This window comes from Manihot esculenta, chromosome 12, assembly GCF_001659605.2.
Source record: "Manihot esculenta cultivar AM560-2 chromosome 12, M.esculenta_v8, whole genome shotgun sequence".
Lineage (NCBI taxonomy): Eukaryota > Viridiplantae > Streptophyta > Magnoliopsida > Malpighiales > Euphorbiaceae > Manihot > Manihot esculenta.
This window is the reverse complement of record NC_035172.2, coordinates 3546992-3617915: the sequence shown is the minus strand read 5'-3', so window position 1 is coordinate 3617915 and position 70924 is coordinate 3546992. Positions and strand designations below refer to the sequence as shown.

Genomic DNA, 70924 nt, shown 5'->3' with positions numbered 1-70924 from the left:
GTAACCCTCAGAAGAAGCATACCAACAAAGCTTTACTTGTGCTCTACGGCTACACTATCCTCATGCAATGTCTTTGTTTGCACTATAAAACAATATTTTATTAGAATTACTTTTATCTTAGAATGTTGAAGTAACCTTTGTTTCAGCCTACCTAATTATTTTATTTATTCATTTAATTTTGACTTTGATTAGGGTTAGAATTTGAGAACTCTGTATTTTGCGATGACCATAATTTGTTGGTATGGGTATCCAACTCCTATACTTCTCATGCTTTAGAATAAAACAGAGCTCTGCTTGGAGGAGGATTAAAGAATCCATGCATACAACAAGATTTTTTTGTCCAGATCACTCCAACTTGTGCTTTCATTCCTCCCAATCTCTAAGAAACAGGGAAAAAATAATAGTTTACTCGAGACTTGTACAATAGAATGTACAAATTAGAGTATTATCGCTAGCGATTTCAACCACGACAGCTGCAATAACAGAGCAACAATAAATCATCTTTCGAGAGAGAGAGGAAGATGGAAAAGGAGGAAGAGGAACTTTTTATTTTTTTTTTTCTGTAGGAAGAGGAACTTTATTTTATTTTTAAATGCAGCTTCCTTTTTTATATAATTTAGGTCGAGTTATTAGGATTGAGCATGTGAACGAAAACTTTTGATTTGATAAATTTTGAAATCTCTGCATTTGAAAAGTTATGTTTTCCTCTTGGTGCGGGGAAACATTTGCCTTAATTTATCATATCAGTAAAATTTACCGAAAGTAGCGTAATGCTTATGTCTCGAATTAAAATGTTATTAAAGAGTCAGGGTTAAAGATTGCAAATTGATAAGTTAGTTTTACACTCCCACTAATTAGGGTTTTCTTTTCCCTTACAGTAATGTGAAGAGATGTTTTATAGAGCAAGGCAATGAGAAGGTATGAAAACCTTCTTAACACTCTGATATGGTGTTAAAAGAATAAGACTTTTGATTATTTCATACCTCCAAAAACGTCTCAAATTTTATATATACTTTTTTTAAAAAAAGCACCCTCAACATTACTTTAAATACTTTACCTCCTAAAACTTTATCATAGCGTTAACTAATGCCCTTTCTACAAATAAGTGCTCGTATATTTGTTTAAATATTTTTGTCCTTGTTCTTATATCCCTAAAACAAGATGGATACCTTCCAGTAAAAATGAAACTATAATGATGATTTTTTTGAACCGAGCACGAGTACAATATGGTTCAAATTATTTCTCAGGCCACATTTCCAAGGCAGTTTCCAAAATATCGATTATAATATTTGCAAATCAATACAAAATAATCTCTTTCCCACTAAAAGCACTCTTCCCTCAACCAAACAATAACAAACACATGGGATAATTAAAAAAAAAAAAAGAATAAGAAATTAAATATCTAAGAAAAAGCAAAAGACCCCCAAAAAAAGAGGAAAAAACCCACTCAAAATGCATTCACACAAATATACAAAATACACAACAATGAATAAGCCAATACCCAAAACCCACAATACAATCTCAACAAACCAATGCTACTCATGGGTGGCATCTATGGCTGTACCTGTTCTCGCTTGTGATATCCTATTAGCATATATGGTCACCAACCGCAGCTGCGTGCTGTTAAGCCCCTCCAAGTATGGCAAAAATGCTTTCCCAAGCATAATATAAATATCAACCAGGCAGAAAACAACAGTCTGTATCGCTCAACAAACAAGGAGAACCGAGTAAATTTGAAGATTTCAAAACCATATTTTGTGGGGAAAGTACACCCCCAAAAAATTTATTGAAGATTATTATTGATTAATCCTAGTAACTAATATTGATATCAGTCAGTTTTTATGAACCTCGTCAGTTTGCAAATCGATAAAGATGACTTGATTAATACCCCAAAAAAAAAAAAAAAGAGTATTTACCTTGCGAACATCTGCACTCTGGTTTCCAAAAGCTTCAAAAAGAGCAGGCAAAAATGATGGTAACTGGGTCATTAGCTCCTCCTGCGAAAGCCGGCCCACGAGCTGGAGAGGAAAACAAATTAATGCATATAAGCTTTAAGGTTTAGTTATTAGTTATTCCAAATTCAGTTAATATGTTCAAAGGCAATACCTTTGTCAAACAGTTAATGCACGTAACAAGAGTTTTTTCATCCTCGGTAACCAATAAAGGGACAACCACCTGCAATATCAGTTATTGACAGCATTACTTGCCTATGAAGTATAAAGCAACTGACATGGCAAATGCTGCCAAAAATTCTTTGAAGATATTCAAGGAATCTGTGTCATCACAAAATATACATAAAAGTTTCAGAACCACATACACTTAAACATCTGAATGGATCATACTGAGACAACACAATGCTCAGGCAGTGCTCAGCTTCATTAGAAACCTGAATATGATATAAAAGAGGGAGGAAAAAAAAGAATCAGACAAGAAAGTAAAGCAAGATAAGAGTTGCATAAGTAGTAAAAAGGTTACTTTTGGAACAGAATCCTTCATAACATGAAGCAGCTTCTCAATCACAATCTCAACAGAATCTTCCATGGCATCTTTCTGCACAAGAAAAGATTTTTTTAGTTTTGCTTATTAACAACACAATAAAGAATAAGGAATTGGCCACAAAATCCAAAATTTCAATGCTTTTGCAATTTGTCAAAACCTTTTTAGTTGTGGCAGTTTTATTCAAATTTCTAAATACTAATACTGACTACTCACTTTAACTAAATTGCTGGTGACGTTTTTTTTTTTCAAATTCTATAACTTAATTGGTTGGACAGAACTGCAACTAAATTTTGAAATCAAAACAAAATTTACAAAATTAACAAAGTTTGGAGAAATTTCCAATGACATGCAAAGGCTTCTTACTTTTTCTGTGGTTAGACTGAAAAAAACATATATAAAAAAAAAGAACCTGGTTTTTGAGCATTTCAACAATCAATGAAAGAGCAAGTTCCCGGATTGAGGACTCCGTGTCATCCAACACCTCAAGTACAACTGTCAAAATTTGATTGAAGTACTGCAAATGATAGAGCTACCATCAGCATATAATTATTGAAATGAAACATGTGTAAATTCAATTCAATTATAATAGAATTCTTAAGCTTGGAATAAATTTTCAAGTGATATATTCTATTAAATAATTGCTTGAAATAAATATAAAATGAATGAAAGTATCCTGTTTCCACGTGGCACTCATTGCTTGATTCTATTTGTTTCAAAATATACAAGAAACTATAGAACTATCATATCAGATCACTTATTAAAGATCACACAGATTGAATATTGTCACACAAAGTTGTTAATGTATTTGCCAGTAAGTTAGGTGTTGATTTTCTCTCCTTTTTTTTCTTGAAACCAATACTCCTGGGTACAAGGAGAAAAAAAAAATTAAAAAGAAAAAGAAATACTAAAAGACAGACTAATTTCAAAGGTAATAAGAATGTCTAAGTCTTCACAATGTATCAGTAGCTTATTATTTCAACTTTCAAGAGATGGAAGATTAACTATCCAAATAGGAATGTATTACATAATAGCATAAAAAGGACACATTATTGAAAATAAGTTAAATATGCATGAAAAGCATATGAAGAATTTTCTTTTTTTTTTTTTTTTGCACAGGACTTGCTTAACTTGGATGCTATGTACAAATCTACAAATCTCCCTGCATTGCTGCTGATGCTAAATGACATAAAATTATTACAATTATTATCTTATAAATAACATAATTATTCAAAATCAGAATAGCACACCAAATATTCAGAATATAATTGCTCAATTTTGATAGATAAGAACCATTTGATAAAGTAGCAATAATAAGAAAAATGTGATAAGCTGTGTGTTAGTGTGTGAGTGTTATTTTTTATTTTTTGGCTGGGGAGGGGGGGGGGGGGTCCTAGAGAAGAAATATAAAATTGAGCATACCTTCGACCAAACAGAGTGATCATTAGAAACAGATGCTTCAGTTAACTGCTGAAGTGCACCACGCTTACTTGCAGCCGGAGCAGGACTCTCATCATTACCATTACAAATCTGCAAAAATGTGGTAGTGCTTCAAAACATTCATTCTTTATAGTTTATACAGGAATGACAATTTTTATCTGCTTTTTCCACACTATTTCAGAGGAAAATTAAATAAATTATTAGGTTACAAATCTTACCAAGTGAAGAATTTGGGGAATGCTAGGCCCTGAGTCTGAAAAAGAATTAATCTTTATAGCTGCAGGTTTGTGATGATTAAGGTTCAAGTCAAGTGAGGCCTCATTGTCACGCTGAATGCCTTCAGCATCCACCAAGGCTTCAGAGCTCAACAGTCTATTAATGTCTAGATGAGGAGTAGACAAATCCTCAAAGTTTAAGGAGTTATCCTCGTTTTCAAGACGACTTGCCCGGGATCCCACATTCTCCGTGGTAGGATTGACCATGAAAGTCAAATCTCTAGTTTTTGAACTATGAATATCAGCATTAGAATTATTCTCAAAATTCTGATGCAAGTTCTCCTGAGTTTCATCAGAAGCTGCTTGGCCAATACTTCCAGTAATTAGTGATTCTTGGGTAGAACTCCACTTCCTGCCACCATCACTGTCATTGGAACCAGCAGAATACCTTCCAAAGAAATGACTCTTCTTTGACACACCAATATATCCTTCCTCTGAAGATGTACCAACAACATCAGATGGGTCATAAGAGGACTTGGAGCGTTGTCGCTCTTTCTTGCTCTGTAAAAAGTTCATTAGGTCCACTTCAATACGTGGAGTGTACTGTTTAAGGGCTCGTCTCAAGGAATTCTGTTCTTCAACTGATAAACTAAGAATAAAATTAAGAACAGCTGTGGGATCATAGTGGGAGTAAACTGATATAATGCATGTAATTGCTGCCTCCTTGAGCTTTGTATTTTTATCATGGGCTAGTGGAGTCAACTTAGCCAGCCACAACTTTAGGATGCCTGTATTACCAGAACCTTCAGAGTTCATTGCATGTTTGTTAAAGGAACTGATAGCAAACTCAATAACAGCCAATTTGGCCTTTGGTGACCGCTGTTCATCCAGTGAACGGAGCAAAGCTGGTAAAAGAGTATCTACACTATAAGTTTTGCTGACAATCTCCAAAGTTGTTGAGCAAGGTTGCCTAACCAGTTCCTTGGGGTCAATTAATCGAGAAAAAACATGAGGTAAGATCCTTTCCATGTAACTCTCAAAGGGCTTTCGGCAAGAGGGAATGATGTCTGCAAGGGTTGAAAGTGCCGCTTGTGCAACTTTATGGTGGGGATCATCCAAGTGCTGGAAAAACAGCTTCATCACCTTCTCAAAATTCTGGATCACTTCCTGAATACCTTTGGGCCCCTGCTGCAGCAAAGACCGAAGGTAATTAAAAGCAGCAACTCTAGCATTCCAGTCGGAACTGGGACTGAGTCCCTCACTCAGCGCATCAGTGAGAGATGCAGGTCCTTCTACGTAGTTTGACATCTCCCCAAGCGAAAGTTGGCTGTCATCAAAACTTCTCCTCCTGCCAGCAGACATTCGTCCAGCTACGTGCTTTCTTAAAAGTGGCCTTTGAAAGTTGGGAATGTGACTGTTCTGAGAATCCCTCAAGTTTACATCTTTGTAAGACATATCTATATACTGCCTGTCAACATGTGGATTTGCATATCGCCTAGCTTCCCTAATGTCATTGCTCTCTTCGATGTAACCTCTTTCTTGGAGTCTTTCAGAGGCCCTCTTGGCTGAATATGATGAAAATGCTGACAGGGACTCAGTTGCTGCACTACTTTGATATGATAATTTAGAGGAATCTTTAGATGCTTGAATTTGAGTGATAATATCAGACAAAACCAAGCCACCATTGCGGTTACCACTTTTACTGATGCTAGTAGTGGTTGAATCTAAAGTTAGAGAGTTTGTGAGATGATTAGAAACTGGAACGGTAGCAGGGAATGGTGGATCACGAGATGATGGAGGGTCAACTCCTGTGCTAGGGACAATAAAAGAAAAATTCAGCCGCTCACAGAGTGATTCAAAATTTAACTTACTAGTAGACAGCTTGATAGATTTATGACTGCATTATTGAAAAATTTTCATATACTGGAGAATACAAATTGATTCATTTGACGAAAGGAGAAATTTTCATAGGCAAAGTACCTAGATCCAAACTGGATGACCGAAGGGCTGAAGGGTTCTGTTTGTCTGATACTTCCAAACCTCTAAGCATGCTTTCAATAGCAGTGACCTTCTGTTTACTTGCATGCAGTACACTCTCGAGGCTACGTTCAGTACCTCTACCAAGGGGCTTTACTTGAGACACCAGGCCAGAAGAGAGAGATGTCCCAGAGGACAAGCTTGATGTTCTATCCATTGCAACAATTGCAGAAGTTCCATATCCAGGTAAATTTGGATGAGTAGATGCTTGAGAGGCAAATGACAATTGTGAACTTCTATCTCGGAGGGAAGGAGAGGCATGTCGCCTATGCAAGCCCCCATCCTCTTCATTAATAATCTGTCCAAGAATGAAAACAGAAAATAAGTTGAAAAAATCCTAGCCATAAAGTGATGTTACATCAAGTATATAGAAATGGACATACCCGTTGAATAACAGGATCAAAACATGAAAATAAGCGGCGGGAACGTTCTGGCCAAGTTTTTGCAAACATTCTATAGCACATTCTTGCAGTTGCTCGCACCTGCCAAGTTACAGAAATTTACATTTTTCCAAAGAAAAAAAAAAGAAAGAAAGAAATTAAACACTAAGCACATTTATCATGCCGGTGAAGACATATTACCCAACAACAGTTGTAGCTAGAAATTACCTTAGCCAAAAAATGGGGCAACAGATTGATGCATTATAGTTTTTCACCTCTAGAATAGTTTCAAAAGCTAAAGAAGACAAGGAACTGCACTTGGGAAAATTTGCAATCTTTACAACTCACCAAATCCATCAAAATCCAAAGCTAATCCTCTGACATAGAGTATTCAACAAATAAAGTTTCTCTTTCCCAATATAAAACCACGAATTATTTTATATTTAATTTTGACAATTTGATGGAACTTCCAACATTTTTTCCTGCATTTTAATTAGCCGTCAAAAATAGTAGCATTCAGAAGTATTGAAGCACTCTTATCCTAAAGAAAATTCAGCAAAAATACAAATAAAAAAAAAATTACTACTGATTACTCAAGAAAAAGAGTAAGAAATGCTCCTTGGCAGGAAGGGTAAAAGAAAATGAAGAGCTCAGCACCTGCCATTATATTATGGCATCAATGAAATCCCAAAAAATAAAAGAGCAAGCAAACAAGGAAATACAGAAATCAATTATTTGTTCTGTACATGAGAAGCTCTAAATCTTTGAGAGTATAATTATTCCTCTAAAAAGTTCACACATTTCATTGCTTTCCTGCCCTTTTCCAACAATAAGCAAGCAAAAAGTTGAGATCAGTAGTTTGCGTAAGGCATGACCGACATCTAACATGTTCATATCCCTCTAGTCACATGTTCAAAACCATGCATTTTGTTAAGAAGGCAAAAGAAATACTGCTAATACTTTGCTGAATTCCACAAAGCCATACATGTGACAGATAAAGTTGAATACTGAAATACAGCCTCCCAATTTTATATTTCACCTTTTAATGCACAAGTAAACTGTAGTACATTGGTAAATTTATGCTGCCCAACATTAGGCACCTCCCTGAAGCTAAATCCATGCACTAACTACTGAGATGATATCAATGAAGTTTTAATGCTAGCACAATAATTGCAGAATTCTGGACATGAATACCTCGCTCATTGCATCTGCAACACAACACCTTATCAGATCTTCATAAAGATCAGCTGACCGCTGTATTTCTGGAGCATCAGCCCAATATTCTAGTATCAGTAGTGCATATTCACAACATCTGCGATGCAAATGGAGAAATGATTAAACTGGATAATAACTAAAGCAATACTTCTCCAAGAGAACAAGTCATACAGCCAAACCTTGCACGAAGTACTGCATTGCGATCATTCTTTGCACAATCAGCTATGCGAGGAAGCACACGGGCAACTTTGCAATTACGCAACATCTGAAAACATAAAAGGATGTTACCAGAGAACGGCATCTGGAAGGCAATTGTAGCAATTAGAGGGAGAGAGAATTACTGTTTTTATGCAGTTATCTGCAGATTCTGCAATTACGAGTACAGTAATCACAACCAGCTTGAAAAGGACCTGATCATGATAACATAAAACAAAAGAACCTTTTTAGTAAACTAATATGCAACGGTAAAGTGTAAGTGTGTATATGTTTAAATAGAGGATATCTTACAGGAATAAATATCTCAGCGCACGCCTCAAAATCTCCCAAGAGTTCCTTCGACAAAAAGCATAGTAGATGGCAAGCCTTTGAAAATTAAAATTTTGACTTTAGAAGCAGCTAGAGATGACCTCAGATATCTTAAGAGAATTGAAAATATAAACAGGTACCATTGAGTTCAACATTAATCTACTGTTTTCAGTATCCAAAACCTTAAAATGCACTCTATCAAAATAATTCAAGCTACAAGTTTTTTTTTTTTTGGGGGGGGGGGGAGAATGACAGCAAATTTCTCCCGGCTTGTTTCTCAGAAATGACTGAAACCAAACAAGGTTCTATAGAAAGGGACCAGTCTTCATTTCTAGTCCCCTCCCAGATAGTTCTAGCAAATGAGCTTGCTCAAGTTACTGTCAAAAAATGAGATCAATCGATCAACATAAAAGAGTTAACTTCCAAACATTCAAAGTCCGTGACATAGCTTTGACTATATAACTATTAATTAAATGTTCAAATCAAAAGAGCCAAAATCATAAATTTTGTTGGTATTTAGGAAATTTATATATATATATATAAAGCAGCAAAAAAGGTGATGAGATAATCAAATTGAATCTCCAAGAGAAGCTCCCAAATCATATTGGCAAACTGAGGGCAACTGTGCTCCATTATGAGACACTGAAGGATTGGGGTCCGGTAAAAAATAACCATCCAAATGGTCCAGACTCATCATATTGGGGATGTTAAAAAGTGAAATTGCAAATTGATTTTTGCTACTCTATTACACCAATTTATGGATGCTTACTCTTCATGCCTAAAGCCATCACTGCATTATCTAAAGTTGGATATCACAAGCAATGTTAGTCTCTTTGTCGGTTAGAAGCAGAGTCCACAACTTAAAAACTGAAACTCATAGACAACTGACCACAAATTTTCAAATCACTATCTACTAACAAAAAAGAACCATAATCACCTGCTTCACTATGCTAGACCTTCGATCAGATAACTGTGTGCTTAGAGGACCAACAAGCTGCTTCAGAAGTCCCCGAAAGCATGAGTAATCAGCAGCACCTGATATGCAGAGATTATTGATACCCTTTCTTGTGGAAAACATTAAAATATGAAAATACATTCCAAATGCCCACAATAGGTTTTTCATAACATAGAAGAAGGTTAAAGAACAAAAGAGAAGGAAAGTGAAGAGAAAAACAATTGCTCCCAGAACATGATCCTCAAAATGTTTACCATGTGTTGGACATATTTGCTACAAGGATGATGTTAGTAAATTTATAAACTAATAGAAAGAAAAATACATTCATGCATGAACAAAAGTTCCAATCCACCCCCAAAAGGGTTGAGAGAGAGACCAAGCAGCAAGCGGAATGCAATGAAGGGAGCTGCAAAAGGACGTATCTTTAGAACATAAGGAATTAGCCATCCAAGTGGCATAAAACAGTGAGCTACCTAATACCTTAACAACAACAATAAATATAGAATTTACACAGCTCAATTGCCCTACAACACTCGCTAACCCTCGTGATATATTTTACAATTATCAATATACAGTATGAACATAAGCACTATTTGTTTTACACTTCAAAAGTATCAAAACCATTGTACTAGCAGATTATTTGAGGGGGAAAAACCTTGTGCAGTGCATTGCATAACAATCATGGCCAATAACTATTATTTATCCCATCAACTGAATCAAAGTTGCAGCTAGTTATGGTCAAGGAGACAAGGACATTAAGCAACAGTCATGACCACTGTGGCACCATTTTATTTTAAGAATCAGAAAGCATGACTGTGGCACCATTTTATTTTAAGAATCAGAAAGCGCATCAAATGCATCCATTTGCAAGATTTGATTAGAAGTTATAAAAGCAACTAACATATCAGCACAAAATCATAAAAGAACGTTCATCCATAATTTATAATCTTTATCTATGTTAAGTCCGCAGCGAAAGCACATCATTGAATCTAATGTCATCCTGTCATTGCCAGAAAGATTACCATCGCTCTGAAAGCAACTAGGCATGCACGCATACAAAAGGTAGTACAAAATAGTAAATTGTTAAATTGCAATTTTCAAAGGAAAAAATAATAATAATAACCTGTGAGCTACATCATAACAAAGCAAATGCTAAAAAATTTTAAACATCCTTGAACATAATTTGAGCAGGGAATTTGTAGCTCGTGGCCAGCAGAATGGAATTAGATATTTGAAGGATTCAACAATGCAAATAAAACAATGCAAAAACAACTGTTTTTTTTTCTTTTTTTGGAAGGAATAAGATTTAAATAACTGCATCAAATGTTCCTTTTAAGAAATCAATTATTTAATATGGAACTAAAGGCTAATATCCAAAAACAGCTGTTGCTTTACACAACAACCATTATGATTCCTGAATCTTATCCTTTCAATTCACATATTTTGGACAGTTCCAAGCTGACAGCCATTGACCACAATTTTATGAAAACATCTCCATCACATTATACACATATTGTGAGCATCTGCAGCTACTTTCTCTCTTTTTTTCTTGCTTCAATAAGCCATATTTTACTGATTTCTTTTAGTCAGAATTTTGCTTCAATGCCAAACAATGATAATGTAGAGTTCACCCAGTAGTACGGATGAACTAACAATCAGTCATTCTAAATCAACAAAAAAAAAATTGTTTGACAGGAAGAAATCAGGCAGACATGAGAAGAAACCAAGAATGAGAAAAAAAAAAAAATACAGACCTCCTAAAACAAGACCTTCAACTCTCTGCATGGCAGCAATGCGTATAGACCAATCCTTTTCGGGAACAAGGGTAGAAGCAATCTTTTCAATTTCCCTAATTAGCTCCTTTTCTGAATAAACCTTAATTGGCTCAATGGGTTTCTCTGTAACATCACTTTCTCCTGCATAAAACAGAATGGCAATTGAAATCAATGCCAATTATGCAATCTATCATAGTTTATCTCATTTCTGCATAAAAAGGGCAGCTACAAATTGAACAAATGTGTCTGTAACATGCAAGCTGAAATTTATAAAATGTAAGCCAAAGTACATTTTCGATCTTTCAGAAACAAAAAGAGATGATTATTAACTGCACAATAACAAAGTTCAAATAGTTTGCTTCTCTTTGCAGGCATAAAAATCTTCCAAACAACAAACTTGAGGAAGAAAAACGAAGGCACAAAGAGATTGAAGAAAACAATATTACATGCCGCTGGAGAATTATCATCTCTAAGAGATACTTAAATGCAATCAACTCTCACCAATCAATCAAATTAGTAAGTTTTTTCTTAGCCATTGACCAAGCATTACTAAGATCCACAAAATTCTAGATAAAAGGATGCTAACCTCCGAAAAGAGACGTCTCCCTTGTGGAGCTCTTGGACTTTGGACTACTTTTCTTGGGGTTAAGGTTCATAGGCTTCATTTCTCCAGTAGCAAAGTTACCAGTAGGCCCATCTGAAGGGCGTATTTGTGGTTCAATCTTCTCTAACCTAGCATTAATATCTTTCATCTGCATTCATAAATTGTACAACAAAATTAGTAATAAAAGTGATAATACCATTTTATTTATGAGGCAATAGTTAAATACTAAGTGATCTAGTGAGAATTTCATGCAATACTACATTCATCTAAAACTATGCCAGACCAAGAACCAACATCAAACTAGGTGATATTAGCACTCCCAGTGAAATATGGAAAAGAGAACTCTAAATTGGAAAAAGGATAGTATTAGTTAGACATTCACCATAGACATAGGAAGATGATGCCGATGAAGCTCATCACGGAATTGAGGCCCTGCCTGTGTATACATCTCCTGAAAGATAAATAGTCAGATTAATCTGACACAAGTTCATCTCGCAAGAACCAAATTAACAAAGAAGGATTAATATAGTTGAGCAAATACAAGAACAACCATGCTACAAGTGCCACTAACCTCAATGCACAATATAGCAGCTTCCCTAACACCAGGATTTGGGTCACTCAACATCTGCAATATCTGGAAACAGAAAAAGTTTAAAAGTTAATTATCTTGCTCTATTAATTAATCATACTAAAATAATACTATTATGCATCACAAATGATATTGATCATACAGGAGGGAGAATAGCCCGCTGAAGAGGAAGCTCAGTAGCTGCAAAAAGACCAATTGCCGATGTGACAGTCCTAGAAAATTCCTCTCGAACCCTCCAGCTTTTATGTGTCCAGGCATAAGAGCCTGCTCTCTCAACAATAATTGTTGGTGAAGAAACCTGTAAAGAACAGTATATCAATTTACATCCTTTATTTATTCTTTTTCCTTGGATTCAGTGATATCACTAATATACTAAATATATTAAATGGTGAGAATCATAGTTTTATTTTAAGCAAAGTTGCACAAAAAGTATAAAATTGACATTCCTAACAAGAAACACCATGAAACACTTCCTACTAGATCTTAAACTTGTCCGTAACAGCACATGAAGAGCAGGTTGGCAATTTATTATGCATAAGGATACATACACATGGAAACACGCAAGTCTGCGTCCAAGTAAAACTCAAATACAAAGAGTAAAGACCTTGACATCAAGTAACAAGAAAATATATATAAAAAAAAAAAAAGAAAGAAAATTATTCATACCTAAATAACTAAATCATCAAAGCAACAACTGCACTTATAGTCGCAGCAATCTAGATATATGGAGTAACCATGTCCTGAAATATTGAAAAATCTGTGCTCAACAAACATGTGCGCCAACATTCATAAATAATAGTTTGACAAACATGTTTTCACATTCAATATTGACCGAAAGCATATTTTAATCCCTGACCTTTAACTGAAAATTTTAATGACCTTTAAAAACATTTCATCTCATGCTAACTTCTCAAAATTGGAATTAAGTGAAACTTGCAACATAATCAGCATCAAAATTGAAGGAAAAATTGGACTAGTTGAGGGTGTCACTAGGCTTTTTTTGGTAAAGGTCAAAAGTTGATCAATGCATTCAACCTTTAATATTTATCACTATATGTAGGCTATTATTGTGGTATATTTTGCATACATGCCTAAATAAAAATAAACATGAATGAAAGGTAGCAAAAGAATTTTGAGCATATAAGATTACAATTAATATGCATTATTGAGATAAAATGGATAAAAATAATATTAATATTTTAACTAGGTGATTAAGTTTGCTCACAAGCTATGGCTCACTCAAAAATATAACAAACCAATTCTAAACAATTTATTGACCTATTAAGTTCAAACTCAGCTCAAGCTCAAATTAGATTTTGAACAAACCAATATAAGCACTCTAATAGTCAACTCAGATCAACTCGACTCAAATACGGCCTCAACTATCCACAGGGTACGCCTTTGCCTATCCTCGTAAAACTTTATATTTCAACGGTTAAAAAAAATACAAATTGTAACTGAAGGTAGTATAGGAAAGTAAAAGTGGTCAATCGGTCAGTAATTGTAGCTCACTATGTTGGAATAAGGCATTCTTAGTTATTTCCGATTTCATAATTAAGCATTGCATAATGCCAAGTTAAGCTAACAGAAACGACAAGGTAATTACTCATCAGCATCCCCCCACACTTCCTTTTTATATATAATTATTATAAATCCTACATTAATTGATCAATTACACAGTAATGGATAATGTAACAAAGCAAAACTTTTAAAATAATAATAATAAAATGGCTGTTAGTTTGTTGGACACTAGGCTGAGTATCAGATATCAAGTATAAATTACCGTCGATCTTCAAATATTCTAACCGTCCCTTAGTTACAAAAGGAAAAATTGATAATTAATAATTAATGACATGCAGGAAGCTAAGCAAACAATACAATTAATAGTAAGTACCTCCATGAGAGTGAGCAAAAGACGTCTGGCAGCGTCTCTAACGGGTTGTTTAGCATCCCCTAACCGCTCGACGACGGCGGGGACAAGCGCATTAAAATGCAATTTCAAATGCTCACCGGACAACACAGCAGCCGAAGCTAACGCCTGTAAAGCACCTTGAGAGACTTTGAAATTGTTATCTTTCAAAAGATCTAAGCAGCAGTCGACTAGAGAAGTGGTTTCGGCGGAACTCAAACTCTTCCTGGAAGCTTCTAGAAGCTGGTGCAACCTCTCCACTCCAGCCATCCGCTCCTTGGCGTCCTTGGCACGCGCCAGTTCCAGCGCTTCCTCCATTGAAGAAACAAACAGTGAACACAGACTTCAGCGCTTGGATCTGATGCAGGGGGCTCAGATCTGACACCGACGGGCTGAGATTGTGAGGAATTAGAGCAGAGATAAGCAAAATGCGAGGGGCTTAATCAGGATTATGAGATAATCTGGATTAAGTAAGAGTAAAGTGAGGTGAGAGCGAGAGAGATTTAGCGGAGAAGTGCCGCTAAATCTAATTTTGGAGGAGAAAAACCAGCGGTTTAGAGAGAGAGAGTAAAGATGACTATAGATCGACGGAGAAGATGATGCGAGAAAGAGAGAGAGAGCCACTATGTTGTTGTGGTTGGGATGGGTGGGAACTTTGCCACCGCGTTTTGGGTTAATTTACGGAGTTGTGCCACTGTTGTAACCGGGTTGTTTAACTTGGTTTACGATGGTAATTTGTCCCGTCCTCCATCAATTTCCCTTATTCCGTCCCATTTTAAGATTTCGATTCATTTTACATCCTTTGTGTTTGGACTAATAATTTCAAACATGAGGTTTGAATTTAATGAATAATATAGTTTATTTAATTAATTAGAACTATAAATATATATTAGAGTTATAAATATAGTAATTGCATGACTTCAAAAAATATATATATATATAGTAATTGCAATCAGGTTCGATCTATTGCAAGATGTAGTGATCCTGGGACTATCTTGTTAGATAATAATCCTAGGAATATTGTAAGATAAAACTTTTTTCACAATTGTATTAATTATTTATGTAGTCTTAAAAAATGTATTATGTACATGTTAAATTTAATGCTGCATATTTGAATTTATTCAAAAAAATAATAATTTAAGCATAAAATTGAATTAATCACTCATGATTATATATGATAAAGAAATATTTGATGTTGGTTATTACTAAATTTGAAAATAAAATTGCAAAATGTTTTTTTGTCAGTAAGAAAATTGCATTACATAATTATAAAATGCAATAAAAGTATTACATAAAAAAATTAAAATATAAGGTAACAATCATTTCAAATAAAATTTTGTTATGATATTAATTAAAAATTAGCTAGTCATGATATGTATATAAAAGATATATTACAGATATGAACCAACCGCTAATATAGTTATTGATGCCTTAATATTCCACTACAACAAAATTGAGGAGCACTTGATAGTATTAGAGGAAATTGCATAATCAATTTCTCATTCCACAAATAAAAAACCTATAGCAAATGCCAATTAAACTCTTTTTAATAAAATACATGTCTCTTTTATACCAACTCATAAGCACCAAATTTAGTAATATCATGTACTTATAAATTCCATATCATTGCTAAATAAAAAATATATATTTATTAAAATTTTATTTGGTTCAAATTTTTTATTTTTTGAAAAATTACTTTCCAGAAAATAATTTACTTATTTATACCTTAACTTTAAGGAAATAGCTTCATCAAATTCTCATGGAATTAGAAAAACATGCTAACCAAATAAGCTGAATGTATCAATTTCTGTAAATTTGAAGTTTCTTAGTTAACTTCACCTCAATCAAACAAAACCTAAGAATACATTATAACACATTTAAAAAATAAAAAAGATAATAATATAAAAAAACATTTTTTTCATATTTTTCTATTTAAACATTGCATAATGATTATTACATTAAATTTTAAATTATAATATTTTTTGGAAAAACTAGACGTAAATATATCATAATACAAGTAAAAATGAAAACCTCTTATAAAATGTTTATTGCAATAGAAAGTTATAATACTTTTTTAGACGTCCTACCATAATAATCATATTTTTCATGTAATTAACGAGTAAAATTAATCAATAAATATTTATCATTGATTAAGAAATTAAAATGTGTATATTTCTAGTGAAATAAATAATAAGAAATTGGGTCAATATCTGAATATTAATGTGGGTGACAATTAAAGAAAAAGATGTGATGATTGATAATAAATGTCAATACTAGAAGGAGCAGTTGGATATTTCAATAAGGTTGGAAGTTGTATGGGCTTACAGGGGAATAATGTACATTTTCATATCATGCCCGTTATTGCTCACATTTCCACATCTTTGCATTTAAACTCCACTTATTAAATCTCTCAAAGGGGAAATGATATATCATAAATATTTTTGTGCTTAATTACAAGTTTTAAATTTATATTTTAAATACAAAATATTTTTAAAATTTAGGAGAAAATTTTTTATTCTTTCATTAGACCGGCTGATGTATGTATATTAAAATGAACAATTTATAATAATAATTTATATGCTATATATATATATATAAATGAATGATAATTTTGAAATGCCTAAATAAAAATTATGTAATAAAAGAGTATTTATATCTCTTTAATTTAAAGAAAAAGTAAATAAAATAAAATTACTTTTTTATTCCTATAATGGTTTAGGAGTGAGCAGTATTCGGTTTAAATCGAAAAAAATCGACCGAATCGAATTAATTTAAAAATTCAGTTTGGTTTTTTATTCAATTCGGTTCGGTTCAGTTTTTAATTTCAGAAATTTTGGTTATCTTAGTTCGGTTCAGTTTTGATAAAAAAAAAATCAAAAAAATCAAATTGAATCGATTAGTGATAATAATATGTTATTTTTAATAATATAGAGAAATTAAATTATATTAAGATTAAAATAATTTAATTAAATTTTAAAATACTAAAAATAAAGTGTAAAAAATAAAAAAAAATTATTAAAAATCAAAACTGATTAAATCGAACTGAATCAAATCGAATTAGACCGATTCAATTCGATTTGATTTCTGATCAAAATCGATTCGACTTGATTTTTATAAATATTAAAATTTTAATTTTTAATTTATTTAATTCGGTTCGATCGAACCGACTGAATGCGATTTATTTTAGTTACAATGCAAGATGTTTTACTATTAAAATAAAAGACTATTTTCTCTCTCTTAAAAATATTCAAATAAAAAAGGAAAAAAATAATTTTATATCACTTTTATTTTCCTTCTTTATTTTATACTCTTAATTTGCTTTTTTTTTTTTTAATAATTATCCAAAACTACCCAAAAGGGCTAATTCTTATTTCCAAGTGTTCTTAAGACTATACTTTTCTACATCCACTCAATGCATTGAGAATAAATAAATATAAAATGTCCACAGACAAATTAAAACTTTGGTTAATAAGAAAAAAAGGGTTTTTTATAACCTCTTTAATTTTTTTTTTCATAAGACTCTGTGCATGTAAAAATTTTCTACAAGTTAATGCTTTTTACGTCCAAGAGAGCAGGAAGCTGAGGTGTGAGGACCACCATTGGTATAATGTCTGAATGCTGCATCAAATGATTAAGGTTGCCTAAAATTTGAAAATTGATTGGAAGTTATACCTGAAATATAATAAGAGAATCGTTGGTTCACGGGTCATTCATTAACACCAATCTAGCTTATAATGTTATGTTAGTTAAATAAAAGAGATTAGGATTAGGAGGAGATAAGCTTCAAAAGCTTATGATTCATACAAAGCATAATCACAACAACACAGGTTTACTTCATGACAAAGCCAATCCAACAACCTTTTTTGGACTTTGTTAAAGATAATGAACTAAAATATTTCAGAAACGCCAAATATACTAAGCTTTTCTTTCATCATTACAGACTCTGTGCTTATTGTTTTTGCAGCATAAACAATACTTTGTATATTTTTTTAATTTATCAAATGGGTTTGTGATATATTTTTTAAAAGAATTGGACCCTTTACAGGTTGGCATGAACTCTCAAATTAGGAGCATGAAACTTTCAAATTAAGAAGAAATCGAGGCATAAGTGGATCAGTCATCACTGGACAACACAAAATTTCTACAAAATTTTACTAAATTTCTACAAAATTTTAGTAAATTCCAAAAAGACATATCACTGGACAACACAAATTTATCTAAAGTTTGATCAGACTTGAATTAATATCTTGTATGAAAGAAAGTTGCACCCGAAATGACTCGATATAAATGTAGTGGGCCCAAATTGCCATCTCTACCAAAGGGTTATTATTTCACAAATGGCTAAGAATTGAATAGAGAGTCTAAATAGGAACTATAAAAGCTCCACAATCATGAGATGTGTTTGCCTTAGTTTCAGTAACATTCTTCATTCACACTCCACAAACCACAATTAAAGAACTAGAAAAATTATAAAAGGGTTTTAATTCTCATTCCATCCCATCAAAGTTGAGATGTCTTTATCTTCTAATAAGGATGGCAAGATACGTTGATTTGGTTTGATTTAATTTGATTTATTTTGCTAATGAATTTGATACGATTAAAAGGTCAAATTTTCTCCGAGCGACACTAAATATATCAATTTTTAATTTTTAATTTAAATTTCTATTAATCATTATTAAAAGACTAAATAAACTAAGTAAAATATTACTCGCACGTCAAAATCATAATAAATGATAATCTTATTAGATATTTTAATGATATAAATTTGATATTTTTGGTCCTGCTATATAGTCTTGGGTAAATTTAGCATTTTACGAAGTTATAATACTTATCTTGCAATGAGAGTTGAAAAAAAAAAATGGCAAGGACAAGGAAAGCCTTTATTATAATTGATAGGGCAAGATGGAACAGGATAGTTTAGGAGTGTTTATTAAATAATAATAAGAAGAAGAATAAACCATTTTAATGAGTGCAGAGAAAAGATGCAGTGAAAAAGTTCTCATGATAATTCACACCATATATGAAAGGTTGTGTGTATAATTGATAAAACAAGAAGAAGAGATAATGATTACGAATTTGAGCAAAGGTTTAGGATTCTTTCTTTGGTTGTTAACACAACATCTCATGTATCGGATATTCAGTTTCTTGAGCAAGAACCATCATTATCTTAGGCAACAACTTCGTGAAACAGACTTCAGGATAATGAGTTTACATTTTGTAGTGAGCTTTGATAATGAACCTTTACCAAACTTGCAACAATATGCTTGTATTGGTGGCAATGAAATCTACTCTCATCCAAATACATGAAAATGATATGCAAGATAGCTCTAAATAGTTCAGATTGATTTAATACAAGAAAAGACAAAATAGCAGCAAAACCTGTCCAAGGCACTTCCACTGTTTCAAGCTTTTTGGTTTGTGCATTATCTAGTAGGTGATTGTAGGTGACTGTCTGACTGACAATGCTCATAGCCAGAAAGAAATGGTGCAATCCAAGGTCTCATTGTGTTTTGTCAAATTTGAGTAAGGTTTAATTCATTCCAAAAGATAACTCAAGGGCAAAGGAACGTCCAACACCTCTATAAAGGGTATATTACCCAATTGTAGAACTCAATGTTAAAATATAGAATCTAATAATATATTATGTACCCTACACTAAGGTAGGGGTTTGGGGACAGAGTCCCTGAGGCGAATTTTTTAAGGGCTATTTTGCCTTTTTGTATTTTTTCTGAACATATAAATATATAATATTCTCTTAGTATATTTTATTTGAAAGCTCACAGAGAAATAAGAAAACCCTAGTCTCGATGGACGTTGTAACGACCCGAAAATCGGACTGCTACCGGCGCTAGGATCCAGATCGGCATAAGGCCGCCGGGATCCGTAGCAAGCCTGACATACGTCCTATAAACCTGTTTAATCCCATACATGATCAACAGCATACATAAAAATTTGAACTTTTCTTTTCTTTTACCAAGCTCAACCTGTGCATGCACATAAGCATATATATAAACATAAACATAAACCTCACACTGGAGCTCTAACCAAATGCCCCAATGGGGTATCTCATCATACACAAGCTTGGTAGAACATAAGCATCATAAAACATAGATCATGTTTACAAAAGGGATTACTATACAAACTCGGTCAAGCACAATTTCTAAACCTCAATCTCATAATCAACATTTACATGACATAACTATTCATAACTTTACATCATTTTACAATTTATCATGTCCACATTCTAACTATTACATACACATGACTTCATTCATCTCGACTTCTCTGCCTAGCCCGTACCTGCAAACTTGGGGGATTAGGGAGAGGGGTGAGCTACTAGAGCCCAGTGAGCAGAATAATAAAACATTTGAATCATATGCCATAATGGAATGCAACACATCACAGACAAATCACATCACGGATGGTATTATCACCAATAGTCCTCTACATTCCAAAGTGCCGGGACGTAGAATGGGTCAACCGGTCTTTCTCTTAAACATATCATAACATAACATTTCCAAGGTGTCGGGACGTAGAATGGGTCAACCGGTCTTTCTCTTACATAGTGCCGGGACGTAGAATGGGTCAACCAGACTTCCATACCATGACATATCGTACCATATCACATCATATCATATGAGGACTAAAGGATCATCCAATAACCAATCCACATCAACATCATAGAATGCAATGCAACATATTCGTGAATTCTAATGCCAACAACCTAGTATATCACATGGCATTCATGATGCATGAATATGCTCAAAACTTTATAATTTATTCGCTTTGAAACGTAAAGGTTTATTCTACTCACCTCAGCTAGCTCTGACAAAGACTGAAGCAGCTGACTCACTGCTGGGGTCCTCGGTTCCTCGGATCCGAACCTACACAGGTGGACTCAAATGAGGGACCAAACAACTAGAACATGACTCTAAAAACATCCCCCAAAAACCCCCTAAAACACCTCAAAACAGTCATGCAAAATATGCAAAGGAAGGCTGAACAGGGCACTTTCGGCGGCAGGTTCAGCGGCCGAAAGTCCCTCCAGAGCTGAAAGTCAGGCAGGTTCAGCGGCACCTTCGGCGGCCGAAAGTGCCCTCCAGAGACGAAAGTCTCTTTTCGGGGGCAAGCTTCGGCAGCCGAAAGGCCTGCCTCCCAGGCAGGTTCGGCGGCCGAAAGTCCTTCGGCTGCCGAACCTGGTTTCTGCCAAAAGGGCAGAAACTTGGCTCCTCATGCACATTTGCCTCCCAAAACCTTCAATCAAGCATACAACTCATCCAAAACATACATAGATACATACATCAGCTCCTAGGGGCTTCAAACTATCCTAAACCCCATCTACAACACATCAAACATGTATATCCAATATACATTGTCCATAAAACACATAAAACCTAACAATGCTCAACTAACATAAACATACATTTCTACCCCATGAATCAACTAAAAACTTGTTTAAAAATATATAGTGAGCTCAAGATCGGCCCTTATCTCTTGAAGATCGAGAGGAAAACGACCCTAGCTCGGAGATGGGAGAGATTGAGTTTCTTGAACCTCAAAACTCCAAAACTTGCTTTATACTCGAAAATCTTCAAAACAAAGTGAAAACTTGTGAAAATCGTGAAAGATCTGAAGAAAGGAACTTAAAATCGGCGAGGGATGGCGGAGAGCTCACCTTGGCCGACAATGGGGAGAAAAGCTTGCCCATTTCGGCTAAGGGACCCCTTTATAGGTGGTTGGCCAGGCCACATTCGGGAGCCGAACGTGCCTCCGCATGCATACCATGTTCGGCGGCCGAACATAAGGTTCGGCAGCCGAACCTGGACTTCCCTCACTTATGCTTTCGGGGGCCTAAAGGGCTCCCGTAGTGCATGCATGTTCGGCGGCCGAACTTGAGGTTTGACAGCCGAACCTGAGTTTTCCTCCAAGGCTATTTTCATGCAAAAAACTCATTTTTCTTCTAGCTTAAAAACATAAAATACATTAAAACGTTTTATAAAAACATGATTTTACCCCTTCTAGAGGTCTCCGACACCCGGGATTCCACCGGACGGTAGGAATTCCGATACCGGAGTCTAGCCGGGTATTACAGACGTAGCCAAATTGGTGAACCACGTTAAATCTGTGTGTTAATTTCTTTTTATGCTTATTTTTAGATTGTGTGATTGTTCGATTCTCAACAACTGATATTAGAGCTTTTGGTTCGTATCGCAACAATTTGAAAAGATGATGGAAAGCCTGAAGGTTTAAATTGAGAAGATCGATGGAACCGATTTTGGTTTCTAGAAGATGCAAATTAAAGATTATCTGTATCAGAATAACCTCCATGAACCCCTGTCAGAGGAGAAGCCAAAAACTATGAAACAAGAGGTTTAGGATCTGAAAGATCGGAAGATATTAGGGTTGATCCGTTTGATATTGGCAAGAAACGTTGCCTTCAATATCGTTAAGGAGACAACGACTGCAGAATTGCTGGCAGCTCTAACGAACATGTATGAGAAACCATCGGCATTAACAAGGTATATCTGATACGTCGTTTGTTTAATTTGGAGAGTCTGAAAGTGGATCTGTCGCGGATCATATAATATAATTATCAGTCAATTAAGCTCTGTCAAGGTTAATTTTAATGATGAGATAAGAGCACTAATTTTGTTATCCTCTCTACCTGAGTCGTAGGATTCTATTGTTTCCACAATTAACAGTTCACGTGGATTTGAGAAGTTAAAATTTGATGAAGTCCGGAATTGTAACAGCCCGGAAACTAGGGGTGTAATCGAGCCGAGTCGAGCCGAGCTTTGTAAAGCTCAAGCTCGTTTATTAAAAAAGTTTGGAAGCTCAAGCTCGAACTCGAGCTCGACTCGAGCTCTAATATTTGATTCGAGCTCGGCTCGAGAATTAAATATTATAATCGAGCTCGATTCGAGCTCGACTCGTGAAAGGCTCGTTTGATTTAATAACGAACCTAATTCGAGCTCGAGCTCGAAAAGCTCGATTAAGAAGCTCGTTAATAAAACTCGAGCTCGAATTCGGAAAGCTCGATTAAGAAACTCGTTAAAAAAGCTCGAGACCGAGCTCAAAATTAAAAAGTTTGGTTTGAGCTCAAGTTCAGACTCGAGCTCGAATTAATAATTACATTTTAATCAGTTTTTAATCATCATTAATTTAAATAATATAAAAAAAAAGAGAGTGTACATAAAAAAAATTACGTAACACAATTTATAATTAAAATAACACAAATAAATATAAATTCAATGACATAATAAAATTAGATTACACACAAAATTTAATATCAAACGAATAAAGTTTATTCCAACTTCCAACAGTTGAAACAAGCTAATATAATTTAATTATCTTCATAATCATCTTCATACTTGTTCAATTAGTTAACTTGAATTTCAACTTCAACATCCATATAACCTTAATTAATTATTATTAATATACTTTGATAATTATTATCATCTTTTATACTGTATGCTTAATTATATACAAAACAATTTTTATAATTATATTTTAATTTTAAAATGTATATAATTTTTACAACTCAATTTATCATGTAGTACTATAATTTTAAAGAATACTTATTATAATAATTAATATTGATTATTTGTGATTATACATTAATTTTATGGAATCTTATTATAATAATTATATACAAAAGATTTTTATAATTTAATTTTAAAGAATATTAATTATAATAATTAATCTTAATTATTTGTAATTTTCAATACTATAATTTTCAAGTATTTATAATAGTTTAAATTTTATAACTTTATAGTTATTTTTATTTTTTTAATAATATATGAACTTGTTCATAAATTTATTTAACGAATTGGTTCACCAATTTATTTAAACAATATTACTCACGAGCCTATTTAACGAGCCTGCTCGTGAGCCTTCTCAACGAGCTTGCTCGCGAGCCTTCTCAACGAGCTTGCTCGCGAGCCTTCTCAACGAGCTTGCTCGCGAGCCTTCTCAACGAGCTAGCTCGCGAGCCTAAAAACGAGCCAGCTCGCGAGCCTTAACGAGCCGAATACTATGGAGCTCAAGCTCAGCTCGTTTAAGTGACGAGCCTCAAAATTGAGCTCGAGGTTGTCTCGTTTAAAAAACGAGCCGAACTCGGTCGAGCTTTTATCGAGCCGAGTCTCGAGTAGCTCACGAATAGCTTGGCTCATTTACAGCCCTACCGGAAACCAGACCGCCACCGGTGCTAGGATCCAGGTCGGCTTAAGGCCGCCGGAACCCGTAGCAAGCCAAACAAGAACTCTATGTACCTGATAAATCCCATACATGATCAAACAGAAACATAAAAACTGAAAACAACCTTCCTACTACCTACCAAGCTCGACCTGCATGCACTATGTCTGTAAACATAAAACCCACTCTCATAGGGTCAGCATACCATATGTCAGCCTTGGTTCGACACATTTCTCATTAAGAAACATAAAACAGGATCATGCATAACAAGGGATTACCCATACACTAGGGCAAAGCACAACTCTATCCATTACATGACATTATCTCTATACATTATATTACATACTAATCCTTTAATTTACATCATGTCCACTACTCTATTACATAGCCAAAATCTTTACCCTTGACGCCTTCCTGGATTCCCTTTGACCTGCAAAACTGGGGTTAAGGGAGAGGGGTGAGCTAAAAAGCCCAGTGAATAGAAACAATGAAAACAGTTCATTCATTACATGCTTTTATGAAATGTGCCACAGCACAAACATTTCACATTTCGGATTGGACACGACCTCAAAACTCTCTCTGTCGGTGCCCGGCCCCCAGAGGAGCTCATACATGTCACTACATGTCCTAGTGCCCGACCCCTCCTATGGAGCTCACATAGGTCTTATCTAGACATAACAGATCGTGGGCTATTGAGATCGCCTTGGTCCATCCACATCAACAGTAAATAATGCAATGCATCATATTCGTGTACTAATGCAATCAACCTATTGCATACTCATGGTGCATGAAACATGCTCAAACCATTTAATTGCTCAATGTAAAACATTAAGTTTAGTTCTACTCACCTCTGGCAGACGCTGGACTGACTCTGCAACAGCTAACACTGATGGCCTCCTCGGTCCCTCGGATCCGATCCTACACAGGTGGACTCGAATGAGGTGCCAAACACACGCTAAACAACTCATAAACAGAGCCTACTCAACTCCCCAAGAACCCCCTAAAACATCCTAGAACAATCATAGCAATCATACAAAAGAAGGCTGGACAGGGCACTTTCGGCGGCAGGTTCGGCGGCCAAAAGTCCTCTCCAGAGCCAAACCTCAGCTACTTTCGGCGGCACCTTCGGCTGCCGAAAGTCTCTTCCAGAGACGAAACTCATGCATGTTCGGCGGCACCTTTGGCGGCCGAACCTCCCCTCCAGAGCGGAAAGTCCAAACCTCCGGGGGCAGGTTTAGGCAGCTGAAACCACCTCCTCAAGGGGTTCGGCGGCCGAACATACCTTCGGCTGCCGAACCTGAGTTCCTCCAGAACTCAGCTTCATGCACAAACAAGCCTCCCAAACCTTCCAAAACATGCAAAACATGCAAACCACACTTCCACAACCTGCATATACTCAAGTATAGGCACAAAGGGGTCCAAAACTACCTTACAACCCCAACAAACAACACATAAGCATGCTTTGACCACAAATCAACCAAAAACTCACTTTACCCTAAACATACATCTCTACCCATAAACCTCCATAAAACTCACTTAAAACTTCATAAAAGCTAAGGATCTACACTTACCTCTTGAAGAACAAGAGTTGGTGTGACTCCAAACGTGAAGATATGGAGATCCAAGCTCCACAAGTCTCCAAGCTTCAAACTCTTGCTCAAAGCTCACAACTCTTCAAAACAAGAAGAAAACTCATGAAAACCTTGAAAGATTTGAAGAACCATCATGAAAACAACCTAAGGAGAGCATGAGCCTACCCTTGCACGAAAAGAGAGTGAAACACACTCCATTTCCGGTCAATGGGGCTTTTATAGGTGGCCCAACCGCCTTTCCTTCGGCGGCCTAAGCTGCATGCAAAACCATGCAACGTTCGGCAGCCGAATTTCACCTTCGGTGGGCGAAACCACGCAACGTGCGGCGGCCGAACTTATCCTTCGGCGGCCGAACCTGAAATTTGTCCCCTTGGTCTTTTCCCTTTCAAAACCCAAATCCTTTGCATTCAAAACCATAAAACACGTAAAATCATTTTGAAAACCTTTCTCTAACCCTTCAAAGAACCTCCGACATCCTCGAATTCCAGATTCCAACGGAAACCTGCTGGAAAGTAAGAATTTCAATGCCGGCGTCTCGCCGGGTATTACAGGAATGTTGTCATGAGCGAGAGCATTCACAAAAGGAAAATCGAAGGCTCATCTAGTAATGCACTCAAGTGTCGAGGGTAGGGGCAGAAGCAAGTTGAAGGGGGCTATAGTAAATATGGTCGATCGAAGTCAAAAGGGCAGAGGAAATCTCATGGCAAAAATAAGGTTGTTTGTTGTGGTAGTGGTGAAAAGAGATACTTTAAAAAGGACTACCTTAAATCTAAGAAGAACAAAGATCAAAAGAACATGTCTCATGAAGATGATGATTCTATATATTCTGCAGATAACATTGGTGATGCTTTAATTCTTAGTCTGGATAGTCCGATTGACTCATGGATACTTAATTCGGGTGCATCATTCCATTCTTCTCCGAGCAGACAATTATTCCATAATTTTAAATCTGAAAATTATAGAAAGGTATATATTGTTGATAATAAAACCTTGGAGATTGCTGCAAAGGGGATGTATGTATCCAAATCTCAGATGGGGGGTAAATGGAAGCTGCAAGATGTCAGATATATTCTTGACTTGAAGAAGAATCTGATTAGCCAGCTAAACAGTACGGGTTACAAAATAGTGTTTGGAGGGAGTTCTTGCAAAATTGTGAAAGGAGTTAGGGTAATAAAACAGGTGATCAAACCAAATTTAGACCCATTTTTCATGTTATTATTAATGTTAAATCATACATTTTCTACCTAATTTTGTGGTTTTGATCTTATTTTACAGAAAATGGTGTAAAAGGGTAATTTGATAAAAATGACCTTAAAACTGTTCAAAGAGAGTAGAAGAGATCAAGCCTGATTTGCCCAAGTCAGTTTGCCCAAACAAAGCTGTAGTAAAAATGGGAGAAGGACGAAGAATTGTAATGGCCAGCTGCTTCCACTGCGGCAGAAGTTGTCCCACATCGGAAAATTATAGGAAATTGGAATTGTATATAATAGCTAGCACGAAACTACTAAATAACTTGGGTTAACCATTTTGGGCCAAATGAAAAGTGGACCCAAAAGTTATTTGGGCCAGTTTGGGCCCGGCTGTTTCAATTGATATCAGAGCCACCCTGGATCAGACAAATTGAGCGGAGCTAGTGGGCCTGCGAGGAAAGGGCTACAGTGAGAGACGAGGTGGAGCCGCCCGAGGTTCTAGCGAACTATAATACCCGAGGGTCCGGTCCTGGTTAGCAATTGTAATCAATTCAGTTGCGACGAGGACGTCGTAAATTTAGCGGGACCGAGTGTAACGGTCAGCTGCTTTCGCTGCGGCAGAAACTGTCCCACATCGAAAAATTATAGAAAATTGGAATTGTATATAATAGCGAACTATAATACCCGAGGGTCTGGTCCTGGTTAGCAATTGTAATCAATTCAGTTGCGACGAGGACGTCGTAAATTTAGCGGGACCGAGTGTAACGGTCAGCTGCTTTCGCTGCGGCAGAAACTGTCCCACATCGAAAAATTATAGAAAATTGGAATTGTATATAATAGCTAGCACGAAACTACTAAATAACTTGGATTAACCATTTTGGCCAAGTGGAAAGTGGGCCCCAAAGTTATTTGGGCCCGGTTGTTTCAAGAATAGCGCAGACTTGCCGTTTGACCAGTTGTTTGCCCAAACAAACTGGGCAAACAAATTCTGCGGGACAGGCAGATTGACAAACAGTGCCAAACCGGCTGTTTATCTAAACAGTCGGGCAAATAGATTTTGCGACAGAATGCAACAAAAAAGCGGGAAAACTGAAAATTCAAACTTTTAAAAGTCTATCCTATCCCAAATACTCAAAGACAACTCAGTAACGCACAAGGACAACTCAGCACACTATCTCGCCTATCAAGGAAGCCAAACCTCATGAAGATTCAATTGCTATCAAGGAATTCAACTCCAAATAGGAAAAGATCTCTATCAAATCAAGGAAACTTAGGGCTGCACATTCAAATATAAATAGAGAGCCAAACCAGCAACAAAGGAAGTTCTTCTCTTCGGGAATCGACACACCAGCAGCCGTGCACCTCCAAGCAGCCGCCCAGCCGGCCCTTTTTCTCCTTCTTCTTGCTTTCGTTCTTTGATTTTAATGTCAGTTTCAGCTATGAGTGGCTGAAACCCTCTTTCTAGTTGAAGATTGGGTGAAACTTCAGTTTGTTAATGGATTGGGAGATCTGAACATATTATGTTATTCTTTTATTTATCAATATTTATGTAATTTCATGCTTAATTCTATTGTTGTTTTGTTGTTTAGATCAATAGGGCCCGTTGATTCTTGATTGCAAAGTGATAATTTGTTAGTTTGAGTAGTTTGAAGTCTGTAATTGCTTAAATTATTCAAGCACAAGTAACTCTTGGTGTAAAAACCAAGGAGATTGCATAATCTAGCAAGATCACCATACGTTTGGGTAGCTAGAATTAGGTCTCTCTATTTCTTAATGCAATTAACAGTTGTATGATTCTAAAGCCCCAAGGACGTTCCTTGGCAACTTGTTCATTAGGGATTAATTAAAGAACGTTTCCTAGTCAATCTATGCTCAAGGAGGGATATGGTGGTGAGAAGCGTCTTCCACCCCCATAACTAATTTATTGAGTCAAATAAAAGAATCTATGTGTCAATGATCAATCCCAACAACTGAAGTAGATCCAATTCTTCAACTGGGCCTTTCTCATTATTGAATTTCTTTACTTTAATTATTTGCTTTACTTAATTGCTTTTAATTTCAGTTTAAGATATCAACCTTCAAAAATCTCCCTTTTATTGGTTTTCAGTTTATTTACTTGGTCTTTGATAAGAAAAATAGGTGAGTATCAATTCCATGTGGATTCGATCCTTTTGCCACTATCTACAGTTATAAAATTGTGGATAACCAAAAAGGTTATTTTTGATCGGCCTCGACAACCGCACAGTCAACAGGGTACAAAATCTAAAACTTTATACACTACTGCAGGGTGTTCAGACATGGTTGTTGCGGTTGACAGTACATCGAGTTCAAGTATATGGCACAACAGGCTTGGACACATGAGCTAGAAAGGGATGAAGATGCTAGCTTCGAAAGGGTATTTGCAAGGGTTGAAATCTGCTGATATGGGTCTATGTGAGAGTTGCATTCTGAGAAAGCAGAAACGGGTCAGTTTTACAAAGGTTATTAAAGAACCAAAGGCAAAACGATTAGAACTAGTACATATAGACGTGTGGGGGCCATCCCCAGTTTCCTCTCTCGGTGGTTCAAGATACTATGCTACCTTCATTGATGACTTTAGTAAGAAGGTATGGGTTTACTTTTTGAAACACAAATCAGATGTGTTTGCCACTTTTAAGAGATGGAAGGTTGAAGTTGATAATCAGACTAGGTTGAAGATCAAATGTATAAGGTCTGATAATGGAGGAGAGTATGATCATATAGAATTCAAGAAGTTCTGTGCTGATGAGGGAATCAGTTACACCAAAGAAGTTCCTGGCAAGGCAAGACAGAATAGGATTGTTGAAAGGATGAATAGAACATTGAATGAGCAAGCAAGAAGCATAAGACTACATGCTGGGCTGCCAAAAATGTTTTGGGTAGATGCAATGAGCACAACAACATATTTGATAAACAGAGGACCTTCAGTTCCTTTGGGTTTCAAGATTCCAGAAAAAGTTTGGTCGGTTAAGGAGGTCAAGGTTACTCACATGCAAAGGCTTTGAAGTGTTATGAGGTTCTTGGTAAGGAACACAAGGTGTGCAAACTCAATAGGAGTTTGTATGGGTTGAAGCAGGCTCCAAGATAGTGGTATAAGAAGTTTGACTTTTTCATGTGTAGAAATGGTTTTCACAAGAGTGAAAAGGATCAGTGTTGTTATATTAAGAAGTCTACTAATTTTTTGTTATTTTACTCTTGTATGCGAATGATATGTTAATTGCAGGGTAAGTATGGAGGAGATCAAAAATCTTAAGGGGAGATTGTCATTAGAGTTTGAAATGAAAAATTTTGGGTGCAGCAAAATAGATTCTAGGGATGAGGATTTTCCGAGATAGGTCTACTGGAGTTCTTTGTTCCAAGAGTAATACATTGAGAAGGTGTTGTCTAGGTTCAGAGTTGATAATACTAAGTCCAATAGCATACCTTTCGCTAACTATCTCAAATTGTTAAAGGAGCAATCACCCAAGACAGCTATGGAGCGTGATCATATGGCAAAAGTACCTTATGCTTCTGCAGTTGGGAGTTTGATGTATGTTATTTTCTGCACTAGACCTGATATAGCACATGTAGAGGGAGCTATGAGCAGATATATGTCAGATACAGGGAAAGAGCATTGGGAAGTTGTGAAGTGGCTTCTGAGATACTTGAAAGGAACAACTAGTATATCACTTTATTATGGGAATGACAAGGTAGTATTAGAAGGTTTTATTGATGTTGATCTTAGTGGAGATGTGGATACAAGCAAAAGCACATCTGGATATGTCTACACTATAGATGGGACAACAGTGAGCTGGATGTCTAAACTTCAAAAGTGTGTCTCTATGTCATCTACAGAGGTTGAATATATTACAATTGCTGAAACTGGTAAGGAAATGATATGGTTGATTGATTATTTGAAAGAGTTAAACAAGAAGTAGCTTGATAAGGTTCTTTTCACTGATAGTCAGAGTGCTATACAGTTGGTGAAGAATCCAGCGTATCACTTTAGAACAAAACACATCCGACGTAGGTACTATTTCACATGCAGTCTGGGGGAAGAAGGTGAGATGCGTTTGAAGAAAATTGAAGGCACTAAGAATCTGACAAACATGTTGACTAAACGTGTTGATGCTAGGAAGCTGGGTTGTGCAAGGCTTCAGTTGGTTTTCTACAGTAGTATGTAGTATGGAAGATGTTTCCAGCCAGGTGTTTTTATTGGATATATTGGCATGTAGGATGAAAATGGTTAGGTTGACTGAATTAGTTTCCAAGTGGGAGATTTGTTAAGATATAAAGTCTAATAATATATTATGGACTGTATACAAGGTGGGCATTCGGGGCAGAGCTCTGAGAGTGATTTTTTTTAGGGCTATTTTGTCTTTTTATATTTTCCCTGAGCATATAACTATATAATATTATGTAATATTCTCTTAGTGTATTCCATTCGAAAACTTACAGATAAATAAGAAAATTCTAGTCGCCATTGACGTAACCAAATTGTTGAACTACATTAAATCTGTGTTTATTTTTTTTCATACTTATTTTAAATTGTGTGATTGTTCAATTCTTAACACTCAATACGCTCCTCTCACGCTCAATACTAAACTGGAGTGTAAAATACTTCGCATTTATTGGGGCTACTGGATGTGAGACTTTGATACCACGTTGAATTTGGTCAGATCTAATACCCAAAAACCAGCTCAAGGAAGGGGAATACCCAAAACCTTTATAAGTGACACGTTATCCTATTTCAAACCAACCAAATCAGTTGTAATCCAGGGTACAAAGTCTTACAGACAAAAAATTCAGCCGTCTTTATGCTTGACAAAATGCATTATGCCAATTAAAAAGTCGAGGAGAAATTTTTACATTTTGAAAATTCATACATACATCTTAGCCGTATGCAATTCACGCATCTTCCTAATAATGCACTTGCCACAACCAAGTGATAAGAAATTAACAATGGCAGCTTGTATCAAGTGATAATGTAATAAAAGTACAAACAGCTTAGCCAGTACTCGGCAATCAAAAGGCCCTTAACTTGATAGCGGTACCTTTCGTCCACGTCGGCTTCGGTCCACTCTCTGAAGCCCCCTTTGCTGTATGACATGCAGTTCAGACAACTCTTAACGGGTAATGCTGCATAACTGTTTCCAACAAGTATGTGAATGTTTTTCCATCTATGGATCATCATCATAAGGAACATCTGGGGCGTATGCTGAGGGAAGAATCAAGATAGGCCTTCCATTATGTTGAAATTCGGCAAGTACGGAGGCGTAAGTTTGTTGACAGTCCCACATATTCCCAGTCAAGTCCAAACTCTGAAGGTTACCTAAGTCATAGCAAGTGTAATGTAGTTTCAGACCAAAGCATTCATTTTATATAGCATTTTCCTTTATTTTCCATTTTACATAATATCAAGGGTTATTTGCGTAGTGCAAAAGTATAATAACTACTTTTGTACCATATGACTTTCTATAGAAAGTACACTACACTTACTTACCAAACGTTCGAAGTTTCGCCCATTTAAATTACAAGTTAATTATAGTGTTCCTTGTAATACCAGATAAACAAGTAATATGACTAAAAAATTCAAAGATCGCTTCTGGTTGGAGGTGAATACCTTTTGCAGCCTTTAGAGCAGAGCATATTATGGTCAAGGTTTCTTCAGGCATGAGATTATAAGATGCATTAACTACAACAAGATCTGGAGCTGATGACATGAGCTTGGACAAAAATCTTGCAGTTTCAAGCCCACCACGATTTTTGCTGGACAAAAGCAATTAATTTGTCAATTGTCTAGAATCAAATTGAAAAACCAGCTAAGGAAAAGAAATCAGGAAATTAGTTCAAACCTTATGTTGATCTTGACAAGCTTCAATTCTACCGTCATTCCTTTTTGCAGTTCGAGAAAACCAGCTGAACCCAGTCCAATGCCTCCAATATTAAGTTCAGTAATAGATGTGGCCAAAAACTTTCCCAAAGATCCAGCTACTAGACTAGAAGACAGTAACTTTATAGCCAAACTCCTCTCAAGAAAGAAACACAAACAATAAAGTGCAACTTCAATGACAGCATTAGGCAAACCAACCTGCCAAGGCCATTATCTGCAAGTGTGAGAGAGCGCAAAGGTCTTTTCAGGGTTGAAAGGGTGTCTAAAAGTTGAGTCACTCCATTCCAAGAAAGCTCACAGTCCTCTAAATTCAGCACTGCCAATGGACTGCATCTTTCTGGAGCCTCAACAAAATAGGGGATCAGGCATCTGCAAAACTAAACTTATATTTCAAAACTTTAACTTACTACATTGAAAAATAGACAGGAAAAGGGGATATCAACCAACCTGATTCCTTCATCCTCAATGGGATTGTCACTTAAATCCAGAACCTCCAAATTAGGCATTAAAAAAAGTGCATTCCGAAGACTCTCCACATCGTACTTATGAAGATTATTTCCCCTGAAACAAGATAAGGATTTCCACAATATATGAAACACTCCATGCGCGATGTTATAGATGATGGCTTCGTAAATCAATATATATCCGTTGTGCCCTAAATTGAAAGGTGGAGGAAAATTACCACAAGCACTTAATGTCCTACAAGCTAAAACTAGAATTAGTTTATTAAAAAATAGTTGATAAACAGAAAGAAAGCCTGTATATAATGTCATACGACCATACCTTAAATTAAGCTCATGCAATGATTGCAAAGACTTGAAAGTCCCCAAAGATGATGGGAGCCTGCTTGAGGATCCCCTGTTGAAATTAGAGAGCCATCCTGCTATCTGTGAAATTTGGTTAGAAAGATCAATTGTTGGAAATCTCATAATAGTATAACAAACAATAATAAATCGAAGAGAAAGGTATCACTCACGCTGTTGTCTGAAAGGTCAAGGGTGGATATGCTAGAGGAAGCATTGATAAGGATAGTAAAAAGCATCTGTGCAAAGTATCGGTCTAGGTTGTTGTCACAAAATCTTAATGAACACAAGGACCTGGAAATAAAATGGTTTAGAAGAAAGAGAAGGAACTCTTTTTGAGATTCACTAATAGGTAAAAACTACTAAAAGAGCAATATACTAGCGTTTCCAGTTCTTGCCTGCAAATTATTTGATTTATATTGGTTTAAGAGGACTAAATTTTCAAGAATAAATTCCCGCTATAAGAGATACCATGCATTGACAGAACATTTTAGCACTCAAAGACTAACACGGAAAATTATAAGGATGAATGAATTTGTTCTTTTGGCAGTTGTGCTAAAACTTTTTGGGATTTTTCCATTACATTTTTACCCCAACTGCTAACAAGCTGACAATGAAGTATTTATCAGTTGATGAGCACCTTAAAAGCAGTCAGCCAAAAAATTTTAAACGAAACATAGACATAGTAAGAAGCAGATTATAAACATCAATAAGTTGAAAGAATGATGTACCTTCCTGAAGAAAGAAATGATACAAAGGATTGAGGAAAGGAAACTGCATTGTTTTCAAGGAAGTTTGATGTCCTGATTGAGAAGTTCTGTATGATATGTGTCTCTTTCCCTTTTATTTCCAGACAACCACATATTGCATTGACAAAAGTTGATGAAAGCTTGCAGTGAATAAATTCAAGTGATGTCAATGTTTCAATGTTTTGAATTAGCAATTGGCATAATCCATCAACCTGTTAATTATGAATTATAATCAGTTATGTAGAATTCATCCTCCATATAAACAACATAATTGACAACATTGCCCTGGACGTCCCAGCCATCTTCTGAAAATGAATGTTTTCTATTTTTCATAATGTAGAATTATAAGAGCATATGACGATCTTCATAAATGATATATTGATATAATGTTATATGGTTGCACCAAGAGACTGCATTCCAATCGATGAGACAGTTTGGAAAAAATAACCAATAATAATGGATGAGACAGAGATAGGGCAATCAAGAAAGACATCTAGGTTCACTGAGAAACCCATTGTTGCAACTCCTTATATGTTCAGGTTCTTCCCTCATTCTGCCTTTTAAGTTCAATTTGCTGTTTCAGAGGTTTGAATGATCTTAGTTACAGATATAAAGTTATCTGTTTTGCAATCTTTCTTCCGGAATGCAAGCCTACCACAATATCCCAGAACAAAGCTGAAGAACTAAGCATACATGTTCTTTGGATCTGATCCATCGCAGTGCTAAACTTTGCAGTTTGCTGTTCCTCAGTAATTTCTGCAACGGAAAAGAAGCACTTAATATCAGGCCACTTATAATTCTTGTACAATGCAAATGTACTAAAAACAACTAGTACAAGATGAACGGAAGTGAATGTACAAGAATGCAACGATACAGAAGCTGAAAGAAAGAAAAGAAAACTTTCAAGCACATTCAGAAGAGCTAATTGACAGTAAAATGCAAAATAAGAATCAAGCTGAAGTCTTGAACCTTGTTGCATTCATGGAACTACATCTAGGGGCACAAAAGGTTGATATCAAGATTTGCACCCAGAAAAACCTAGGAATACAAAGATTAGTGGGTTTAATGAGCAATAATAGTGATGACCGCCGGGCTTCACGCGTCTAGGTAGGAGGCTGGGACCGCGAAGGCTGCCCCAGTCCAAAACCTAGGAAGCCTTCCTGTCGAGCCGGTCCGACTTCTTCGGCCCAGACACAGTCTCAAAGAGCAGAACGGGTCACTCACAAGCCCAGGTACACCAACCATGAGCTCAGCCCAATGACGTGACATGTGGAGGACAGTAGGCCCAGTCACTTCGCAGCCCTGCCTGCATGCGTGCCGGGAGAATTAAATGGCCGCCTGGCTTGGAGAGGACATCTGACGCCATTCATACGCACAAACCTGTCCATCAGAGACAGGTGGTACTGTAGTAGGAAGGCCGTTAGGCATCGCTAGCAGACAAAGGGAAAAATAATAAAAGGGGAGGGACACCCTCCTCTCCAGCTAAGCTTACACAACCATTGTAAACCCTATTCTCTGGATCTCAGGACATTAAATGGCATTACCATGCCTTGCAAAGCTCTGAAACCCCTTCCATAGAGGTGACAGAAAACATTCCAAGTTACAAAAAAATCACATATCTTTTAGAGAGATTCAAATTACCAACTTTCAGCTTGCATGAATGGCAACAGATGCCATAATGCATATGCCACTAAATCCACATAAAACAACATATTTCAGCCGATATAGATAATAAAACTTGAAGTCAAAGTAAATGATGATTTATAAACATACACAAGTTTCTGCAACGCAAAGTACATTTGGAAGTCTCAGAAATCTGCATAAAGAAAAATATATGTGTGAGTACCTAAAACCTGGAAAAAATAAATAAATACCCATAAACGACATGCTAAAGAAATTAAGATTTTATGTTAAACAATACGAGTAAATGTTGGATAATAGAAAAAAAGGAAGAAGCAAGTGGGAGCAATCCCACATCGAAAAAGAGAAAGAAAAATGGATGGTTTATAAGTTAGATGGAGTCCAATTCAAAATGCCTAAGGGAATTTTGGAAAAGGCCACCACATTAAACTCAATTAAGCCTTATTTTGGGCCATCACTCTCACCGCATGCAAATTTGGACCCGACCCGTCAGAAATTCCAACATAGTATCGGAGCCAATGGCCTCATGGTCCATGAAGATCCAAGGTCCAAGAAAAATTCCTGGCGGGTTGGACTGGCAATTACGGGCCAGACCCATAAGAATATTGAATATTGAGGCCCAAGATCTGAAATCCAAGAATGAAGGCTCAATGAAGAAGACTCAAGCATATTGAAGACTGAGGCCTCTGAGACTCAAAGAACACAAGCTTAGGATAAGCAAAAATGAAAGCAAGTCACACCTGGGCCCGGTGACGATGCATATACTCAACATATAATTTAATTAAATATTTGGTCAAATGAGATATGAATATTATTTATTTCAGCAATTTTATGGACTCTATACAGAAATGCAAAGGATAGCAAAAATAAGCCAAAATCAAAGAGAAAAGATGTTGATTATGTGCAGTGGCTAAACAGACTTGACCGAAGGCTTGCCTAAGTCTCTGAGCAAGCCTTGGAACAACAGCAGAAGCACATCTGATGTGAAAAAATTGGAATTCTCCAATTTAAAGCACTTAAATCAGTCCAGATTTCACGGGATTCCTCTCCTAAAAGATCAGAAAACCTCTGTTCTCTCTAGGAAACAAATTAAAATTATTATTTCACTAAAGATACTCAAATCAAACTTTTTAAAGAGAAATTTTAAGAGGATTTCTCTAAGATTTTGTTATTTAAGCACCCTTTTTGACACAAGCAGCAACGACATCCTCTCCTCTTGGCTGAATTTGTTTCTTCTTTTTGTGTTTTCTTAGAGTCATGTGTAGCTAATCTCTTAATTCTAGTTGAAAATAGATTGAAGTTTAAGTTTTTTCATGAATTGTAAAATCTAAACTTTATTGTTCATCTTTATTCTTCTAATATTTATGTAATTTTAATTATTATTATTATTATTGTTGCTTTATTGATTGATCAATAGGGTCCGTTATTCATATTTTCAAGTTAATATATTGTTAGTTTGAATGCTTAAGTCCATAATTGCTTGGCTTATTTAATAATAGGTAATGATTAGTGTAACCCATCGAGGAAATTGCACAATCTAGCTTAATCTCACTACGCAGTTTGGTTTGTTGGTTAAAATTTGATCTCTTTAATTCTTAAAACGGTTAATAAATTAAATCCAATAAACGTTCTTTGGGTTATTTGTTAAATAGGGTTAATTAGCGAACATTTCTTAATTAATTTACACCTACGGAGAGATTAGTTGTGAGGAGCGTCTTTCACGACTAGAACCAATTAATTGAAATAAATAAAGATATTTTTGCTTCAATAATTCTCACAATTGAAATAGATCCTATTCTTCAACTAGAATTTGTTTGCATTTATTTTCTCTCAAGTCTTCTATTGCTTTCTTTAATTATCTTGTTTTTACTTTAGTTTCACCCTTCAAAATCCACCCTTTTACTTTTATGATTTGTTTTTCTAGTTATTGATTGGAGACTTTTAATATCAATTTCTTGTGAATTCGATCTTATTCACCTATACGCAATTTATATTTGTTGAATTCTGATAGGTTATTTTTTGTAATTTTGACATCCATCACCAGGCCAGTTGGACTTGAAGGATAGTGTTGGAGAATAGAAAAAGGAAGAAGCAAGTGGAAGCAATCCCACATCAAAAAAACAAATAAAAATGGATGGTCTATAAGTTAGGTGGAGCCCAATTCAAAATGTCTAAGGGCATTTTGGAGAAGGATACCACATCAAGTTAAATTAAGCCCGTCTTGGGATCCAACACTCTGACTTGGACCGGACCCGTCAGAACTTCTAACAGTAAAATTAGTATATTTCACTTGCCAAAAATTTTTTAAAATGAAACAATTTTAGCATGTAAAAAGTCAAATAAGAAAAGGAAACCTAATTCTTCATACTGACAAACTATTGAATACATATATGCTTTCCAATTAATCTTCTATGATACAAAAGAAACTAGGCCTATGCTTTCATGATGTAAAAACTCAACATAAGATGTTACCTAGCATAGTGCCCAAATTGTTCGAAGTGGTAAGATAACATTGAATAGATTGAATGATTCAAGTGTCCTCCGCAACCAATGCATATCATTATATTGTCTGCATGAAACAAATTGTTAAAAGTTAATCAAGGCTCCAGGAAAATGAAGAATGTGAAATGGCATGTTACATCTAAGACCTTGACAAACAATACTTCAGGAGAAAATTCCTGTTCTACAGCTGTAGATAATTTTAACTCATGAAATAATGACATTTGCACAAAAAGAAAAAAGGATTTTCAAATATATATTTAATTTATCTTATACAAAAAAGGTCACTCCATTATAATATTCTAAGATGATAACAGAATCCCATTGCACTAAGGAACCAAGAAGCAGTGTGCTCAACAATTAAGGTTGATTTTAGAAGTGATCATTTACACCGTTTGTCTAATGCTTATCATCAAATTTGTCACGAAATATTTATAGAATGCATTCTTTAAATTATCATAAAATGATTAATAATTAACATTAAAATAGCATACATTACCTGAAACTTTCATCTTCCCAATGCATCCGTCAAATGAGGGGATAGATGCTAATGCTGCAGCTTCATCGAGGCAACTGTCTTTCAGGTTAATATAATAAAACTACAAATTAACAAAAGTGGAAACAAAGGGGAAGCATGCAATTCATTCAATAATGTACTTTTGCAAATGTGTTTGCCAATAGATCTGCTGCCAGTTAACTGGCTCAGGATGGTCAACAAGCTGAGGCCAGCGCTGCTTAAATAACAGCTTCCATGCTTTACTGAAGTTACCACTTCTGTCAAAGAAACCAGCAGTACTCTTAGAATACTCCTTCTTCAAACTTCTTGATTTTAAAAGATGAACAAATAGACAGACACTTGATTACCTTCCACGCTTAGTTCCAATTTCCGGGCAACCATCAGTACACTCATAATCATCCCAGTTCTTATAAGGCCTGCCCAAAACAGCAATCCAAGAGCATAGAGCATAAATAACTCCATTTGCAAAAATCCCAATAAGAAAGTAGCAATACCAATAACAATACAAGCAAAAAATTTCAGCCTTTAGCCATTTATTCTCAATCAAAAGTACCAAAACAGTAATGCATGCATAATTAGCTTACATTTCTGCTTCTAACTTGTGCAAAGCCAAGGGAGGTAATTCTGTGACCAAGCTATCAAATATATGGGAAGGAAGCTCATATATATCAGGCAAAACATCATCTCCTGCAATTAATGAAAGTACTGAAATCAATAAGTTGTGCAGGAATCCAACTTTCCTAGTATTATAACGCATGGAACAAAAAAAACAAAAGACAAAAGAGAAAATTGAAGCAATTAAAAATACCCCAAAGGAGCTGTCTTTTTATTGCCTCCATGCCCAGAGACATTAAAGATGGAACTTCTGCCATTTCTCGAGCTTATAATTTGGGTACAAGGATGTAAAATGAAAAGAATACTAGCAGTTTTTCTGGGTTGGGAGTTTTGAGCCAATTAGGGCGTGGTGAAACAATGGAAAAAATCGTCTTCTGCTGCAATTCAAACGTACGGCCAGGGAAACCCGGTCTTAAACGACATGTCGCAGGAAGGGGTGGGCCAGTTTAGTTGTTTGGTAGGTCTACAGACGACATGTCGTAGCATGAGGAACTCAATTGGTCACCTTATTGGATTTAAAATCAAATGGAATGAATTAAAAATTAAAATTTTAATATACATAAAAATTATAATTTTAGTAAAAATTTATTTAAATTAAATCGATCTGATTTAATTTAATTTGATTGGTTGAGTTTTTAAATAAATTTTTTATTTTTTAATTTTATTTTTAGTATTTTAAAATTTAAAATTAAAATATTTCAATATTAATTATAGTTTAATTTCTATATTATTAAAAATAATATATTATTATTCTTAATCGGATGGTTTTGATTTGATTTTATTAATTTTTTATTAAAATAATTAAAATTTTTAAAATAAAAATTAAATTAAAAAATAAAATAAATTAAAATTTTAAATTAATTCAATTTAATCGATTTTTCAATTTAAATATAATAAAATTACACTCAGTTTAACTTGATATTAAGTATATCCAAGTAAATCTGAGAGATTTTAAATTTTATTCCATAATTTTTAATCTCATTTCAAAAAAATATATATAATAAGACTTAATCACTGCTCACTTATTTAAATTTTTATCAGTTTCATGCATAAAAATAATATATTATTAAAATTATATAAAATAAAATATATTGATAAAATTATTGAAAATTAACTTAATTAAATTTTTATTTAGCACATATTTAGAAACAAATTATATTGAAATCACAATTTTAAATTAACTTAAAATATATCAAGTCAAGGGCGCATAAATTCAATTTTAACTCGATATTTGGAAAATGTTGGATGTATTTTAGAAGGCCGAGAGCATGAGATTAATACTAATGTGAAAATAAGGAAAAAAAAATAAAAAAAGCAGATAAAAGACTTTTGTTTTAAAAAAAAAAGGACTTTTTGTAATAGATTCTACCTTAATAAATAATAAGAATTTTTAATTACTAATAGGGGAAAAAATATCATTATGACTTTTAGTAAACACAACAGATCTTTCGTAATTTTTATAATATATCTTAAAATATAGAATTAAAAATATGTATTAAAATATAATAATATTAACAAATATATTTGTATAAAAATTTAAAATAAATGGTTTAGATTGTGTTTTTTTTTTTAATTTTATTTTAAAAGGTTTATATTTTATGGGTTTATATTTTATTCGTTCATTAATCCTTGCATAATTTGACAATATGTAAAAAGAAAATAGGAGATGATTGATATTTAGAAATAGTCACTTCGACATTCAAATTACTAATACTTTTAGGTGGGCAAATGAAATGATAAGTTAGGGTAAATAGGATGAGTAATCCAATGCTATTTTGATATATTAGATTATTGTACTTTTATATGATAATAAAATTGGATTAATTAACGATCTTTTTTGAGAATAAGTTTATATCGATTGGTGAATAAATTGAAATTCTGTAGATTATCCGGTAACAAACTATTCTTGAAGATTTTCTCAAGGAGTCTAATACTTAACCATACTTCTCTCTATATGTTTATTTAATTAAATAATTATTAAAATTAAAATTAAGAGCGAAGACCGAAAATAATTACATATAGGTAAATTTTACTTTTTTTTTAATTATGTAAGAGTAGTATAAACAACATGTAAAATAAGTTAACAAAAAAGAAAGTAATAGTAGAAATGTAAAGCAGCATATGTTTAATCACTTGCTTAAGTACGTTATAGAAAATTCTTATACACCATATACGTATAAACATCGAGTACGTATAAGAAATTTTTATTATTTTATTAATATGTATATATAGGCGTAATTAAAAGGGAGTTTTCAAGGCAACTCAACGAAAGGAAAGATATAGATATATATGTACAAAGAGATAATTAATGAAAGGTTTAGAGGTTGGCATCTAAGGCCATAATGGTGCTGAGATTCATGGGGTTCATGTACTTGGTGGATGCAGTCATAAGCTGCTGCACAATGATCCTATTAGCCCTTTCTGTTGGATGGAAAGAATCCCAGAACACATACTCATTCCTGTTTGAGCACAAGCTAGAAAATACAGTGCAAGTTCCTATCCCATTGTATAGCCCTTGTCCGCAACAGGCTACCTTTGATGTAACAAATCCTGTTCCAAACATGCAACATGCTATTATACTACGAGAAATACTAAAATCAGATCAAAAATATAAAATTTGCAGTTAAAAATTTATATATTTGAATCTAAGATTTCTCAAACTTGATGAATCTCCTTTAATATTAGAACTAACCCCTTCTGGGTGGTTGAGAACTATTTTGATTATATCTTGCAAATAGCTTGAGTGGTAAAGGGTTGGGTTTTCTGATCGATTTAATAAGAAAATTGCAGTACTATTTTGATTCTATCTAATAATAGATAATATCGAACTGATTATTGAAATTTATGACAACTTCAAATCTTAAATAAAAGGGTGTATGAGCTGCTAACTTAGTGGCTTATGCATAGAATCCTTCTTGTAATTACCAAGTTGATATGAATTCATTAGGGTTAGGTGATGTTAGGTGCTTCATAATTATAAGCAAAATAACATAATTAAAGAGAGCTGTGATGAGTCTAAACAAACCAAATTCCTGAGGCTTGATGATAATGTCCATGTTCATATCAAAAGCATTTGCAGCAATAAAAGTATCAGAGCCTATTTCCTTGTTGAGTCCAAGTAGCATTTGAAACAGCTCATTGTTGAACATCGCAGTAGCTCTTTGTGGCTCTGCTACACATTCCCCGTTCTTGCTCAAAGAGTAGGCTAGCTCAGCTGGAACACAACCCAGTGGTCCAATCCCTGTCACCAGCACCCTTCTGGCTCCCAAATCATGCAGCTTCTGCATTAATTACAATGGAGTTTTTAGGTAGTTTAACTGTCGAACTAAGTAGCCGAAGTGGCCTCTGGACAAAATACACGGAACCCATGTCCTAGATCATTCAAATGGTCACTTACCATGAGAATTTTCTGATACTCTGAGACCAGATAACGGCAATAATCAGGGAGCGAATATTGTTGCCTTCTCAATGAAATTGTAGGCAAGAAATAGTTGTTGATGAAATCATTTCCTCCTAGTGTTATAAGGACTAGTGCATTCTTCACTAGCTGCTGTGCTTGGGCTGCTCCGATCATTTCACCAACTCTTTGCTGGTACTCGTGGAATAATTCGAGTTGCCTAGAGATCTTTAGTATGTTGACCTGCATATTAATTTCACATTTGCAACACTAAAAAGAGGCTAATTATTGCCAAAACAACATCATGTAGTGCAGTTTGCTTAAGGCTATAGGCTTACAAATTGAATTCCAGTGTCATTGAGGATTCCAATTCCGGCAGAAGCAAAGTTGGCGCCATTCAGTAGTTTCTGGCCATTGAGCTCAGGATTCAAGTAAGGCAACGTTGGCTCCAACCGCATTGACTCACCTGAGTATACATAATAGTTTTGAACAGTTATATATATATATAAGTACCCATTGACGAGTAAATTGAAGAAGAGAAACCTACTGATAATATCAGGGAAGTTCAAGCCATTGGAGAAGCGACCGGTTGGCTGGTGAGTGAAGGGGAAATCAATACCGAAAGGCGGATAATCAGCACGAGCAGTGGTGGCTAGGTAGTTGTTATTGCCACTGTCGACGAGAGAATCACCGAACACAAAGAAAGCACGCTGAGAAGCTGCCTCTGCTGCCTGAGATGAAACTATGACCACTGCAGTCAATAAGGCAACAGCCATATGAACTAACTTTGAGCTTGACATGGAAACGTCTCTCCAAAAGCTGTAGGTGCAGCCTACAACTTCTTAATGGGGAGGTTGGGATTAGATTTAGATGCTGTCTTATATATAGGATGTGATTATCTCTCTGTTCCTTAATTTATTTCTTTTGCTTGGGCATTTTAATTATTAAGAATAAACTTAATGGTAAAAATAAATAGAAACTAACGAATTTATTTTTAATTAATAGAATAAAAGTATAAGAGTATTTTAATATAATAGATATTTTAATTAATTAAAGTAAACTATATAAGATGCCACAGTAATTATCTCTAAAAACAAATTTTATGAAAGTTGTTTAGGATTATTATCATTATTATTTTAAATAAAAATTTATAATTATATACTTTTGATTAAGCATACAATATGGAAAGAGCTGGCAAGAGGTAAGAGAAGGTAGTTTTGTGCAATTAAATAAAAACCTTGATCTTGATTAGAGTAATTAATCTTTGAGGGTATATGGATTAGGAAAGCTACGTGAATTCAGGTTTGCAATATTAAGGAAATGAGTTGACAGCAATTAGTGTGGGCATCTAACTCAAAGCATTGCTTTAATTAATTAAGGGCTAGTTATTGATTTTAAATTATATGATAATTTATTGTATTGATATTGGTTGGGTGTATGTATCTAATCATTTTTCATAATTGATATGGGACATACTAGGCTTCCTTACTAGGTAGAGAGATTAAATAAGTGATGCAATTTTTGAATTGAATTAATTTCCATTTCCCTAAATTTAACCTAATACATGATAGGAGATGGCTAATAAGGGACTGTCTGTTTTTTTTTGAATCAGAAGGAGAGCTTAGCTCATATTATTAATATCAAAAGATAATGCGTCGTACAAGAATAAAGGAGAGTATACCCCCAATCAAAATCAGACAAAAAATCAGCCGCCCTTACAACTGTATGAGCAACTTGATTCGCTGATCTCCTAATAAAAGCAAACGAAACATATTGCAGCTCATGAAGAAAAGCCTTACAATCATTAATCATCAACTCAAAATATGAAGTGTCACTTACCAAGTTGCCATAATTGGAAATTGTCATTATTATTTTAGTTGTATAAAAAAATAAATTGATTTATTTTTATATTTAAAATAAAAAATAACTCCTTTTATTTTTTAAAAAATAAAAAATATGTGAAAATTTAATTTAATTCATTTTTACTAATTTTTAGCTCGCTCGAATCTTAGGTTGGATTCAAAACATAGGTGGTATCTTGAGCCAAGTCTAAAATTTAAAAATTTTTAATAATTAGTTTTGGATTTATAATATTAAAAATTTTAATTTTAGTTAGGATTTAATTAAAAAAAAAAAGAAAAGTACAAAGAAAGTGTTTTTTGTGGTTCAATTTTTGTAAAAATATTATTTATTTTGTGGTATTGTATTAACTCTAAAATTTAGAGATATTATTTTAATATAAAATTAAATTATAAAAATTTGAAATAAACTATATATTATAAAATAAATAATAGATATTGAGAGAAAAATCAATAAAATTGTAAAATAAATTTTGACTTAATTGGCATGAGATATAAATGGGTGCAGGAGACAAAGCATGTGAGGTTTCGGTAATGATAAAGAAACAAGGAATAATCAGTGGGCCTGCCTCACATTTGGGCCCTTATTACCTTGGCATCAGGCTGAACCACTTGGAAGAATATCAATTTTGATATTCTTTTGTCCACTATCTTTTTATATCCCTTTATTTTTTTGCCTTTTTTTTTCTTGGAAAATTTCTTTAATATAAAAATTATATAGATGTGTTTTTGGGTGTATTAATTATGTTTTATTTAAATTTATTGATTTTAGTTATGTTTGATAATGTTTTTAAAACTAAAGAGTAAAAAAACTACTAGTCCGTAAAAGTTTAGATAATAAATCAAGGTAAGTTACTTTTTATAACATACGACTTATCAAAATAATTAATTCATATTATATTTTATTAAAATATTTTTAACGTTTTAAAAATATATAAATTAATTTTTTTATTAATTTTAATTCATAAATATTATAAAAAAATAAATATTTTTAATCAATAAAATTTTAAAATATGTACACATTAATTAATAAATTTTTTAAATTTATATAAATTAAACAGTAAAATATTTTAAAAAAATTAATAAAAGAATTAATTAATAAATTTTTTTAAATATTTTAATAGAAATATTAATTAAAATTTTTTAAAATTAATAGATTAATTAGTAAATTTTTTTATAAGTAGTAATTTTTTTATATTTATTTAAAACACTAAAGTGAAGCAATAATCAAACCAAATTCATTTCCATTTGTTTTTCACTAAAAAAGGCTCCAATTTGTTTCAATATATTAAAATTTTCATTTTGCCTATTCCATTTAATTTGTTTTTCTTCATGAATTTTCATGTTGATTCAATTTTGTTATTAAATTTTTTTTTATGTATTCAATTTTTTATTTTTCAACTGAACTAAACTCACCTTCATATTTTTATATATTATTAAATTTAATTGGATAATAAATATATTAAACTGAATATAAAAAATATCACATTAACTGAGACACAATTTTTAATTTTTTTAATTTAATAAAAAAATAATTTTTAACCTTCATTTATTTTTAAAAATAATTTATATTTTAAAAAAATATGTAAATATTTTATAATAAAATAACTTATTTTTATTATTTTATTTTAATTGAAAATAAAATATATTTTTTAAACTTTTATGTAGTGATCCTAATAATATTTTTAATATTTAGAAAATAACTTATTTTATTAAAATAAAAAATATTTTTATTAATTAATGTTTATAAATATTTAAACAGCAAAAAATATAAAAAATATTTTAAAAAAAATTATTTTCCTGAATAATAAGAATGACGGCCCCATCCCAATTTCTCGATTGAAACGAATAACGGCACTGATCCAATATTTGAAAAGCAAAAAAAGGAGTTTCCCTCAAAACAAATCATTATTTGCAAAAAGCCAAAAGGCGAAAATACAAATTTCACCGAAGTTTTCCATCCTTCACTCTTATCGACAGGAATCTCTCTCTCTCTCTCTCTCTGTCTGTGTGCGCGCTTCAATCCTCCTTGCTGTTGCTGTTGCGATTTGTTGGGGTTTCAATTTCACCACAAATGCGACGTAATTGTTTTCACATATCATTAGCATTCCTGCTTAAACTCTTCAATTTTCTTCAAGCATTCATTGGTGTGTGCATCATTCTCTACTCGGTATGGATGCTCAATCAATGGAACCACCGCGTTCCCTCTCCTCCTCCGCCCCTTGTTTTGCCATCTCTGGATTCTTCTTCTCTCTCACGTTTACCCAATTCAAATTCCCATTCTCTTAGGGTTCTTAACCTCGTCACCGATGTGGCTTATGGGATCGATGATGGACTCGGGCTTGATTTTAATTCTTTCAAGCTTCCAGCCCCGTGGTATTCTTATTTTTATTATTTTTGTTCTGCAAGAGGTGTTTCTGTGTTTTATATTTTTATCAGAGTGTCTTTTGAATTTAATTGGTTCAGATAATGGTTTTGAGATTTATCTTGAATCGAGTCACATCGAATTAGAAAAAGGGTGTTAAATGAGCTGATATTGGCTTCTGCTTTTTTTTTTTTCGATGGAAATTGAGTGCTCAATTCCTTATTGAATGTTTGGCATAGTGTTGGCTTTTGTGGTCATTATGGCCCATGGGTCATGTGCAAAATTGAAGTACAAGTGTTGATTTGGACTTTGCCAGGTTCATCTACTCTTTTATGGGCGTGGGCATTATATTGTGTACAATTACTTTCATCGGGTGCATTGCAGCTGAAGCTATCAATGGCTGTTGCCTGTGCTTTGTATCCTGCATAGATGAGCTTCTCTCGCCATTTATTGGGCTTACTTTTTATAATAAATTATTATGCAGCTATCCTTGAGTAGCTAGTTAATGTTCGTTGATGCCTTTTGCACATTGGAAATGAAATTCACGTTCCCCGTTCGCACCCCTCCCCAACACTCTCCAAGGATTTGACCCATTGAATTCTCAATAATGAACTTTAGTGTACGTCACCAACTCAAAGCATACTTTTATGCTGAAAATTGGTACCAAACCTGGTCATCGTGCACTGTGCGTGATTAGCCTAGAATTAAGGAATTACATACTATTGTATATCTTGTGCCTTGTTGTTGCTATATCTTGAGCTGTAAATTATTATCCCCATGTAGTCTTGTACCTCCTGTGTAAATATCCCATCAAATAAGAATTAAATTGCAAGAGCCGCAATCACTTCACCAACTCAAAAGACAGTAATGTAATCTGCTCTATCTCTTTTTAATCATATTCTCCAGTGTCAAAAATAGGAAATGACAATTTCTAGCACTGGATTATCCAGCCTGTTTCAGGAGCATAGTTATTAAAGGTGCTCCTCAAGCTCAAGGCTCACCGAGCTCTAATCCTTACTCTTTAGGTGCCTTGTTCCCGGTGCAAGGTTCCAGGAAGGAAAAAAAAAACTCCTTGACTTGAAATTTCTGAATCTACCGTACCAATATTTATAACTGAGAAGTTCTCAGACTTAGCATTACTGGTTATAACTGGTTGCTTTAAATCGCTTTCCTAATACGTTGTTTTATGTATTATCTTAGCATGTTTCTCATCTTAATTACTTTTTGTACTAGTTTATTTCTAGTTTATCAAAACCATTCTTTTTAAATACCACTTACAATGGCTATGTGAGTTATTTTATCATAGTATTATTGCGATATTGCTTCTCTATTTTTTTTAAAAGACATTAATATGCTATTTGAGTAATATATTTCTTTGATTATATGCCATATTGCTTTTTTATTAAATTCTATTATTTGCGCCTTACTTCAATCATGCGCCGACACCTTGTGCCTAGGCCCTAGAACCCTTTGTGACTTAATGCATCACCCTTTAATAGCTATATTTGCAAGTTGAATTGTCAGTGCTTAATCCAGAATTTGTGGTCAGCTTCAGTTTCTTTCATAGCGTCTTTTTCTTAACCTTGTAAATGTTAGTACACCATACTCAAGACTGTACTAATTCTGCTAGAAGCAGCTTTGGTGGCATTCATTGCAATTGATCTTAGCTGGCAGAAGGTGATGTTATTTTTGTTTAAGTTTATTATAGATTTCATCCTGCATAAACATTTGGTATATTAACAGTTTACTTCTTGTGTTAACAGGATCTTCCGCCTGATCCAACTGGAGAACTTCAAAGCCTTAGGTCTTTTATTGAAGAAAATGCAGATATATGTAAATGGGTTGGCATTACAGTGATCACAATACAGGTATGCTACAATATGACTTAAAGTGACGCACTCTCGCATTCAATCTATTTTTTCTTTTCTAATTTGTTGTTTTCCAATGTTAGGGCATTAAAACACTACGGAAAAAAATTATGATATGTGGATCTCTAGGAGACAGCAAACTGTTGGCTTTTGGTTGACGTTTTGACCAGAAATTAGAGATATGAATGAACCAAGCCACTCACTAGCTGCTTGATGCTTGGCTTGGGTCATTCTTAATGATCCAAGCTTGAGCCTCATTTTTGCTTGATTTTGCTAATGTTCAGTTTGTTTAGGTCCGTGAGTTAGCTCATATATAAGTTTGTGAATCAGCTTGTTCATAGATTTGTGAATAACTCGTTTATAGGCTAGTGAGCCATATATTTTTATATGCACCTAAGTTTATTGGATGGATTGCAAATTTGTTTCAATGATCCAACTCTATACTTGGCCTAGCATATGAAACATAGATGACTACAGCATGATGAATGGTATATGATATTGTTGCTTTTGAATTTTGATATATGGACTTGTATGGTTCTGTAAAGCATTAAAAGCTTTTCCCGTACTGGATGAAGTCATTTATATGCACCTTTTCATTATTTATTATAAGGACACCTTTCAGTTTTCATTTTCAGTATAAATGACTTTTGATTTGTATTTTTCTAAAAGAATTATTCTAGGAGCCATGGATGCTTCATTTTATTTATTATTTTCCAACTGTTTTCTCTGTTCAGGCACTAGCTCTACTGCTTGCAATAATCCTGCGAGCTCTGGTTTCTACTCACAGAACAGATTCAGAATTTGAGGATTATGAGAATGTTGGAGGTAGAAATTGGGATCCACTCCTAAATCAATCGGGGCAAACATCTGGCTCAGGGATTCATTCAGACATCTGGAGCTCACGGATGAGAGAGAAGGTATTTTCATTTGAGGCCATATATTATCCATAAATTAAAAGATCCTTATTTAACAATTAACACAAATCAAATTACCATAAATAAACCATAGGTAGAACAACACTTAAACCTCCCAGAGCTAAACTTTTCTAATTAGTTGTTCTTAGCAGAGTCTTGCTTTTTAGTTGTTGGCTTCCCATAGTTTACTAAACCTAGTGTTGGGAAGAAATAGACGGAGTCTGTTGAAGAGAAAATAAGCTGGTTATCTTTGTGTTTTGATATATTAAATTATATGCTATGAAATAATTGTCCAGATCCATCTCAGGAGATGTGATTTGCAATACCTATTTAATATTTGGAAATCTTATAAATACAATTTCAATTTATTGTCTAATGGACTGGCAAAATTATCTCAATTTCTAATATCAAATTGTGACTCAAGTTTGATTGCGCTTATCCCACTCAGAGATTGTTAAGCTTTTCTTAACTTGTTATCAGGTTGACATCTTCATGCAGTCAATGAAGACTACATCTAGTAATTTTTTTATTTAATTTTTATTTGTGAAATTAGATCTTTCTTTATATCAAAATTAGTAAGTTCAGATTTTTTATTATTTAGAAATTTTATTATTTCTTGGGAATATGTAGAAAGTTCTATTAGATAAGATTTAGTATTTTCCTAGTTTAGGGGGTGTTATTTAAACTTATAAGCTGGTCAAACTAGCTTATGAGTTCTAAAAATTATCTGACCCGTTTGTTTAACATTTTATGTTCTAAAAAAAAAATAAGTTGGGTGTGACTAGCTTTTCATTTTGCTGCTTGTAAGAACTGAACTTACCAAACAAGTTATGATATTGCCCTTATTTAATTTCAAAACTTCACCACATATCTTATTTAATTTTTTTTTAGTAATTTTAATAATAAATGTACTTATAAGCTATTTATTATCAAACATATCAAATGTTTATTTGCCATTTATAACCATTTTAACCAAACACATAATTGTTTAAAATTTCAAAGGTTTATAAGTTTCAAATAGCTTATAAACATCAAATGCTTATAAGTCAACTTTCATAAGCTTTAATCCCATTCATAGGAGGATTAGCTAATGACTATAAAAACCTATGTAATCTAGGTATTTTGGTAGAGATCTTATAGGATTATGATTGGCAATTGACAATTAAAAAGTTCATTTCCCTTCCCCTTCAACTGTTCTATTGGTTCTACGTCACATCTATGTTTTCGTCTATGAAATACTGAAACAAAATGTAGTTTTTTTGAGTTATTGTAATTATATTGTTTGGGGATCGCACCTCTGATGGTATTTTATACTTTTACATGGCAGTATGGATTGAACGGTGGTGATAAAGCTAATGCACTGAATCAGAATGCATCAATGAGCATGAAATCCATGTAATTCAGATTAGAGAAGCTGTGTCCCACAAATCAAATAAAAGGAGTCTCACACTGTTACAAAGTATATAATGTTGTTATTTGGTTGCATTAATTGTTGGTGTTGGTGTTGAAGTTGTGATGTGTATAGCTTAAAATTGCTTTGTACTGTTCTTTTAACATTTTCTGTAAAGACGAAACGTTTTGTGCTTCTAATGTTTTGTGTTCATTATTAGCCTATGCTTTAGCAAAGTTAGTCTATTTGCTATTGAGTTTGAAGATCAGAAAAATAGTTTTTTTTAGAAAAGCATCATTTTACATGTGGATGGAAAAAGAAATTTGAGAAGAACTGTTTTATTATGTTGGTTTTTTCATCACTAATTTATATTAAAAATATAATATTTTCTATAAACAGCTGCTCTAACAGTAATATTAAATACACATTGAATCGACGGTTTCTGTTATTATTAGACATTTTGATTTCAGTTATGTCAAATTTTGATAAAGCATCTCGACTTTGGAGCCTAATTTAGGCAAGGCAAGTATAGGGAAAATGAAAATGTATTTCTTTAATTTTCATTTTGAGAAACATTATAAATGAAATTGTTTATTATTATTATTATTATTATTAATTTAACAAAATATATCTTTTCCTAAAAATAAAAATTATATAATAATATAATTATGACATGATTTATTATAAACGAAGCCACTGAGGTATATTCCCTTTTTCTCTATTTTAATTACCATACATTTTCAGCATTAGATTAATAAAGGGAGATGAAGATTGAAATAATTAGGTGGTGTAAAAAGTAATTTTGTCAAGTAATAAATATTTTAATTTAAATGATTTAGTTGTTTTCTTAATAACTATAAACTTTAAATGATAGAAAAAATAATGAGTAATAAATTTTATTTTTTTTTACTTATATATTATTTTAATAAAAATTAAATAATGTATATTAGTAAATTATTTTTATAATAATAAATTTTTACTTCTGTCATCCTAAATACTGTTTATTTTTTTTATATTATAATTAATACATAACTTAATTATTATAACACTATTTAATTTTATTTTATTTTTAATATAATTTTTTATTAATGGTTTATCTTTTTCAAATAAAAAATTCAAATTATCTCTTAATATTTAAATCAAATTATATGTTATTAATAATGATTTTATTATTTTAATAAAAATTTAAATAAAAATTTTTTACCTTTGATTAAAATAAACATCATTTCTTATTTTTATAAAAAAATAATATGAATAAAAATTATAAAATAGAAATAGCATTTTTAATGCATATTAAATAGAGGGTATTAGCAAGTTGTTAAATAAATTTAAAAAAGTGATATATATATAAGAGAAATGCGAAGAGTCATTGTCCAACAATTTTTCATTTTATTAATTGAAAAATATAATAATTAATAATTATTTTAAAAAATATATAATAAACACTTTTCACGAGAGAATGAAGAATGTTAGGACAATCGATAGCTTGCTAAAAAAAACTAATTTAAGATAAAGGGAGTAATTAATAAATAATGCAAAATTGCAAATTGCAAATCATTGACACTTTCTATCTTTAGTTTATAGAAAAATTTATAATTTAATTTTTAAATATTATTATTATCTATAACTCAATTTTTATATTTTTTAAAATTTATTAAATATTTTTTATTTTTATATTTTTTAATAATTTAATTTTTTTATCCATTTTTAACTATTTTTTTATTAAAAATTTAATTAGAAAAGATAGACTTTTTAAAATCCAAAGTTACTTTTACAATTATTGAACATCCTCCCTCCACTAAAACCACTGTCCTGAATTAAAATCACCATTCTCACCACCTTCTTCTTTGAATATTAGATAAGTAGGGGTGAGCATTTGGTCGGTTCGGTTCAAAACCGAACCGAACTGAATAAACCAAAAATCGAAATTTTAGTGTTTATAAAAACCGAATCGAACCGATTTTGGTCAGAAATCGAATCGAACCGAACCGGTCTGATTCGGTTCGATTCGGTTCGGTTTGATCGGTTTCGATTTTGAATAATTTTTAATTTTTTACACTTTATTTTTAATATTTTAAAATTTAATTAAAATATTTTAATTTTAGTATGATTTAATTTTTTTAAAAAAATATATTATTATCACTAATCAGTTCGGTTCGATTTTTTTAATTTTTTTCTGATCAAAATTGAACCGAATCGAAATAATAGAAATTTCTGAAATTAAAAATCGAACCAAATCAAAATGTATAAAAAACCGAATCAAAATTTTAAATCAATTCAGTTCGATCGATTTTTTCAATTTGAACCGAATACTGCTAACCCCAATAGGAGTTTCTATTCTAATATATCATAGTAGTAAAATTTATAACAGCAATTAGAATCTCTTAGAGTAATTTAGTCTCGGCAAAAACTCAACGATTCACTTATTATAGCATATAATTGAATATGATATCTATTCCTAAACTTTTAAATTGAAATCTTAAATCAAACTACAAACCAATAATTTCAATAATAACATTTTTAAATCAAATTAATTATTTAAAATTAAACAAATTTAAAGTATATCTAAAAATTAAAATTAAAACTTAAATTCCAATAAAAATCAAAAAATGCAAAAACTACTCATCGATACTCTGCGTGTGGATAAGATTATTGATGACATTTAAAAGAAATGAACATAGCTATCTATGATGTCCTATCACCATCTTTTTTTTGTCTTCGACTCTATTTTGGATTTCGTCTCTATTATTGGTTCGATTTTCATCCTTGTTTAGATGTTTGATGCTCTCCAATTGAATGCAAAAATTTCATCTATATCCAGAAATCAACCTCCACTGTATGTAAAAAAACTCTCTTTTAATTTGATATCTATTGATAATTTCTAAAATTCTGTCCGTATTAGCATCTTTCTCCACTGCTATTAAAGGGGGCTTATAAAGAAGGACGCCGTAGAAAAAGAAGACGATGGCAGCGATGAAAGAGTGAGAGAGATAGAAAATGGAAAAGTCAAGAGTTTTTAAAGGAATGAAAATTAATTTAGAAAAAAAGATAGTTTAATCTTTTCTTAATCAACTGAAAATGGATGGAAGATAGGATATTTTAATTAATTTATAAAAAATATAAAAATTAATTTATAAATAATGATAATATTTAGTAATTAAATTGTAAATCTCCCTAGTTTTTAAAGAATGCTTACGAGCAAGCCAAATTACAGTCAGCTCCCTCACGCTATCAAAAGATTGGCATTGTTGAAACTTTGGGGAGATGACAAACCCAGGGCCGAAAAGCTGATTTTCTCTTACGGTCATGGAGTTGCCTTCCAAACTCTTCTTCTCTTCTTAACGTTTTCAGCGCAACCCTCGTCTTCGAGCTTTTCATTTCGTATTTTTGCGCTTCATCTATGTGAGTTTTCTATCTTCTCTAATTGGTCTTTGTAGTCGCTGCTCATCCTGAATTCCAAATCATGCCTTGAAAGTCAGCATTACCTCTTCATGAACTTTGTTCTCAGAATCAATAAGACTGCAAATTACTAGGAATATGGCTTATGCGGAAAGCCCCTTACCAGAAATTGCATGTTATATCTCAATTATTTTCTAGAGGAATGAGAAATTTTGTGATTTGGCTTATTTAGGTAAATCGAAGCAGGGGATGATTGATGGCAACCTTTAGCGAAAACCCAGTTTAGAATGTCAGTAGATTAGATCAAACAGAATGTACAATTATGTGCTTTGCACTGATTATGGGTTATTCTGAATTTAATTAATGGATGGCAGTGATTGGCAGCAAAATCCAATTTAGAATGTCAGTATATTAAATCACAGAATTTAGAAGCCTTCTTGAAGTGAAGGGAACCACTATCCTTTAAATTTAGGGTCATGGCCTACTTGTATAACTGCTGAGAAATGATGTAACTTGACTGTATAAGGTACACTTCATTGTCTTAATCTGAAGCCTGTTCTGCCTAAGAAACACTGGGAAACGAGTGTGTTCTCAAAATGTGTGAATGAACCTTAGCATATTTCTGAGAGGGGCATTCCTTAGGGACACTTTGTAGTATCAGATCACCCAACCATACCCTTGATGTCTGGACCTCAATCAGATTTCCTATTATATGATTGGTTTTTCTGTGCATAATAGTTGCTCATTTTCCATGATTGGGAATGTCTAATGTAGTATGGTGATCCATCCTACCTGTGACATATTTCAAAAGGAATTCCAAGCATCATTATTGTTGCATCTTATGAGTTCTTCTGCTTGTTACAACCTGCTTTTGGTCACTTGGAGCGGTAAGATTCTTAAAATTGCACCCTGAGTTTAAGTACTACATTACCATATCCTATTATATGTTCTATCCATTAATATTTCTTGTTTTATACTGATTTTCTAATCCATTGTTTGGTGTAAATATTATTTTGATTCGGTTAATTTGTTCACTTTAGGGAATCTGTAGATCAGCTTATCATCCCAGGACTGCCAGATGATCTGGCTTTGCGATGTCTTGCAAGGCTATCCCACGGGCATCATGGATTGCTTGAAACTGTTTCAAAGAGGTGGAGAGATTTAATTCGTAGCTCAGAATATGCACACTATAAAGCTAGAGAAGGATGGTGTGGAAATTGGCTGTTTGCCCTTACTGAACAGTCTAACAACCAGTGGATTGCCTATGACCCTGATGCTGATAGGTGGCATCCCCTGCCTAAGTTTTCAGGGGATTATGCTGACTGGCATCACTCTGGGTTTTCTTGCGTTTGCATTTATAATCGACTCCTTGTAATTGGTGGATCCTATGCACCGCAAGATTCATCACTTCCCCATCAAAAGCCTTTGATAACTGATTATGTCCTGCAGTTTGATCCATTTAAGAAAGAGTGGAAAAGAATGGAAAGCATGCGAACACCACGTTCTCATTTTGCATGCAGTGTTATCGGTGGCAAGGTTTATGTTGCTGGGGGCCGCAACTTGTCTTCTACAAGAGGACTTGCCCTTGCTGAGGTTTATGATCCACTAATAGACAAGTATGTGATGGGCGTGATATGTTTCTTTTGTTTATCAAAAGTTTGTGACAATTAATTAGAAACATCCAATTCCTGCTTTTAGACTGTAGCTGCATGCTTGGTGCTTTTATTTAGTGCTAAATGTGTTCTTAACTGTTCTCCTGTTTTTTGAGCAGGAAATATTTTTGTTTCCTTTTCCCCCTTTTTACCCGTTCTGTGAGTTTATTCATATGTCTTGGGCATGAACTTTCTATAATTTTTGTTAATGTTTTATAGCCAGAATTGCATTTGCATGTGTCATGTTCCTGAAATAAGTTCTCTCCACTATTAAAGTGAAATTCAATATAGCCATATTTTAAGAGTAAAATTCTTCATATCGACTTGAAGTTGCAACATAATTGGCTTCCTTGTGTTTTGTCCCTCTTATATAAGTTTATCAGATTTTTCTTCACTTTGCTTCAATTTTTCATTTTGTAGGACTTTTCTTAGCATTAGTACTAGGTTCACACTCGACAATGAATATGCTATTGTCCCAGCTAACAGATTCCTGTTGTTGTAAGCATCATTCAACGTTTATATGTAGTTTTGTTAACCTTACATGTAGGATTGCTTTTTTTTTTTTTTTCTAAAGCTCTTCTTCCTTGTATGAACATCATGTCCTCCATTTACTTTCCACGACAGTGGATTTTATATATGTTTCTTCATAGATTTTGTTTTCTTGTTAAATAAAGTTAAACTTTAATTGCAGTTGTTTCCTCCAACTCCTCTCTTCTTTCTCCTTTTTCTGTGTATGTATGCACGCCTAGATATCCCTTTAGCAGTTTCATTTTTTTCCTCTGAGGTTGTGACATAGCAGAGACATTGCAGATGGGAGGAATTGCCACCAATGCCCAACCCTCAGATGGACTGCTTAGGCTTATCATATAAAGGCAAACTTCATGTTTTGAGTGACCAGGTAGGTCTGTCAGACATGAATGCTTCTCAAGTTTTTAATCTATCAGAGAAAACATGGTGCATAGTGGAGGATATCTGGCCTTTCTCAAGGGCAATGCAATTCTCAGTTCAGGTCATGGGGGGTGATCGGGTATATACAGTTGTTGATTGGGGTGAAAGCTTGATTAAAACAAGAGATTCTGAAAAAGGAGAATGGTATAACATTGGTGCAATTCCTTCGGTAATTCTTCATAACCATACACGGGCATTGGAAGCCTTTGGTTATGGTTTTGCAGCCTTACAAGAGGAATTATATATTTTAGGTGGAAAGGTTCTCAAGTGGGAAGAAGCAGGAACTGGGAGATTTGACATAGTAAGATTGGGTCTGGTGAGGGTATGCAATCCACTGGTCAGGCCATTGAAATGGAAGGAAGCTAGACCCATGTGTGGGCGAGCATGCGGCTCTATACTAGGATGTGCATCCTTGGAAGAAGAATATTCTGTCTGATCAAGGTAAAGCTTGAACCAAGATTTTCTTAAATTATATGTTATGGACATTAGAATATTTGTTTGACAAGCCCCTGGAGTTTATTTGAATGGTTGGTTATCTATTCTGGTGCATTTCTATGTGATTCTTTTTTAATATTTCCTTGTACAATTTTTAGTGGATTGCCAAAAAGGTATGTCTAATGAATTGGAAATCATTTTCTTAGGAAGAAGAAAGAGCGCAGCCAAGTTGAAATGAGTTCAAAAATTGAGACTCAAACTTTGCTTGCTGGACAATCATACAAATGAACAGCGCATTGTGGTGTTGCTGACATGGAATATTGTCCTTCTGGATAGTGTTTACTGCGAATAGCATCATCGAAGAATGTTACAAAACACAAGGACCTTGGATTAATTGTGCTTCAAATGCAACTTTAACCAAGAGTATTTTGTGTATATGTAGTTCCAGCTCAGCATATTATTGGCTATACGTGTTGGCAGAGGATTGGACAATAGCCATAATAGGAGCAGATGAGAATATGACAGTCTAAAATAGATATACACATGTTCCGGGTTGTAATTTTCCTTATTTGCTTGGTAGTTGCATGGTTTGTAACAACTGACAGGTCAAAAGAACAGCCATTCTTTCCTTTTCTACATATTATTACATCTATGGTGTTCTTCCATCTGGAACGTGCGGCTGTTGCAGATGATTTCCCTAGTTCCTTAAACAGGTGGAAAGTTTATGCCTTTCTAATTCCTAATGTTGGTTCAGTAAATTCGTCGGCCATTTTAGTTTGAAAAACGCTGCGTTTCAATTGAAAACAATATTATCTGGGCTAATATGCCATGAAAGTTCTGGTGCCATGCCCGCTATAAGGCTAAAGAAAGATGCTGTGCAGCTGTGGAAATTGGCTTGTTGCTTTTACTGAACATTCTTAACAGCAATATCTTTCCCTTATCTCTGCTGTTGTGTCACACTGTGTCAAATTTCCCTCATTCTTCTTTCTTTTTTTTCTTTTACTAAAACATCAGAAATTATATTAATAAATCCAAAGCAAGTAACACATTTAGATCTTACGTTGAAATAACTGCTCTACCTAAATTACGAGATCATAATTAGTAGAAATATTATAAAATGATGACATAAAATTAGCACAATCGACTAAAACACTGGCCAAGTAAGTATGATCACTGAATTTCTCTCTTTTCTAATACAATGTATTTTCATAAATACAACCAGGATGAGACATCAGTAAGGTTCATAGATATGTAATACGTACATTACAATTCCCAGAACATCAAGTAAATAACTACTGAAGACATTGCCCATTTCACACGAGTAAGAAAATATCCATCTAAAGCTGGCAGATTAGGGTTCTTAGATTTTGGGAATCATGAGTAGTCATCACCAGGCAAATTCCAAAGTCTAGTCATTAATCTGATAAACAGAGGCAGAGAGGAGCTCATCATCTCAGCTATGGCTCATTGTTTTCATCAGCTTTTGGCCTAGTATTCAAAAGAACCTGCACACTCCATTCATTAACATAATTCAACTCATATATAATTATAATCCAGTGATAATTCAACATATAATTCAAAGAGAGCTCACCTTGCGAAGCATGGCATTTTCATTGATCAAAGTTGAAATTTTCTCCTCTAATTTTAAGTTACTGTCCTGCAATTCTTTGGCCCTCGATTCAAGCTCATTGACATAAACCTTCTTCCTTTCTCGAGCTTGTTGTGCAGAAACTCTATTCCTTAGCAATCTGCAGCCAGTACGTAGATTATCACAATAACTATGCATCGAGATGAACATATTGAATTGCAGCGAGATGTTATTATTTCAACAGAACAATTATAGATTCATAGTCAATTAATGACCAAAAATATGAATTAGAATCATACCATGTGTTAACAATTTGCAGCAATGGAGAGCAAGGGAAGAAGATGAAAAAAATTGAGGAAGATGACTTCTCTATTAATCTGGTATTCTCTACTGGAAAAGTTACAAAAGAAAGCTTTTATATAAAGTTTTTACAAGTGAAAAGTGTCCATTTTAGCGTCTAACCATTCTAACATTAAAAATGCATAATCCCATCAAACCTGGAATTTTGATTTCAGAAACAGAGGCTTTGATACAACAGGTACAACAGAAACCAAAGTGCAATAACCAAATGATACAACTTAACAAAAATACAAAATATTTCTAAGTAGTTTTCAACTACAATCTCAACTAGACTAACACTCCTCCTTGAGATTGTTTTTGGAAACACCAAGCAAAAATTTCATGAACTCAAGTTTTGCTCTTGGTAATGCTTTTGTAAAAATATCAACCTGATGTAAATTGTGCAATGGACCAGCTTGATTTCTCCATTCTTCTCAGCTTCTCCCAAAGCATGAAACTTCACATTAATGAACTTGGTCCTACCATGTTGAACTGAATTTGCAGCTATGGAAATAGCTAATTTGTTGTCCACAAAAATAGTTGTAGGTTCTTCTTCAGGTTGCTGCAAATCAAATAAAATTTTTTTTAACCAAATGGCTTGATTGGCGGTAGATGCAGCTGCAACATACTCTGCTTATGCTGTGGATTGAGCAACAATATCTTGCTTCCTTAAATTCCAAGTGAAAGCTCCAGACCCAAAAGAAAAAACATAATCAGAGGTGCTTTTATAATCATCCAAGCAACCAGCATAATCACTATTTGAATACCCAACCAAAGCAGCATCCTCAACATTGGTATAATAAATACCATAGTTTGCAATACCTTTCAAATATCTGAGGACCCTTTTAGTAACACCAAATTGCTTATGACTTGGAGATTGTATGAATCTAGATAAAAGACTAGCTGAAAACATCAAATCAAGCCTTGTAGCAGTCAAATACAGTAAGCTGCCATTTAGACTTCTGAAAGTAGAACCTTCTACTTTTGGTTCCCCATTATCTTTATGAAGCTTTTCATTCATCACCAATGGAGTTGCAACTGATTTGCAATTCTCCATACTGAATTTCTTCAACATATCAGGGGCATATTGTGCTGAGAGATGAATATTCCACTTTTAGATTGGTCGAATTCAATGCCAAGAAAATACTTCATCAAACCAAGGTCTGACATTTCAAATTCATGCATAACCCTTTCTTTGAATTTCCTCTAAGTTGTCTCCCATTACCAATAAATTATCAACATACAAAGAGACAATAAGCAAACTCTTGCTTTTGGTGTGCTTCACATATAAAGTTGGCTCATTAGGACTTCTTTGAAAGCCTTGATCAAGTAAATGAGAATTCATTCTGCTGTACCAAGCTCTAGGAGCTTGTTTTAATCCATACAAAGCTTTATTAAGCTTATAGACATGATCTTTACGACCAACAATTTCAAATTCTTCAGACTGTTCAACAAAGATTTCTTCCACCAAGTTGCCATTGAGGAATGCAGACTTGATATCCAGTGAAAAATCTTCCATTTGTTTTGAGCAGCAAGTGCAATCAGTAATCTCACAGTATCATGTTCATGCTTTGCAATAGGAGCAAATGTGTCTCCATAGTCAATACCAAGGACATGAGCATATCCCTTAACAACTAGCCTTACTTTGTACTTGAACACACTTCCATCAAGATTCAATTTAACTCTGTAAACCCATTTAACTCTAATGAACCCCTATTCTTAGGTCTAGGGGTGAGAATCCAAGTTTCATTCTTGTTAATCATCCTAATCTCCTCTTGCATTGCAGCTACCATGCATCATTGGTTGAGGCTTCAACCTAGTTTGAACGTTCTGAAATAGCCAGGTTACAAATCTCATAAATCTCAGCAAGAGATTTGATTCTTGGTGGAGGTGAACCAATGTCAGAATCTGTAATGAAATTAGAATCTAATTCTAGAATTGCAGGAACAATTCTAGTTTTCTGCTGATCTGAACAACAATACTCAACTTGATTTGTTTTCCAATTCCAATAAGCATCTTCATCAATCTTCACAACCCTACACACAACCACCTTCTTGGCTTCAACTTTGTACACTCTATAACCCTTCGATTGAGCTGCATAACCCAAAAAGATACTAATCTCTACCTTATCATCAAGCTTGCCTCTCTTTACTGCAGGAATATGAATGTAACAAGTTGAACCAAACACTTTTACGTGTTTTGCTGATGGTTTTGAATCAAACCAAGCCTCCACAGGTGTCATTCTTTGCACTGACCTTGTAGGAAGCCTGTTGAGAAGGTATACAGCTGTATGTACAGCTTCTGCCCAAAAATTCTTTGGTAATTTCTTCTCAATCATCATGCATCTAGCCATCTCCATTACTGTTCTACTCTTCCTCTCTGAGACACCATTTTGTTCAACAAAATAACTATCTGAAAATTGATGCTTGATTCCCAAATCTTCACAGAATTTGTTAAACTCACTAGAAGCATACTCAGTACCATTATCTGATCTCAAAGTTTTCAATTTGCAGCCACTTTGTCTTTCAACAAGAGCTTTAAATTTTTTAAATACTGAAAAAACTTGAGATTTGTTGGTGAGAAAATAAACCTAAGTCATCATTGTCAAATCATCAATAAAGAGGATGAAATACGAGTTGTTACTTATGGAAGCTGTCCTCATTGGTCCACATACATCAATATGAACCAATTCCAGCTTTTCCTTGGTCCTCCATGTTGCATTATCGGGAAAAGATTGTCTATGAGACTTGCCAAGTTGGCAATTTCCACACACACTACCATAAAAAAAATTCCAGGCATATCTCTAACCATTTCTTTACTTTGCATGTATTTGAGAGAATTCAAGTCGTAATGGCCAAATCTTTTATGCCACAAAATCAGATTCAACATTTCTAGGAACATATGAGGTGTATTGTTGAATCGAATTCCAATTTAAAGGAAAACTATTACCCACCATATTAACTTTAACAATTTCAGCACCATGAGAGTCAAAAATGGAGCACACATTATCTTTGAATGACAAGGAATAATCCTTCTTCATCATTTGAGCAACACTAAGCAAGTTTTGATCTAAACTAGGAATGAAAAGAACATCAGGAACTAGTTTGATACCTTGCTTGGTCTGAATATATATAGAACCCTTGCCTTGAGACTCCACAATTTCTCCATTTTCAAGCTTTACTTTGATCCTCACTGATTTATCAATGGAAGAGAACATGCTTTCATCCCTTGCCATGTGACAAGTGCAACCACTATCCACAAACCAAGTGTGTCTGCTACTGGTATTTGAGGAGTGAGTAACAGCAAAAATATGATCATCACATTGAGCTTGATCATCGTGGTAATTAAGTTGTTGTGCAGGTTGCTGGTTATGATTCTGATTTTGATTCTGGTTTTGCCTATATTGCTTGAGTCTGCAATTTTTATCGACATGACCTAGCTTCTTGCAAAAACCACATTGAGGTGATTTAACTCCACTCTTTTGCCAGCAATCTTTCTCAAGATGGTTGGTTTTGTTGCAAGTAGGACAAGGTAGGAAATTTGTTCTTCTACCTCCCTTCCTTCTATTTGCATGTTGCTTGCCCTTGTTAAAAGAATTACTTCCAGCTTTCTTTGCTTCTTCAGCTAACTTGCCCTTTTGCTTCACCAAAAAAGCTTCCTCTGAGGACTCCTCCATTCTGAATGTTCTCCTTTGCTCAAGAGCTTGTAGAGCATTAACCAACTCTGAAAGAGAAATGGTACTCAAGTTTTTAGAATCTTCCAAAGAAGAGATCTTTGGCTCAAATCTCTCAGGTAGGCTTATGTTATAAGTTATGGAAAGTAAATATGTTAATATAGGAAGTAAATATTGATAGATGGGTCAGTTGCTTAATCTTAGGGATTGTATAATCATAGGCTTGATTTTCCTTCCTATTTAGATATCGTCTTTCATGTATAAATAGGTTATAATCTCTATTATGAAATACAACAAATATTATCCTTCTACATGGTATCAGAGCCATTCTCGTAGATATAATTTTTTCTCTCGTCAAATTTTAAAATTTTTTTAGAGACTTAGGGCTCTGTTCATTTGGGTTACCCATAAAGGGTAACATTTGGATCTCACCATCGCCGGAGTCGCCACACCATTCCCTAGTCAGATTTGAGGTTTGTTTGCCGTTCGGGTATTGGGTGGAGGTGTTTTAGGTACTATTCATATTTGGGGGTACTGTTCACAATACTGTTCATCGGCACTGTTCACGGGTACTGTTCATCGATACTATTCACGGGGTACTGTTCATCGGTACTGTTCACGCGGGGTACTGTTTTCTGATTCTGTATTTCTTTGTTGCTATCGTTTTGGATCGGTTGTCCTTATGGCTGAAGTTAAAACCACCACCGTAACTGATGTGATTCCTATGATGACTAAAATCACGGAACACAAATTGAATGGATCTTCCGATCAGGGAATTTTAATATCTGCAGATGAGTATGCACAATTCATCCAATACCAGGCATCTTTAAAATCCTCTAATTCCTCCTCTATCACTGCAATTGCCGAGTCAGGTAATTCTACTGCATGTCTTGTGTCTTCATCCTCCAAATGGGTTATTGATTCTGGTGCTACCCATCATATGTCAGGTAATTCTAACCTTTTGTCCAATCTTGAGTCTCATACATCGCCTTCTTATGTTACTCTTGCTGATGGCACTAAATCTTCTGTCATGAGTTCTGGTCATGTCAACTTAACCCCTTCTCTTTCTGTATCCTCTGTGTTATATCTCCCTAAGTTCGCATTTAATTTGTTTTCCGTGAGTAAACTCACTCGTGCATTGAATTGTTGTGTCTCATTCTTTCCTGATAACTGTGTTTTTCAGGATCTTTCGACGAAGCAGATTATTGGTAGAGGGAGTGAGTCAGAGGGTCTTTATGTCTTGGATCAGCAACTACCTCGATCTCCTCGATCTCTAGTATGCTCCACGCGTTTAACACCTTTTGATGTTTATTGTCGTTTGGGGCATCCTTCTCTCTCGACTTTGAAGAAGTTATATCCACAGTTTCATTCTTTGTCTGTTCTAGATTGTGAGTCTTGTCAATTTGCCAAACATCATCGTTTACCTACACTGTCTCGAGTCAATAAACGAGCTTCGTCCCCCTTTGAGTTAGTCCATTCAGATGTTTGGGGTCCTTGTCCTGTTGTGTCTAAGTCTGGCTTTAAGTATTTTGTTACTTTTGTTGATGATTTCTCTCGTACTACTTGGTTATTTTTAATGAAGAGTCGTTTAGAATTATTTTCTATTTTTTGTGCATTTTATGCTGAAATCCAAACCCAATTCAATACTTCCATCCGTATATTGCAAAGTGATAATGCTAAAGAGTATCTCTCTGGGGAATTTCAATCTTATTTGTTACAAAAAGGGATTCTTCATCAGTCCTCTTGTGTTGCCACTCCTTCACAAAATGGAGTTGCTGAAAGAAAAAATCGACATCTTCTTGAAGTAGCCAGAGCCCTTTTATTCCAAATGAAGGTACCTAAATGTTTTTGGGCTGATGCTGTATCCACTGCTTGTTTTTTTATCAATCGCATGCCTTCCCCCATCCTTCATGGTGATATCCCTTATAACATTTTGTTTCCCATTAAATCTTTGTTTCCTATTGAGCCACGTATCTCTGATTGTACTTGTTTTGTTCGCAATGTTCGTCCACAGGTTACTAAATTGGATCCCAAATCACTCAAATGTGTCTTCCTTGGCTACTCTCGACGTCAGAAAGGGTATCGTTGTTTTTCTCCTGATCTGAATCGGTATCTTGTGTCTGCGGATGTAACATTCTTTGAGTCCACTCCGTTTTTTCCGCCATCATCTGTTTATAACACCCATGAGGAGAAAGATGACCTCTTGTTATACACTGTTCGCTCTCTGTCTCCTCAGACTACTCCTACACCTTTCGCTCATGTGCCAGGTCGCCCTCCCATCTTTCATGTGTATTCCAGACGCTTAGAGGACTCTGACTCCGTTTCGCTACCCGCTTCTTCATCGACCGATCCTGCTCCCACTGATCCTTCACTGTCTGATTTGGATTTGCCCATTGCTCTTCGTAAAGGTAAACGTACTTGCACTTATCCTATTTCATCTTGTGTCTCTTATGATCAATTATCCTCCTCTTCTCGTTGTTTTTTCACTGCTTCAGATTCTATTTCAATTCCCAAAACTGTTATTGAGGCTTTGTCCCATCCTGGTTGGCGTGCTGCAATGGAAGAGGAAATAATGGCCCTTGACACTAATGGTACTTGGGAGTTGATGTCCTTGCCCCCAGGAAAGCGGGCTATTGGGTGCAAATGGGTGTTTGCAGTGAAAGTAAACCCTGATGGATCTATTGCTCGCCTCAAGGCCCGTTTAGTGGCCAAAGGTTATGCACAAACTTATGGAGTTGACTATTCTGATACATTCTCCCCAATTGCCAAACTCGCATCTGTCCGATTGTTTATTTCCTTGGCGGCTACTTATGATTGGCCTTTGCATCAACTAGATATTAAAAATGCTTTTCTTTATGGTGATCTTCAGGAGGAGGTTTATATTGAGCAACCACCTGGTTTTGTTGCTCAGGGGGAGTCAGGTAAGGTTTGTAGACTTCGAAAATCCCTTTATGGCTTGAAACAGAGTCCTCGGGCATGGTTGGCAGGTTTAGTGAGGTGGTCCAACAGTTTGGAATGAAGATGAGTAAGTATGATCACTCAGTGTTTTATAGAAATTCTGATAGTGGAGTAATTCTGCTTGTAGTATATGTGGATGATATCGTTATTACAGGAAGTGACATTGCTGGCATCACATCCCTAAAAGAATTTCTTAAAATACAGTTTCATACAACAGATTTGGGTTCCTTGAAATATTTCTTGGGAATCGACGTCATGCGGTATAAGAAAGGCATCTTCTTATCTCAAAGAAAATATGTTCTTGATTTGTTGGCAGAAATAGGAAAATTGAGTGCTAAGCCTTGTAGTGCCCCAATGACCCCTAACCTTCAACTTACCACAAAAGACAGTGAGTCATTTGCAGATCCTGGAAGGTATAGAAGATTAGTTGGCAAGCTAAATTATTTGACGGTGACTCGTCCTGATATTGCATATTCAGTGAGTGTGGTAAGTCAGTTTATGTCTTCTCCTACTGTTGCCCAGTGGGATGCTCTGGGACAGATTCTTTGTTACCTTAAAGGGGCCCCAGGGCGAGGCCTATTCTATGGTAACCATGGGCACTCAAATATTGAATGCTTTTCTGATGCTGATTGGGCAGGCTCGAAAGTTGATAGGAGGTCAACTACTGGGTATTGTGTTTTTATGGGAGGTAACTTGGTCTCATGGAAAGTAAGAAGCAAAATGTGGTCTCCCGTTTTAGTGTTGAATCTGAATATCGAGCCATGGCACAAGCCGTTTGTGAAATCTTATGGGTATGTCAACTGTTGGAAGAAGTTGGGTTCACAAATTCGGTGCCTGCTAAGTTGTGGTGTGATAATCAAGCAGCTATCCACATTGCCTCCAATCCAGTATTTCACGAGAGGACTAAACACATCGAGATTGATTGTCATTTTATTCGTGAAAAGGTCCAACAAAAGATAATATCAACAGGACATATCCGAACTAGAGAACAATTAGGAGATATTTTCACTAAAGCTCTAAATGGGACTCGAGTTGATTATATATGTAACAAGTTGGGCGTGATTAACATTTATGATCCAACTTGAGGGGGAGTGTTATAAGTTATAGAACGTAAATATGTTAATATAGGAAGTAAATATTGATAGATGGGTCAGTTGCTTAATCTTAGGGATTGTATAATCATAGGCTTGATTTTCTTCCTATTTAGATACCATCTCTCGTGTATAAATAGGTTGTAATCTCTATTGTGAAATATAACAAATATTATCCTTCTACGCTTACAAGAACTTTCTCTACAACTCTTTTATCACTAAGCTGCTCTCCTAAAAGTCTAATTTTGTTGACAACAGAGAGTAATCTATCAGAATACTCCTTGACAGATTCAGAATCTTTCATTTAAGGACTTCAAACTCTCTTCTCAAATTTAGAATATGCATGGACTTCTAGTTTTGTCACTTCCTTGAAACTCTTCCTTAAGCTTATCCCAAGCTTCTTTTGCTAATTCACAAGTCATGATTCCTGTGAAAATAACATCAGAAACAGCGGAATGAAGGCAAGAGAGTGCCTTGAACTTTTTTACACACTCTTCGCTATGTTGCTTCATTTGAGCAACCGTAGTATTGTCTCTCAAAGGAGGAGGATCTGTACCCGTTTCCACAACTTCCCATAGATCATAGGCCTTCAAATAAGCCTTTATCTTAAATGACCAAATGGGATAGTTTTCTCTTGAGAAAACAGGTGGAGGAGGAGCTGAATAGCTACTTGAAGCCATATTTTTACTCACAAGTATTTAAGGTTTTTTGAGGAAGGTTTCTTTGCTGGTTTTCTCTCTTTCACATGCCACACAAAGACCATAAAACGCTCTGATACCACTGTTAACAATTTGTAGCAATGAAGTGCAAGGGAAGAAGATGAAAAAAATTGAGGAAAAAGACTTCTCTACTAATTTGGTATTCTTCTGCCGGAGAAGTTACAAAAGAAAGCTTTTATACAAAATTTTTACAAGTTAAAAGTGTCATCTTAGTATCTAATCATTCTAATATTAAAAAGACATAATCCCACTAAATCTGGAAAGTAGGTACAATATAGACCAAAGTGCAATGAAAAAGGATAAAACTTAATAAAAATACAAAATATTTCTAACTAGTTTCCAATTATAATCCCAACTAGACTAACATCATGCTACTGGAATCGTCCAGGCCAATTACATAAAAAAATTTGAAAAAGAAAATCAAATCCTTACCTCTTGAGCCTTCTGTGCTCCTTATCGACAGGATTACGTCCCCTGCGGCTGCGGCTGCGGCGCTGAACCTCCGGAGTATTCTTGTTAGTACAAGTATTAGGAATCGCGGTAGAGGGTGGAGCTTCCACATCTGGAACAGTGAAAAGATCCTCGTCGCTCTCTTCTGGAAAGAGAAGTTGAAAAGTTTTGTAAGTTAAAGAAATGATGTTAGAAATTGGGAGCAGTGAAGCACCAACCTACTTTCCTCTTGTTGTGAGAAAAAGAAGAGCTTGTAGTAGCAGTGGCCGCAAGCGACGGCGGAGACTCGTAAATTGAAGGTAAGGGTAAGGGATCCGTGGGTCGTGGAAGCGACATCTCTGTCTCCGGTCCCTGAGTTGGGGGAGAGAATTCTTTTTTAGGATTTTAGAAGGCTTAAGTTTTGGCTCATGAAGAAACACGTTGATGCATGGAGAGCCGTCACTTATTGACCAACCACGCCAATCACTATCTTCTCTCTCTCTCTCTCTCTCATATTTGTTTCTCTCAGATTTTGCCAAATCACAAGTTGGTGGGTCCACTGATTTTCAAGTTTCATACCTCTCTTTAATGGAAAATTATACAGTATATCACGCTGGCATGATTAGATGATAATCCCTACCAATCATGTTATGATATATGAATAAATAATATTTAGTGAATCTATAGTTATTTCCACTTGGTTTATATATTTTAATGATAAAATAATAAATATTTTAATTTTATTAATTAAAAATATCATGTCATTCATGCCACATGTATTTTAAAAGCATTAAATAATTGGCGCTCTCTAACCATCCTCTTTCTCTTTTTATATTTTTAATTTATGCCCTTTTCTTTATAAGAAAAATAATGTGACACGCTGATAAAAAATTGAAGTTGTTAAATTTTATTTTATAATAATTTTTTAATTATAAAAATATAAACCCTTTTAAAAAAGTTTGTATTATCAGCAAAAAAAAAAACATTTTAAGTCTGCCAAAAACAATAAAATTTACAACAAAAATTTAAGAGAAAATGAACTACAAATTAATAAATCTCGTAGTAACAATCACATAAATAAAATTTCATAGGATCAGAATTCACTTTATAAAAACACATTTATTTTTATTCTTTCTTATATGTCAAAAAATAATAATGGTAAGAGTCAAAAATAAAATATCATCAATATTTACTCTTAATCTGTCTAATAAAGTTTCACATCACAGAAAATTTAGAAAATGATTAAATGATTATACTAATATTAAAAAAATATATATTCTAAAATTTTTAGAACACATTAAGTTAAATTTATCACCACTCCTAATAAGATTAATCATAATTGAAAATGTATTATGGAGAGCTCACCGTATAAAGAACTTCAGTTTCATTATAATTGATAAAAAATTATACACTTTTCTATGTACTCGATTGAGATGAAATGGAAATTGATAGACGTGAAAACGACTTGCTAACATAAAAATTTAAATTTTAATAAATGAGAAAAGTTAAAAAACATTAAAAAAAAAATCCTACAAGTCCTAACATTTGTGAGCCTATCAGCATGACAGGTGTTAAACATGTGATGGAAGTAGCATCTCTATTTCTCATTGATTTTTCTGTCTCCTAACAAAATTTTTTAATTATTATTTTTAATGCACTTGACCTTACTGTCTCCTAACAAAACTTGTTGATTATCATCATTAATGCATTTAAGTTGCTGCCTCCTAACAACTTGTTGAATATTTTTTTTTACAGTTCTGCTAACTTGTGTATTTTTTTTCTTTTTTCTTTTTTTACAGTACTGCTAATTTTTGACATAAATTGGCTATTGATTTACTGAACTCGTTAGCTATTTTGTGTTTATCCTCATTCTTACATTATCGTTAGAACTTTTATCTTATTATATTTATTTGAATTTTTAAATTTAAACTACTAAAATCTGACCTCATTTGAAATAATAAATTGCTATCTAAAATCATTTTAAAAATCTATCTCAAATTTATAATTTCATACATTACAAAACTCTGTTCATCATATGTGTGGATATACATGTTATATTAACATTACAAA

General features: G+C 34.2%; 6 protein-coding genes across 13 annotated transcripts; 2 read left to right on the top strand and 4 right to left on the bottom strand.

The window, feature by feature from the left end:
• Positions 1–1253: 1253 nt before the first annotated feature.
• LOC110627302 (CLIP-associated protein) lies at positions 1254–14793 on the bottom strand. 2 transcript variants are annotated; one of them, XM_043962260.1, is made up of 22 exons: positions 14126–14244; positions 12898–12971; positions 12374–12529; positions 12214–12276; positions 12025–12093; positions 11625–11790; positions 11018–11179; positions 9246–9343; positions 8291–8365; positions 8125–8193; positions 7963–8048; positions 7763–7880; positions 6572–6670; positions 6132–6486; positions 4155–5959; positions 3919–4026; positions 2909–3013; positions 2476–2550; positions 2318–2386; positions 2107–2175; positions 1917–2018; positions 1254–1697 (listed from the first exon to the last, which is right to left on the bottom strand). In XM_043962260.1, the coding sequence occupies exons 4-22, from the start codon at positions 12265–12267 to the stop codon at positions 1536–1538; spliced, it is 3846 nt and encodes a 1281-aa protein (XP_043818195.1). In that variant the 5' UTR covers positions 12268–12276; positions 12374–12529; positions 12898–12971; positions 14126–14244; the 3' UTR covers positions 1254–1535. The 2 variants fall into 2 exon arrangements, with proteins under 2 accessions (XP_043818195.1, XP_021629257.1); XM_021773565.2 differs by lacking the exon at positions 12898–12971 and having other exon boundaries at positions 14126–14793.
• A 17025-nt stretch (positions 14794–31818) lies between these two features.
• Positions 31819–40217, bottom strand: LOC110628466. 5 transcript variants are annotated; one of them, XM_021775124.2, is made up of 16 exons: positions 40024–40211; positions 39800–39902; positions 39563–39631; positions 39356–39472; positions 39198–39271; positions 38672–38768; positions 36332–36374; positions 35252–35314; positions 34541–34770; positions 33983–34103; positions 33790–33893; positions 33454–33705; positions 33205–33375; positions 32969–33112; positions 32737–32882; positions 31819–32445 (listed from the first exon to the last, which is right to left on the bottom strand). In XM_021775124.2, the coding sequence occupies exons 1-16, from the start codon at positions 40085–40087 to the stop codon at positions 32294–32296; spliced, it is 1950 nt and encodes a 649-aa protein (XP_021630816.1). In that variant the 5' UTR covers positions 40088–40211; the 3' UTR covers positions 31819–32293. The 5 variants fall into 5 exon arrangements, with proteins under 5 accessions (XP_021630816.1, XP_021630817.1, XP_043804839.1 ...); XM_021775125.2 differs by having other exon boundaries at positions 33454–33567; positions 40024–40210; XM_043948904.1 differs by lacking the exon at positions 35252–35314 and having other exon boundaries at positions 40024–40212.
• A 1856-nt stretch (positions 40218–42073) lies between these two features.
• On the bottom strand, positions 42074–44063 carry LOC110628865 (GDSL esterase/lipase At4g28780). The gene is made up of 5 exons (XM_021775689.2): positions 43775–44063; positions 43566–43693; positions 43228–43470; positions 42856–43111; positions 42074–42380 (listed from the first exon to the last, which is right to left on the bottom strand). The coding sequence occupies exons 1-5, from the start codon at positions 44025–44027 to the stop codon at positions 42148–42150; spliced, it is 1113 nt and encodes a 370-aa protein (XP_021631381.2). The 5' UTR covers positions 44028–44063; the 3' UTR covers positions 42074–42147.
• A 2916-nt stretch (positions 44064–46979) lies between these two features.
• LOC110628531 (tetraspanin-18) lies at positions 46980–51845 on the top strand. The gene is made up of 6 exons (XM_021775246.2): positions 46980–47462; positions 47768–47867; positions 49048–49128; positions 49215–49319; positions 50054–50236; positions 51561–51845. The coding sequence occupies exons 1-6, from the start codon at positions 47161–47163 to the stop codon at positions 51630–51632; spliced, it is 843 nt and encodes a 280-aa protein (XP_021630938.1). The 5' UTR covers positions 46980–47160; the 3' UTR covers positions 51633–51845.
• Positions 51846–54409: 2564 nt separating this feature from the next.
• Positions 54410–58722, top strand: LOC110628529 (F-box/kelch-repeat protein At1g16250). Of its 2 annotated transcripts, none has more exons than XM_043948802.1 (4): positions 54410–55025; positions 56063–56638; positions 57485–58063; positions 58268–58722. In XM_043948802.1, coding segments are annotated over exons 1-3 (1152 nt in total). In that variant the 5' UTR covers positions 54410–55023; the 3' UTR covers positions 58059–58063; positions 58268–58722. The 2 variants fall into 2 exon arrangements, with proteins under 2 accessions (XP_043804737.1, XP_021630935.2); XM_021775243.2 differs by having other exon boundaries at positions 54425–55025; positions 58264–58722.
• Positions 58723–59210: 488 nt separating this feature from the next.
• Positions 59211–69402, bottom strand: LOC110628530 (transcription factor HY5-like). Of its 2 annotated transcripts, XM_021775245.2 has the most exons (4): positions 69094–69298; positions 68858–69020; positions 59649–59805; positions 59211–59562 (listed from the first exon to the last, which is right to left on the bottom strand). In XM_021775245.2, the coding sequence occupies exons 1-4, from the start codon at positions 69209–69211 to the stop codon at positions 59515–59517; spliced, it is 486 nt and encodes a 161-aa protein (XP_021630937.1). In that variant the 5' UTR covers positions 69212–69298; the 3' UTR covers positions 59211–59514. The 2 variants fall into 2 exon arrangements, with proteins under 2 accessions (XP_021630937.1, XP_021630936.1); XM_021775244.2 differs by lacking the exons at positions 59211–59562; positions 59649–59805 and adding an exon at positions 60405–63707 and having other exon boundaries at positions 69098–69402.
• Positions 69403–70924: the final 1522 nt, after the last annotated feature.

Bases quoted from the DNA above. Each gene is read 5' to 3' on its own strand.
- LOC110627302 (XM_021773565.2), bottom strand. From the start codon at position 14,458: ATGGAGGAAGCGCTGGAACTGGCGCGTGCCAAGGACGCCAAGGAGCGG. The intron at 3,014-3,918 runs GTATGCTCAATT...TATCATTTGCAG, and splicing joins ATCACTCTGTTTGGTCGAAG to TACTTCAATCAAATTTTGAC. The intron at 2,387-2,475 runs GTAACCTTTTTA...TATCATATTCAG, and splicing joins TGAAGGATTCTGTTCCAAAA to GTTTCTAATGAAGCTGAGCA.
- LOC110628466 (XM_021775124.2), bottom strand. From the start codon at position 40,087: ATGGCAGAAGTTCCATCTTTAATGTCTCTGGGCATGGAGGCAATAAAA. The intron at 39,632-39,799 runs GTAAGCTAATTA...TGTTTTGGGCAG, and splicing joins CACAAGTTAGAAGCAGAAAT to GCCTTATAAGAACTGGGATG. The intron at 39,272-39,355 runs GTACATTATTGA...CCTGAAAGACAG, and splicing joins TGGCAAACACATTTGCAAAA to TTGCCTCGATGAAGCTGCAG.
- LOC110628865 (XM_021775689.2), bottom strand. From the start codon at position 44,027: ATGTCAAGCTCAAAGTTAGTTCATATGGCTGTTGCCTTATTGACTGCA. The intron at 43,471-43,565 runs GTAAGCCTATAG...ATTAATATGCAG, and splicing joins ATGACACTGGAATTCAATTT to GTCAACATACTAAAGATCTC. The intron at 42,381-42,855 runs GTTTGTTTAGAC...TGTTTGGAACAG, and splicing joins CATCAAGCCTCAGGAATTTG to GATTTGTTACATCAAAGGTA.
- LOC110628531 (XM_021775246.2), top strand. From the start codon at position 47,161: ATGCGACGTAATTGTTTTCACATATCATTAGCATTCCTGCTTAAACTC. The intron at 47,868-49,047 runs GTATCCTGCATA...TGTAAATGTTAG, and splicing joins ATGGCTGTTGCCTGTGCTTT to TACACCATACTCAAGACTGT. The intron at 49,129-49,214 runs GTGATGTTATTT...TTGTGTTAACAG, and splicing joins TTGATCTTAGCTGGCAGAAG to GATCTTCCGCCTGATCCAAC.
- LOC110628529 (XM_043948802.1), top strand. The intron at 56,639-57,484 runs GTATGTGATGGG...GAGACATTGCAG, and splicing joins TATGATCCACTAATAGACAA to ATGGGAGGAATTGCCACCAA.
- LOC110628530 (XM_021775244.2), bottom strand. From the start codon at position 69,211: ATGTCGCTTCCACGACCCACGGATCCCTTACCCTTACCTTCAATTTAC. The intron at 69,021-69,097 runs GTAGGTTGGTGC...TTCTCTTTCCAG, and splicing joins TTTCTCACAACAAGAGGAAA to AAGAGAGCGACGAGGATCTT. The intron at 63,708-68,857 runs GTAAGGATTTGA...TTTCTCTTTCAG, and splicing joins GAGCACAGAAGGCTCAAGAG to AGTTGGTTAATGCTCTACAA.